Source organism: Nicotiana sylvestris, chromosome 3 (assembly GCF_000393655.2).
Source record: "Nicotiana sylvestris chromosome 3, ASM39365v2, whole genome shotgun sequence".
Taxonomy (NCBI): Eukaryota; Viridiplantae; Streptophyta; class Magnoliopsida; order Solanales; family Solanaceae; genus Nicotiana; species Nicotiana sylvestris.
The window spans coordinates 160,377,656-160,449,744 of record NC_091059.1 but is presented as its reverse complement, the minus strand read 5'-3'; the positions used below and the strand labels follow the sequence as shown (position 1 = coordinate 160,449,744).

The 72,089-nt window shown below is 36.4% G+C and overlaps 3 protein-coding genes across 3 annotated transcripts in view; 2 read left to right on the top strand and 1 right to left on the bottom strand.

The window, feature by feature from the left end:
• LOC138888254 (uncharacterized) overlaps positions 1 to 1,298 on the top strand; it is a 3,858-nt gene extending 2,560 nt beyond the window's left edge. Inside the window, exons 5-6 of the mRNA XM_070170082.1 lie at positions 1 to 70; positions 615 to 1,298. The exon at positions 1 to 70 is cut by the window's left edge and continues 218 nt beyond it. Coding sequence (XP_070026183.1) covers positions 1 to 70; positions 615 to 1,298 — 754 coding nt within the window. The remainder of the gene's footprint in view (positions 71 to 614) is intronic.
• A 17,567-nt stretch (positions 1,299 to 18,865) lies between these two features.
• LOC104231048 (uncharacterized) lies at positions 18,866 to 42,457 on the bottom strand. Its single transcript, XM_070170081.1, has 6 exons — positions 42,205 to 42,457; positions 21,211 to 21,273; positions 20,815 to 20,881; positions 20,331 to 20,413; positions 19,513 to 20,003; positions 18,866 to 19,309 (listed from the first exon to the last, which is right to left on the bottom strand). Exons 1-6 carry the CDS (start codon positions 42,455 to 42,457, stop codon positions 18,866 to 18,868), a joined length of 1,401 nt encoding a protein of 466 aa, XP_070026182.1.
• Positions 42,458 to 50,516: 8,059 nt separating this feature from the next.
• On the top strand, positions 50,517 to 52,760 carry LOC104227448 (U-box domain-containing protein 10). The gene has a single exon (XM_009779698.2). The coding sequence runs from the start codon at positions 50,790 to 50,792 to the stop codon at positions 52,473 to 52,475; it is 1,686 nt and encodes a 561-aa protein (XP_009778000.1). The 5' UTR covers positions 50,517 to 50,789; the 3' UTR covers positions 52,476 to 52,760.
• The last annotated feature ends 19,329 nt before the right edge of the window (positions 52,761 to 72,089 follow it).

The window sequence follows — 72,089 nt, the reverse complement described above, 5'->3', positions numbered from 1 at the left end:
GTTCTTGATGGATGAGGAAGATGCAGAAAAGACAGCATTCATCACGCTATGGGGAAAATACTATTATCGGGTAATGTCATTTGGTTTGAAGAATGTTGGGGCAACTTACATGAGGGAGATGACCACCATATTTCATGATATGATACATAGGGAGATCGAGTTTTATGTAGATGATGTGATCATAAAGTCAAAGAAGCAGTCTGACCATGTCAAGGTCCTGAGGAAGTTTTTCCAAAGGCTCCGCAGGTACAACCTCAAGCTCAATCCAGCCATATGTGCATTTGGTGTCCCGTCTGGGAAGCTGCTAGGATTCGTGGTCAGTCGATGTGGTATTGAGTTAGACCCGTCAAAGATCAAAGTCATTCAAGTGTTACCACCACCAAAGAATAAAATAGAGGTGATGAGTTTGCTTGGAAGGTTAAATTACATCAGCAGGTTCATTGCTTAGCTCACGATAACCTGTGAGCCCATCTTTAAGCTGCTGAAAAAGAATGTTGCGGTCAAATGGACTGACGAATGTCAAGAAGCATTTGATAAGATTAAGAGGTACCTGTCGAATCCACCTGTGCCGGTCCCACCAGAGCCTGGAAGACCTTTAATTCTCTATTTGACAGTTTTGGATAATTCTTTTGGTTGTGTATTGGGTCAACATGACGTCACGGGAAAGAAGGAGAAAGCAATTTATTACCTCATGTAAGAAGTTCACTCCCTATGAGGTTAAGTACACTCTGCTTGAGAGGACATGTTGCGCCCTGATTTGGGTGGCGCAAAAGTTGAAGCATTATCTATCTTCCTACACTATTTACCTTATTTCTCGCATGGATCCTCCAAAGTATATCTTTCAGAAGCCTATGCCCACAGGAAGACTTGCAAAGTGGTATATTTTACTTACAGAGTTTAACATCATCTATGTGACTCGGACCACAATGAAAGCCCAAGCCTTGTCCGACCACTTGGCCGAGAATCCGGTGGATGATGACTATGAGCCACTGAAAACTTATTTTCCTGATGAAGAGGTCATGTGTGTTGACGAGGTTGACCATGATGAAAAGCCAGGTTGGAAACTCTTCTTTGATGGAGCTGCTAACATGAAAGGGGTCAGAATAGGGGTTGTACTTATTTTTGAAACAAGGCAACACTACCCTGTAACAGCCCAACTTCGATTTTATTGCACCAACAACATGGCTGAGTATGAAGCATGCATTCTGGGTTTGAGGTTAGCTATAGACATGGGAGTCCAGGAAATACTTGTTCTGGGAGATTCAGATTTGTTTGTTCACCAGATTCAAGGAGAATGAGAGACTCGAGATTTAAAGCTCATACCGTACCGACAGTTCCTACATGATCTTTGTCAACGATTCAGGTCGGTTGAATTTAGACATATTCCCAGGATTCATAATGAGATTGCTGATGCCTTGGCTACTCTGGCGTCAATGTTACATCATCCAGATAAGGCTTATGTTGACCCCGTGCATATCCAAGTTCATGATCAACATGCTTATTGTAATATGGTGGAAGAGGAAATCGATGGCGAACCTTGGTTCCACGATATCAATGAATACATCAGGTCGGGGGTATATCCAGTATATGCTACAGGTGACCAAAAGAGAACCATTCGACGTCTAGCTAGTGGATTTTTCTTGAGTGGAGGAATTTTGTACAAGAGGACTCCGGATTTAGGAATGCTAAGGTGCATAGATGCTAAAGAAGCTTCAACTATCATGGCCGAAGTGCATTATGGAGTTTGCGGGCCGCATATGAACGGGTATGTCTTGGCAAAGAAGATACTTCGAGCAAGTTATTATTGGCTCACCATGGAACGGGATGGTATCAGTTTTGTTCGCAAGTGTCATCAATGTCAGGTACATGGTGATTTGATTCATGCTCCCCCATCTGAGTTACACACAATGTCTGCACCTTGGCCCTTTGTTGCTTGGGGCATGGATGTTATTGGACCAATTAAGCCGACAACATCAAACAGGCACAGGTTTATTCTGGTGGCCATTGATTACTTTACCAAGTGGGTCGAAGCTGTAACTTTCAAGTCCGTGACCAAGAAGGTAATGGTGGATTTCGTTCATTCAAATATCATTTGTCGGTTCGGAATTCCCAAGGTGATCATCACAGACAATGTTGCTAATCTCAACAGTCATTTGATGAAAGAGGTATGCCAACAGTTCAAGATCATGCATCGGAACTCCACTCCGTATCTCCCCAAGGCAAATGGAGTTGTTGAGGCTGCTAACAAGAACATAAAGAGGATACTTCATAAGATGATGCAAGGTTCTAGGCAATGGCATGAAACGTTGCCTTTTGCCTTACTGGGTTATCACACTACTGTCCGCACTTCAGTAGGTGCAGCTCTTTATTCGCTGGTATATGGAACTGAGGCAGTTATACCTGCAGAAGTTGAGATTCCATCCCTTCGGATCATCGCGGAAGCCGAAATTGATGATGATGAGTGGGTCAAAACCCGGCTCGAGCAGTTGAGTTTGATTGGCAAGAAAAGATTGGTTGCAGTATGTCATGGTCAATTTGTATTAGAAAAGAATAGCAAGAGCATACAACAAAAAGGTGCGTCCTTGGAAATTCGAAGTGGGCAGATGGTATTGAAACACATCCTTCCTCATCAGGTGGAAGCCAAAGGCAAGTTCGCCCCAAACTGGCAGGGGCCATTCATTGTGACAAGAGTGTTGTCCAATGGTGTTTTGTATTTAATAGACATAGAAGGTAAATGTATAGATATGACTATCAATTCTGATGCAGTTAAGAGGTACTATGTATGATCTCTTTGCTTACCTTTAGTTGTATTTTGTACTTGACATATTCAAAGTTGAAATGACGAAGGCATTTTGTTCCGCTACCCAGACACTTTCATCCTTTGTTACCCCTTTTGAGCTTTATTTATTTTCTTTCATACCCCTCTTTTGGAATCAGTAGTAGACGTAGAGAATGAAAAAAATGATGATGAATGAGTGAAAATAAGAAAAACGAAAAAAAAGGAAAAAGAAAAGAAAAAAAAAGGAAAAAAAGAAGGAAAAGGAAAAAAAAAAAAGAAAAAGAAAAGAAAAAGGGAAACAAAAACAAACAACTTTTTTTTAACTACGTTCGACCTAATTCCTTTTAAGGATACGTAGGCAGCCTCATGGTTCGGTCCCATCAAAGTAAAAATTAAAATTCCCCAGAACTAAAGAAACCGAGGCAGAAGTTTGGGTTTTGAAAAGATCTGATTCCAAAAGTTGTAATTTTAATCCCTTTTCATCTTAAATTATTTTGATCCTTCATGTCACCCTTTCTTTCTAACCCTGTCCAAAAGCCTACATTATGGTCCAAAGAAAGGCCTTCTGATCAATCTCTGAGGATGCCAGGTCGAGCGAGATAGAGGTATGATTTACATCATGGGTAACACTTTGTTCATGGGCGCAAGAGAGAAAATTTAAAATGAGAGAGTCTTATTGGTGAAAACCATCACGGGCACCGTAAGGCGATGGTGAGCTGAGGGAAAATTCAAAATGAGAGAGTCTTATTGGTGAAAACTCTCGCAGGCACCGTAAGGCGATGGTGAGTTGAGAGATGAACAAATGAGAGAGGCTTGTTGGTGAAAACCCTTCATGGCACTAAAAGTTGAATGAGACTCATGACTTTACAGAGAAATTGGATCAGTGAAAGCCCGGTTTTGAAGTATGAAGACAGGACATGAACTGAAAATATGATTGGTTGGACGGAATAGGATGATCAGACCGAATTGCATGTCATGATCATTGGAGCTGGCCGCTTCCCTCAAATAAGTCTTCTTTTTCTCATTCTTCTTCACATAGTCATCTGTGTTCAAAATTTTCATTTGTTCCTTTTGTCAAAAATCATTTTCACTTTGCTCTTTGAGTCTATCTTTACGAGTCTCTTTTGAATTAGTCCTTGTTGAAAAAGCAGGAAAGGATTTCAAAGCCTACTACCAGTTTCTAAATTGCGCAAAGCGGAGTCCGGCCAGGCACATCACAGTTGACCTGATTTAGAATAAGCAGTATGGTGATAACTGAGGTTCAGGCAATCAAATGAGTCTTGAATTTTGAGAAAATACAAGGATTTAGTAGCTTTCAAAATGAAAACACAATGCAACAAGTGAGTGGGAGAGATTCAGGTCATGTAGAGGTTTTGTGGTCCAGTTCCAATCAAAAGGTCAAATAACTCCTTGCTAGCCCGATGCAGCTAATCAGAATGAAGCATGGCAGTGGCGGAAGCAGACGCTCAGCAATGATGCCACAAACTAACCACCACGTTTTCGAACTAACAAGATTTTATTTGTCCGAAACAGGGGCAAGAAATTTTTTTAATCCACAGGGAACTCCCATGGAAAAGCATGGTTCTGAGAGCAAGAAATTCTGTTCAGAATCCTCCAAGATGAGAGCATGGCTCAGGTAAGTTCATTCTCAATTCTCAGGGCCCTCCTGGATAATGGGATTTAATTTAAAATTTTCAGGACCCTCCTGGATAATGGGATTTAGTTTTTAAAATTTTCAGGACCCTCCTGGATAATGGGATTTAATTTAAAATTTTCAAGACCTTCTTGGATAATGGGATTTAGTTTTTAAAATTTTCAGGACCCTCCTAGATAATGGAATTTAATTTAAAATTTTCAGAACCCTCTTGGATAATGGGATTTAGTTTTTAAAATTTTCAGGACCCTCCTGGATAATGGGATTTAATTTAAAATTTTCAGGACCCTCCTGGATAATGGGATTTAGTTGTTAAAATTTTCAGGACCCTCCTGGATAATGGAATTTAATTTAAATTTTCAGGACCCTCCTGGATAATGGAATTTAATTTAAATTTTTAGGACCCTCCTGGATAATGGGATTTAGTTTTTAAATTTTCAGGACCCTCCTAGATAATGGGATTTAGTTTTTAAATTTTCAGGACCCTCCTGGATGATGGAATTTAGTTTTTAAATTTTCAGGACCCTTCTGGATGATTGGATTTAGTTTTTAAAATTTTCAGGACCCTCCTGGATAATGGGATTTAAGTTTAAAAGTTCTCAGGACCCTCCTGGATAATGGGATTTAGTTTTAAATTTTCAGGACCCTTCTGAATAATGTGATTTAATTTTAAAAGTTCTCAGGACCCTCCTGGATAATGTGATTTAATTTTAAAAAGTTTTCAGAACCCTCTTGAATAATGGGATTTAATTTTAAAAGTTCTCAGGTATCTTCTGGATAATGGGATTTAATTTTAAAAAGTTTTCAGGGCCCTCCTAGATAATGGAATTTAATTTTAAAATTGTAGGACCCTCTTGGATAATGGGATTTAATTTTAAAAGTTCTCAAGACCTTTCTGGATAATGGGATTTAGTTTGTAAATTTTCAGGACCCTCCTGGATAATGAGATTTAATTTTAAAAGTTTTCAGGACCCTCTTGGATAATGGGATTTAGTTTTTAAATTTTCAGGACCCTCCTAGATAATGGGATTTAATTTAAAAGTTCTCAGGACCCTCCTGGATAATGGGATTTAGTTTTTAAATTTTCAGGACTCTCCTGGATAATGGGATTTAATTTAAAAATTTTAGGACCCTCCTGGATAATGAGATTTAGTTTTTAAATTTTCAGGGACCCTCCTGGATAATGAGATTTAATTGTAAAAGTTCTCAGGACCCTCCTGGATAATGAGATTTAGTTTTAAATTCTCAGGGCCCTTCTGGATAATGAGATTTAGCTTTTAATTTCTTAGAGCATTGTAGGTAACAGGACCCGATTAACAATCACAAATATGCCCAGATCCCAAACTGGGGCAGAAAATTTCTTTTGTTTTGACTGTTTTGGTAATCAGGCGCCCACCTGGATAACGAGGGAACACAATTTCAAGTTTTAGCAATCATGCGCCCACCTGGATAACGAGGGAATACAATTCAAGTTTTAGTAATCAGGCGCCCACTTGGATAACGAGGGAATACAATTCAAGTTTCTGGTAATCAAGCACCCACCTGGATAACGAGGGAATACAGTTTCGAGTTTTGGTAATTAGGCACCCACCTGGATAGCGAGGAAACTCATTTTATACCAAAGTCAAGCTATTGGAAGATGCCCACCTAGAGAACGAGGGAATTCATTTCACAGTTATTTTCAATTCGCAAATTCAAGAAGCATCAGGGGCCCGCCTGAATAACAGGGTCCATTTTTCTCATGTTGAAGATCAAGTGGAGATTCAAGGAAGATTCAAAACAAGAAATAGATAGGATCTTGTATTTTTATTTACTTTTGCTATAATTTTTCCTTTTATTTTTGATGTAATGGCAGGAACCGTGGATCGGAACCTCGACAGTACCTCGATCGGCTCTCCACCTCAGTATACTCCATCACCTCATTCACTTCTGAACTACACGTGGCCTGATTCCTTTATAGCCAAGGATATGTAGGCAGCTCAGATACCAGGGCTCGGTCACTTTCTCTTAGTTTTTGTTTTTTTTTCAAATAAGGGTCACGTCAAAAACCTGTCTAGTCGTTCTTTGTCTGAAAACTCTTCACGTTTCCAGTCAAAGAGGGGCAGCTATAGACATGTGATTTTTGATCCTCCCCGAAATTTCACCCATTTTTAGCGTAAAATATTTAGTTAGGTCTAATATATCTATTTCAACCAATTTTGACTTCTTTACTTTATTTTATCACAAAAAATGAAAAGTACAAAATTATTTTCCTTTATTTTAGCTAATTGGTATTTTATCTAATTACTTTTAGTTTATCCTACTTCTCATGAAACTGAAAAATACTAATATAGTTTTGATATTCTGTTTCCAAAAAAGATAAAATGAAAAGTTTCAAAAATATTTTTTTTTCTTTTAACTTAATTTTAGTGATATTTCAGTTAAAGGCTTTTAGTAAATATTAAGTAGTATGTAGATATCCTTGATAAAGTTACTTTATTTATCTTCCAAATATTTTTTAATTTTGATAACTAGTATCTTTGTCATGCTATTTTAATTTATCTTTAAAAAAAAGGAAATAAAAAGTGACAAAATGAATGGAGAAGAAAAGGTTGTATCCTCAATTGGTTTTATCCTCAAATTCATAGCCAATTTTTCCAGATCTTAAATTTTATTTCGCGACTACTGTAGCATCGAGAAATATTTTCCATATTTTTGGCCTTTTTGGATGTTCTTCGCGTCAGTTATGTGAGGTTTAGAGCAGCCATGGATGCTTTCGTCTCTCTCCAGCTCCGAGCTGTGGGAGAGTCTACCCAAAGCAGTAAAGAAACACAGGTAAACCACATTTTAAAACATTCATATGCATCGCAGCTCAATGGAAATTATTCTGCCGCAATGTTGTCCAAAATCGATTTGATTCCTTTAACTATTGTACATGGTGAACCAAAAATAGAATTCTCAATGGATGAGATTAATCAATTCACAAGAGAGGAAGGATTACATCAAGCTGTTATCTTGAAGTTTTCTTACGAGAAACCTGATCTTCAAGAGTTTCGAAAAGTTTTCTCGTCGCAATTCGATATTCAAGGACGTTGTAACATAAGACTGCTGGAATTTCATCATATCTTAGTTAGATTTGATCTATACAGTGATTATGTTCAATGTTTATCAATATCAACTTGATATGTCAAGGCAAAAGGTGAGGAATTGTTTTTCAGAACCTTCCCATGGACGTTAGGATTCAATCCTAAAGAGGAAACGTCCATGGCAGTGGTTTGGATTTCATTTCCAGGTAAAACAATCGTGCATTACCAGGAAGTTGTTTTTCACAATCTTCCAAAATATTGTACATATTGCAAGCATCAAGGACATGATGGTAAAGGGTGTCGATTGAGGAAAGAACAAGGTGCAGAGGAGATAGTCACAACAAGTGCACCAATCGAGAGTAATCTGCCAATTATAGATGTATCCATGAATGCACAGCTTCAAGGAGATGCTAGGGACTATCTAAATGCTAAAAGAGCTGAACAAATAGGTAAGGAAGTAGCAGCACAATATGGTAATTTGAGAGATGAAGCAACAAAGAATGAATTGGTAGAGCAGCAGTTGTTACAAATGGAAGGCACATTAGGTGATCGAACTCTGGCTAGAGCTAATAAGAAAAGTGGTCGTGGCCAATCATACTGGTGTGGATCCTACTGTTAGAAGTCTGACAGGGAGTACTGGTGTTGTGCAGACTGTCCCAGCTAGTGTTGTTGGTCATGATGATGGCTTGTCTCAAAATATAGCATATCAGATGGAAAATAATAGGGTAGCAACAGGTGTGGAGAACACTGTTGGTGATGGAAGTAGGGTGCGTGAAGGTGTTAAGTTTGCAGTTGGAGTAGAGCAGCAAGATTTGATTGATGCAGTTGATCGAGTTGCTGCCTCACACACTAAGGAAGCTAATCAAGGATCAGATGCTGCTAGGTCGCAACATATAGCAGTTGTTGATTGTGTTGTGGTAGTTCCGGTTGCAGCAGCTCTTAATAGGGCTGCTAATTACCTGAAGGATGCTACAGTTCCATTTTTTGATCGAGGCTCAAATGGTCTTCATAATGGTCAAAGTGCTGGGCAAAACCACTGAATTTGGCCATCAAATATCTAAAGGACATGGGCAAATTAACTTACAAAAGTTAACAGAACCAGCTACTTTTGGTTCGACTTTGGATGTTACAGCTGCATTGAATACAACTGGTGATCGAGTTTATGCAGTTGAAAAATCAGCAGGTACTTTATCTACTGGTGCTCAAGGTGTGCAACAAGCTAAGGGTCAAATATGGACAGTAGTAAATCGTGCACACCTATCACCTAGTGAAAATGATGTATCCAGTCGCAAAAAACAAGTTTCTATTGAAACAAACATCAGCAGCTCTTATACTTGTGATGGTTTGACTGTGGGGAATGAGCATGGTTCAAAAGGTGATAGGAAGAACTTGCAAGATTGTGATGCAAATTTAGTTGCTCCTCAAGTCAATTCTCCAGGCAATGGAAAAGAGCATCAAAAATCCAAAAATGCAGTTGCTCGACCACATAAAGAAAGGGACTTAAATCATTCTGATGATCACAAGGAAAGGGAAGTAGAAACGCAAGCTACAGCTGTTCCAACAGTGCATATTTCCAGTCCAGATTTTGGGACGACTATACGGCAGGTTGATCACAATGCAGGTGGGCAGCTTGTTGTCTCTAAGGAAAGTGTTCCAGTTGGTGAGAAAAAGGCAGTGACAGTCGCAGCTGGGGATGCTAAAGGGTCATGCTCACGTCAACTTTATGTTATAATTGGGCGAAATACAGGGCTGACTACAGACCTGAGTAACTTGCAGCAGGCTGAGCAGAATCTTCAGCTGGTGGAGGATAATGATGCACACCATATGGATCAAAACAGCTCCTCCACTCCATCGACTGTGCAATTCACTTCACTTGGTTCACAAATTATGAAGAATACAAATCCATTGCAATCTTTCACTGGAAATCAGTCTCCAATTCCTATAATGCAACTCAACAAAGCAAAAGACTCGGTGCACCCAGCAGATATTCTACAGGAAGTTTCCATGAAGTCTTCTGCAGTATCCAAAAGCTGGGCAGATCAGTTTGAAATGGAGAAAGATAATGCTGACAGTGATCAGGTAATTGTGACTACCAAATCACAAAAAGTCAATACATGTAAATCTGGGCAGCAGCAGCATCGTCAAGAAGATGCTTATGCGGTTGGTCAATCTCATGCGCAGCAACACAAAGGTATAGTTGATGCACTGTTGCATCCAAATGCAGGACAATTCATGGCTGGAACGCAGCAGCTGATTACAGGCAGTCCACTACAAAAACAACAGCACTATGCTTTCACTTCAAGCAATGCAACAGTAGACTTGGAGTTTTCAAACCATGACCGGGCACTATTGGATGTTTTGGACAATCCAAAACCTCACAGACGTGCATACTCAGCTGGCGAAGATGATGCTTCTATTGATGATGATATTCAAAAGAGTGCCGATGAAGACTTACTCTCAGTTGGCTCACCACCTATGCCAAGAAAACAGAATGCATCGACTTCTCTTATCAAAAGCAAGCTTAACTACAATGCTCCTGTTTTTGTCCCTAGTATATCAACAACTGCAGCTGATGTTAATTCTAATCCTGGGCAACAGCAGTCCAATGCAAACACGACTGGACGGAAGCAGTCCAATGCAAACACGACTGGATAGCAGCAGTCCAATGCAAACGCGACTGGAGCTGTAGTAATGGTAACTGATATACCTGCTATTTCGTTGGAGGACAGAAAGTTGCTGGATGCTTTGGGCAGTCTAAAACCACACAAAAGTGCATACTCATCATTCTCAATAATGAACGCACTGAAGCAGAAATTTTTAGTGACAAACAGACATGAACCATGTGTGTGCAAAGACATTGAAGAGGCATGAACCATTGTGGATGGTTATACAAGATGAAGCAAATCAAAAACTTGAGGCCAACTTACGCGTTGCCATCTCCGAAGAAGCAAAAGAGGAAGAATCTATTGAATCTTGTCCGGAAGAGGCGGCTAGAACTGGAGATTTCGCTCATAAGAACAGTGAAAAAAAATAAGGTGACTCAAGAAATAACACTCAGGCAACTCCCAATGAGAGTTGCAAAGAAAAAAGGGGCTGCCCCCTCCACATCTACGAAGTACAAAAGATCTGACAAGAAATGAAGAACTTTGAAGATTATTTGAAGACAAATCAAGAGGATTTTAAGGAAGTTCAAATTGAAGAACTCACAAGTTTGATAAATGAGGGGCAAGATACTAATTTCTACATTGTTTTAGTTTATCATTTTCAAAGCATCATCACTTGTAATAGCGTCATAGAGTGTGTTATAAACTCTATGGCGATCATAGAGTACTTGGTACTTTCAAGTTCATATTTTTTACATGCTTGCTAGAAGATGAGGCTTTTTCAAAGCCTCAACAGGAATAGTATGGTAAAGTTTAGCTCGGTTTGTGTTGCCTTGGTCCTATGCTTTTGGAAATTATCCACACGGCTATAAGTTTATATGCCCTCGTGAGACTTTGCAGGCAGCTACACCGTGAATCCTCTACATGAGGCTGCCATAAAGCAATGTGAGGCACAGAGGAGTGATTATATAGCCAAGGCATATGGGTAACAATTTCGGTGCTATTGTCCCTCTTATTTGTACTTTTCCTAATGGTTGTATTTTTCTTTTTGGTTATTAATAAAAACCTAGCCCTAGGCGCTTGCCTAGCGGATTGCCAAAAAAAAAAGGTTGTCGTAATTTATAACTTTAAACAGTTTTAAAAAGTTTAGTTTAGTAAGTATCTTTTTATTTCCATTTTACTTTTGATATTTAGTTTATGTTTTTCTATTAAAAAAAGAAGCAAAGCTAAAATATCTTTCTAATTAATTGGTCCCTAATTGCTCACGTCAATTTTGGCGACAATGCATAATTCATTCTTTTAACAAATACACAAAGCACTCACATCTTGGCTTGGTTGGTAGGGGGACCACACTTATTTCTTTGGGCCCAAGAATTCATCCACATTAAGAGAGGGAACCCTAGAAACCTAACACTTGGGCACACCTATCAGTACAACAGGAGGCGAAATCTCCAAAAACCAGAACGATTCCCGCTGCTTCTTCTCCTTCTTCCATCAGTGAAATCCATCACCTCACACAAAATGACCCCTAATCTCCTCTCCAACTTCCAGCACCAAAAACCAGCCTCTACTCATATTCGGCTCTTGCACACAACCTCAGACTAGCTCCCAACCAAATCAGTCGCGACCTCACCTTCTTCACCTTTCAAAATCGCCGGCGAACACCCTCAATGGACCATCGACCCCTCCTAGTTCCCTCATTTCCCATTAACACACACACACACACGCACATTATCGGAAAAAAAAACAAAGGCAGGGATCGGAAAAACGGGACAGAATCTGGGAACGAGAAAAATGAAAATAGTTTGAAATTAGTTTTGGGTTTTCAAGTTTCTTTTGGGTTTAAAATCAAGGTTGTTGTTGGAATTTCAGCTCTTTTTTTATGTTTCTGTTGCTGATTTTTCGTTTGTTTGGAAGCCGAACTTCATTCTTCTTCTTTAGGCCCTTGTTTGGTGGTCGTTACTTTATTTTTTGTTGGTTTTAGTTCAATCTGAGGTCGGTTTGAGGTCGTCATTGTCCGTCAAGGTTTTGAATTGCGGTTCGTGGTTTCAAATCGAGTCTGACTACCATTTCGAGTTTGGTCGTAGCAGTTGGGTTCATTTGCTCGTGTAATTGCTGAAATTTCTTATCGATATAAACTCCAATTTGCAGGTCCATCTCGTCCCCTCCTATTTGTTATGTGTGTTCTTAATTTTCATGCGTTATGATAGAATTACATGATAACGGCCTAATATTTCTGGTTGGACATTGAAATTGCTTGAATGCATATGGGTTAACATGAATTGTGGGGATAGGGAAAAATCGAGCTTATTAGTGTTTAATTCACACAGTTCTTCATAATTACAAATTAATTGAAGAAGCATGTGCTGAATTATTCTTTTTAGTTTTATTTTATTTATTTTTATCACTTACCCGCTAGGAGCATGTTTAGGCCGACCACTTGTGTAGGCAAGCCTTAGGATTTTGTTAGCCTTGAGGCGAGAGGCCGTTCCCTTAGTTAAATTTATCCGGGGAATGCCCCGAAGGATTTGTATATATGTTATTCCGGGGAATGCCCCGAAGAACTTTGTAAATATTCTGGAGGCCTTGACGAGCATTGTAAAGAAATCGTAGAATGGGCTAGTTTAGGATTTTTCTTTTCTTCTCTTTACATTTTTATTTATTAGGAGGGGATGACCTCGAGCCTCTCTCTTGTGTTTATTTTCCTTTTTTGTGTTTATTTTACCTCAATTTGAATATTTTAAAAGCCAACTAGATTGAGTACGCAACCGTACTAGTTACGGGACTTGGGGAGTACCTAACACATTCTCTCTGAATCAAATGAACCCCCTTACCTGAACCTCTGGTGCAGACTTAGTTTTAGAGTTCAAAGTGTTTTAAAAGGAAAAATCATTTTTAAAAAGCGGTGACCTGGCACACTGAAATCAAATGTCAGGTGGCGACTCTGAGTTATTTTCCTTTTAAATACAATTTTTGTCACGTTCTAATTGGAAAACCTTTTTCAAGCTTTGCTAAATCTGTTATTAATTTTAAGAGGGTTAGTGAGGTTTATAAAAAGGGGTGTGACATTAGTCAAGTTGAAGTTAAACCATGAAGAACATCAAATCTCCCAAAAAAATACCTAAATATCTACAGTAGGTGATATCCCCTCTTTCGATTTGGGTGTTTTAACACCAAAATCACCACAAAAACAAGTGAAATCTACACATGCAATGGAACCTACTACTCACAGTTTATCTCCTAGACAAATTCGTGCCGAGATGAGAACAAAGCAAATGCACGATTTAGATGCTGGAGGAAGTGCTACAACTGGCGGCAAACAACTCAAAGAAAGAGGAAAGAGGTATGTGTAGATGACGACTTTGTTGAAGATGTCCCTAAAATTCCAACAGTTAAAAAAACCCAAGTTTTCTCCAGCTTCCTCAAAACAAAAAACGAAGAAACAGTCCAAAAAACTCCCAAAATTGATTCGGAATTTTTTTTTGGTGAAGGTAAATATTTATTATTTTCGTTTCCAGTTTTTTAGTTTTGTTTTGGATGTAAAAATTTATGCTTTAAGTGTTTTGGTAAATTGTAGATTAGTTGTTTTAATTTTGTAGATTATTTGTAGTTGTGATTTTCTACAGTTTATAATTGTAGTTATTTTATAGTCGTTTTGTAGTTATATTGTCGTTAGCTTTTAAATTTTGAAACAGAGTTGTAGTTACTTTTTTCTTCCTGCATTTTTGTAGATAATGTTTATATCTGTAGATGTCTTGTAGTGTTTTGTAGTTATATGTGTGGGTAGGCTGTATTTTTTTGAAGAAGATTTGTATGTATTTTTTCTTCATGATTTGTTTTTAGCTATTTGTGTAGTTATATGTACATAATATGTAGATTAATGCTTCATTTTTATACAGTTTACTAATGTGAAATAATTTATCATTTTGTGTAGAATGAACATTATTTTGCCCCACATAATGTGGATTATGGGGTGCTTCGATTCCACACTTTGTGTGATCCTAGCATTCCTAGCTAGATAAAAGAGTTATTGTCTCCAAATGCTTTAAAGTTTTTTAAAAACACTTGTTTTGGTTACTTACTGTCTCTCCCATCCATTTGCATGCAAAACCAAGCTATTCATCTTCTGATGAAGTATGAACTGTCTAAGTCTAATGAATCATTTTTTTCAGTCCACTTGAAGGGGAAAAATTGAATTTTTTATTGAGAGAGTTTGGTTTAATTACCGGTTTAAATTTTGTGAATCAGTTTACAGACTATGGATATACTTCTAGTTATGTTATCAAGTTAATGAATAGCTATTTTCCTAACAAAAAAAGAGTAGAGAAGTGGTATTTGAAAAACATAGTAACAAATAGATCTTGGATAAACGATGAGGATGCAGTCAAGTTGTGCATTCTTTATCTTTTGGAATTTTTTGTTTGCCCTTATGACAAAAACCATGTGTCTTTTATAGACCACTTTAGGTTCTATTTGGTAGAGTCTGGTAAGTTTGAGTCATACCCATGGGGTATTAAATCGTTCAATCAGGTTATGGAATCCGTTAGGCATCGTCTAAATCCCCGTGTACATTATTATCTCATACGGGGATGCTCATTAGCCTTGCAAGTGTGGCTTTATGAGTGTTGCTCGACCGTCAACACGGAGCTTGCTACGAGGTGTTCTGACTCAATACCTCGCATATTAAGATGGTCAGCTACTAAGGGGCATATTTGGTTAACTACCTTTTAAGAGAAGATGATCAAGCCTGAGTGGATTAAGGTATTTTTTCAGTTTTATATGTTGCTACATTTACCTTCATAATATCTACAATTAGTCTACATTTTTTGCCTTAGTGGAACTAACTGTTTTTTTCATCATTTAGTTCACAAGCGTGACTGAATCTGGAGAAGAGATTGGATTGCTTACTCTGCCAAACAAGATTGAGTATGAAGATGAACAAGGTGCACAATCATCAGAGGTTCCAAATGTTGTTTTTCCAACATTGGAACCCAAACATACAGATTGTCAAGAGGACAAGGAATCTGTGGCTAGGAAGCTCAGGAAGCTAGAAAAGGGAATTGAGCAGGTAATATTATAACTACAACATATTTACATATTTACTACAATTTATCTATATTTCATAACAATTTATGTAGTATACATTGTAGTTAATTGTAGTATAATTCTATAGTCAGCCTTGTTGGGATTGCACACATTGTAGTATAACTGTAGCAATTTGTAGACAATTGTGAAAACAATACTGCCTCGTACATATTTAAACTGATTTGTAATTTATTTAAATAAAATTACCAACTAACTATATTTTTAACTTTTAGGTTGATGGAAAGTTAGAGGATTTTAGGAAGGTTGTATTTGAGGAACTCCATGACCTTCAAGTGTTTATAGATGATTCTGCGAAAAGTGTTTTGAATTTGATAAACAGGAGATATGATGCGGATGAGGCAAAGGTAAGAGTTGACATATATTTATATACCAAAACAAATTATGACATATGAAACAATATACTCAAACTAACATAAAATCTTTAGCTTGCTGGTAGTTCAACCAAAAACAATGACCGACAATAAGGAGTGAACAACCAGCAATTTCAGTTCAATATTGGTGAGCAAGTGCATGCAAGCACAAGCAACACAGGTATCTACAAAATACCTACAAATATATATACTTAGTATAAAATTTTATAGAGCATAGTCTTATTATTCACATTTTATCTACAACTTCCTACATATATCTATAAATTTCAAGGCAGCATTATCTAGTATTATTTACCTTTTTTTAATTATAAATTGAAGCTGCAGTTTGTCCAGAACATGTTCCAGCACATGTTGACTTATATTCAGAATTTCAAGAAGCAGCTGAGGTAGAACAAGCAGGTATAATATCATACTGTCATTCAGAATAAATAATTGTTATTTATACAATTTTACATTCCTGTTAAGTAAGCTATGTTTTATGTAACAGATATTGAAGATATCAATGCACAGTCCCCAATTCATAGAGTGACTGTAGCAGCTCAGATAGAACAAGTCATTGAGAAATAGCTAAATGAAGGTGAAGATGCACAACATGTGGATGAAGTTGTTTCTGAAGGATCAGGCATTGATAAGAAGGGTGTGACATTGGATGACTTTGAGTTGCCAGACAACTTAACACAATTGGTTAAGTATGGCGAGGCCATACCAGATGAAGCAACCCCTATTCATCCGGGGAGAACCAGGCAACTAGGGAAACATGCACGATCACCTTTCATACCTCTATATAGTTCTGAAGGCAGCAACTATATTGGACCTAAATTTTTCTACCTCAAACACCCCTTCACAACTATTATAGGTGAAAATGTAGATTCTGATGTGTTAGATAAGTTCAACAAGTAGTTATACCACCGTAGTCACAAAGTATATAAGAGGTATGAATGCTTAATTTGACACTTTCATTTCAGCATTTTAAAGTTTAAATATGTAATTAATTCTGTGATTTTTTTTTTATTGGACATTTATTTGTTGTTACGGGAGGAAGGCTCCCTTTTCCATAAAAGATAACCAAATCAAGCCTTGGTTAGACCTTGGAGTTGAAAAGGTGGATAAGAAGCACTGGTTTTATTCCCTTTCTCACCCCGGACAAGTCCTCAATGACTCGGTAAGTATCAAAGAATAAATTCACAAGATATATTTTGTCTTCTGTTTTGTATTATAATTGTAGTTATATTGTGATATAAAATATATGTGACCATGCCTTTTATTATAAATTGTAGATATAATGTAGACATTTCTTATAAATGCTGCTCTTATTATTTATAGTGTGATTGTATTTAGGTTGGACCTTGTGTATCATATTTGATGATGAATATATGTAAAAATTGTATATTTGGTAATTTGGACAGAATTGGTATATCTGTATTTCATGATTGTAGTTAATTTGTAGTTAAATTGTAGAGCAAGTCGAAGACTTATAATATTAATTGTAGTTTGAATGTAGATATTATTGAGACCTTATGGTAGTTGTTGTGTTCCATTTGTTGCTGTGTATAACAGCTAAAGTGTAGCTATTTGTTAGATTATTTGAATTCTGGCGTTGTAGTTTAAAGTGTAGCTGCTTTGTTGATAATTGTAGTTACACTGTAGCTTATAGTAGATTTTATTTTATTTTGCAGCACATTGATGTTATTATATATTACCTGAGAAAAAGAGGCAAATATGGCCCCAACAACAACAACACTAGGTTTACAACAACCGATTTCTTGTTCAAGTCAAAGATTGAACAAATCTATGAGAAGTTCTTAAGTTCTCCGCCAGAAAAAAAGTATTCGATTGTTAAACCTGATGATGATGTTGCAGAATATATTCTTGGGTATAGACTTCTTGCTAATGTTGCCTGGGATGAAGTTGACTATGTCATCATGCCCGTGAACATTGTAGAGAATTTCCATTAGTTGTTGGTCGTTTTCGACATAGCGGACAGACAACTTTATGTGTATGATTCCATGGTCTCTTCACACCATCATAATGCTGTTGAATCTTGTGTTGATAAGCTTTCAATCATTATCCCTCTGTATTTGTCTTGCACTGGTTACGGGAAGCGTAAAGACATTGACTTCAAGACCACAAAGGCATACATTGAGAAACCAGTTACAGACCCTCTCAACATACAGTGGATGGTTGCGGAGATTCCACAACAAAAGGAAGGATCACTGTAAAAAAACTATTCTCTCTTTCTATATGTTTAATTATTATTTTTAATAATCATTTGTTAAATAATTAAATTTTTTTGTCTTATGCAGCGATTGTGGTGTATTTGTGGCTGCTTTTGCGGAGTATGTTAGCCTTGGAGATTTGTCAATCCCTTCAGAAGACCTTTCGGATATCGACCAACACCGTAGACGCTATGGAGCTCTCCGCTATGCTACAAAGAAGCAAGAAGATGAGTCAATCAGTGAAAGTGAGGTTACAGGCAGGCTAGCAAGGAGGAAGGGTGCTCCTGCTTTTAATGAGAAGACTAGAGTCCAGAGAAAGAAGAAATAGTGTCCTGTTTTCCTAGTTTAGTTGATGTCAATTTGTAGTTGAAGGAGAATACACTACTTTATGAACAAAATTTTTATTTTTTTATTGCAGCATACCTTTTTGTTTTGTTATTTTATCTTTCATTATTAGTTGTTCACTTGAATATAAATTGGTTGTTTACAGCATTGTATCTTCATTATATTAAACAAGAGTATTTTGATGTTAGAATACAATTTGCCTACAAATAATCTTCACAATATCTACATTTTGGAAACACTTAATGTAGTTATTATAATTTTGTAGTTGTATATGTTCATAATTTTTACGAAATACTTTCAAGTTCTAGGTAATATCTGTATATAACTGTCAGTTGAAGTTAAATTACACAACAAACAGAAGAAATAAATACTCCAATCCTAGAAATATATTATCCATAATTTATCTACAAATCATCTATAAATTATTACCAAGACTACAATTTAACTACATTTAATCTATATTTTACCTACAATCTGGAAACAATTTACATTAAAAGTTACTTTTTTGATATCAGTTGTATTATAGATAATAAAAATTAAAAATTAATTACACTATAAAGACAAATTTAGATGTCTGACACAATACATAAAATCATATTAAACTCACATAAACAAATTGTAGTCTACTTCATAATGATCTTTAAAAACTTAAACGATTACACAAAAAATCTGCTAACTTTAACTCACTAACAGTTAGTTTGAATAAATATTCTAACTACATGATATTTATTTCTTCTTGGGCGCATTCTTGCAAGATCTTTTGTTATGCCCTTCACCTCCACAATTTCCACATGACACCTTGTATTTCTTTGACTTTATTTTATCATATGTTTTATATCTTTCCTTTTGAGGTCTCCCTGACTGCTTTTTATCTCCCGTCAGTGGATTTACTACCTCATCCAAAATATGTTGTGGCACATTCCATTTGCTTTCATCAGGAAGAGGATTTATTGGTATTTCATACGTATGCAAAAGGCTCTCTCTTGTATAATGCGGAGAGCAATAGTTTTCATATGTTTCATTCTTGTGCCTTAATGCTGCCAAAGCATGCGCACATGGAAGTTCTTCAAGTTGGAATTGGTCACAACTATATTTCTTTTTTTCTAGACACACAATGTACCACTTTACACCATCTAACACAGTATGTATATGATCTGTTGAAGCCCTCACCTACAATTGCAGAACAAACAGAAAAAATATTATCTCAATCATAAAAATAAATTATCTACAACCAATCTACAAATCATCTACAAATATTCTGCACCTTATCTACAACCTACAATTATCTACAATTTGACTACAATTTATCTACCATCTGGAAACACTGCATATTAAGTAATTTATTTTTTCTGCACCAAATAAACAGATCTTACCCTAAGCTTCTCAGATAATGTTCTGTTGTTCTCTAATTCTTTGTTGAATTTGGATCCAAGAAATGTGAAAGTACCTTTCGCTTTCAATAACTTCTCGTTGGTCCAACGTTCTAGCAGTGTCCGTATATACTCTAAAAGGTCAAATATCGGCAGCTCTCTTGCATCTTTTGTTGCAGCGTTCAATGACTCTGCAATATTTAATGTCATTGTCCACGTTCTATTCATTGTTGCATGCACTCTTGACCATTTATGATAGCCAATATCATATAGGTAAGATTTTACACGCGGGTCTACCTCTTCAATCTTCGACATCCTTTCATTAAATTCATCCAGAGTGTATGATCGTGCTGTAGCAAAGTACAATTCATATAATTGTAGATGACCCTTCTTGAATTTTGACCTTATATTTGTCCAAATATGCCACATGCAAGAGTAGTGTGTCATGCCCGGATAGACAATTGATGTTGCCTTCAGTATACTCTCATTCCTATCTGAAACAACACACATCTAAGGTCTTTCACTATATGCCTGCTTGAATTACTCAAAGAACCACTTCCAAGATGCGTCATTTTCAGAATCAACCACAGTATATGCCAAGGGCAATATTGTACCTACATTATTAATTTATAAAATATTAATTGGCAGCTTTGAAAATGTATATAAAATATAAATACATAACAACTACAATATATCTTCATAATATAGACAATATATCTACATTTCATGTAATAGCTACAAAATAACTACAAAATTACTACAACGTATCTACATTTTATAGACTGCCTACAAAATAACTACAAATGATTTACACTTTTTACCGGCTGCATCCATGGTGCTTGCTGTCAGTATAATCCCCCTATAGGCTGACTTTAAGAATGTCCCATCAACTATTACTACTGGCCTACAATGTTGCCAACCACTTATTGATGTACAAAGAACAACAAATGCGTATAAGAAGCATTCATCTGCTGTCTTTTTCAATTTAACAACCGAACCAGGATAAGTCTCCTCAAGAATATAAAAATATTTGGGTAATTTGCTGTAGGAGTCAGACGGATTCCCTCTCAAAAACTGTAAAACCTTTTCCTTTGCTCTCTATGCTTGCATGTAGCTTAGGTTCACTCCGTGTTCGAATAACATGTCAGTTTGTATGTCCTTTGGTGTGTAAACAATCTTAGGATCACAATACTTTGGAATGATCATGATACCAACTACAACTGCAGTACGTTTGTGCTGTATGGATATTTCATCCATTAAGGAGCATGTGTGTTATCGGTTGAAACTCCTTATCTTGAACATTACTGAATCATTAATTGACGTTGCCTTGAAGTGCCATTTACAGTTTTCACCAACGCATACAAGCCAGTAGCTACAAAAAAAATATAATATTTAATACAGATTAATGTAGATGCAACAAAAGGACTGTTTTAACATAAAGTAACATAAACTACAATTTAACTACAATGTAACTACAATTTACTTACAATGTTTAAAAAACACATATCTTGAGTAAAAAACTGCTTTTAATGATCTTTTCACCAAAAATATCTCCATACCTTCTATGACTAGATCTTTTAACTCTGAACTGGAACTTGTGCATCACAGAAAAGTGCTTCATTGCAGCAGCTATAGTTTGCTTGTCCTGATACACTTGTCCTTCTTCAATAGCAATTTGCGTAGATTATGTTATTATTTCACTTTGATATTCCTCTATAGCTGGAGAGGATGGCATATCAAGTAACTTTAGGGATCCAGATGAATCTGCATCAAAATAAAGATAAACAGTGTCATTATAATTTTGTAGAATCTTTGTAGATAATTTGTAGATATAGTGAAAATTTTGTAGTCATTTATTTTAGGATGTCAGACATTGTAGTTAAATTGTACTATAACTGTTGCAATTTGTAGAAATTTATGAAAACAATACTGCTTCGTGCATAATTAAACTGATTTGTATTTTATTTGACTAGATTTTGTTCTAAACATAGATTGTAATTTTATTTGAAGACAACATTTTGAAATCAACAATTTCTAATCATATATTGTAGTTTATTTTGTCATAGAAATCAGAATATTGTAGCTTGCATTCGCATATACCACAATGGCATCAACTACAAAATCTCTAAATCTGTCATAGTTATCCCAATTCCCATTCAATTGCAGCATGATTGCGATTTTGGACATGATTGCGTGTTGTTGCTGATGTATTATTCTAAATTTTTTCGTTTTTTTGGATTTCTAGATTTAGAGAAAAAAATATGAAGAACAGATATACGATCGCCAATTTGATTTCTGGAAACGACGAAGAACAGAATATTCTACAATTTGAATTCAGTTTGTTGAATCTCGAAGATATGTTCTGCAATTGTTGCGAAATCTCCTTTCCGTTTCAAAACTTGAATTTAATGTAGAATCAATCAATCCCAAGATTCTTTCCTGATTTCTCGCGCGTAATTAGGGGAAGATTTTGCCCTATTAATTTCTAATAAAGGAATGGTACAAAAATTGTAGGAAAAATGTGAATTAGGCGGGTAATTTAGATATTATGCACATATTTGGTAATAAAATTTCATATATGGTATAGGAAGGAAAAAATGTCTTTGCAAATTATTACGCTAAATGCCACCCCACAGTTTAGTAAATAAGGGAACTTCTAAACAATTTTCGAGGCCCAAAACAGCTACACATGTTGCGCAAGCACGTGTGGTAGTTGCTGAATCAGTGGCCCCACCTTAATTTACTGCATTTGATGGTAAATAAGTACATTTGCTGTTTTTTTGAAGAAGGGTGTCATACCAACAGGCCCCACACAAATTTATCATTTCAAAAATCCAGCTCTTCGATTTCAATAGATTTGCCAAAGAGTAAAATTGATCAAAATAAATTTCCATTAAAACAAGAGAAAGGAAATGAATTTCCATTCACTGCTTGCGTTTCACCAAGGTCATAGTCAATTATAGATAGGGGTGTACAAAGGAAACCGACAAACCGCATCAACCCGATAATTCGAGTTAAACCGAGAAAAAAAAATTCGATTATAATTTGGTTTGATTTGGTTTGGTGTTGGAAAAAAAAAACTCGACCATGATTGGTTTAGTTTGGTTTTAACTAAAGAAAATTAACCCGAAACCAAACCAATCCGACATTACATATATAGAAATTTTATATATATTTAATATATAAATATACTTATTGTAATGTAATTTATAAATATTTCTTAAAAGTTTTCATAATTTTATCTTTTAAGATATTATTTCAAGGTTGGACTTAGAACTTTTGAATGTTCCAATAAGTTTTATAGTCATTAATATTAGTAACTTAAATAATGCTAACAAAAACGCAAACCAAAATCAAATCAATACTCATGCTAACAAAGACATTCAATTCAATACTATGAACGACAATGTATTGAATATCTATTTTTGTTTTGTAATAATTCAGATAAAAATGCATAATCTATTTTTATTTTTTATTTAGCGTTTAGTCATGTAATTAATAATCCCTTATTAGTCTACTTATTTTTGCATGACTTAATACTTTTAGATTATGCTTATTTTTATTATGCCTTTTTAATTAGCAATATTTATATTACATAATTTTATTGTCTTTATTGTTGAATATTTTAGGATAATGTCATGACACATCTCATATTTTGTATTATTTTCTTGAAAAATACTTTATATAGTTGTATCTTACTAGGATTAAAGAAATATTTTAAGCACAAGTTATATGTTTTGTGCTACGAAGATTTTACCGGAAAAAAAATCTGAAAAAATCCTAATAACCCGAAAACCTGAGAAAATCGAGATTGAAAAACCCGAGTTTTATTGGTTTGGTTTGGTCTTTAGATTTAATAACCCGACACAATTGATTTGGTTTGGTAATTGCAAAATCTGAACCAACACGACCTATGTACACCCCTAATTGTAGACATAGAATAGGTCTGTTACTAATTGGTCATGAAGAAATAAAAACTCCAGTTAAATAAAAGAAATAAATATTCTCTTCATATATTTGTTTAAATATAAATTGAATATCAAAATTGATTTTTTCAACTTTTGAATGTTTTTGTAGGATTAGATTTTATTTTAAATAGAAACTCGATTTTATAATTTCTTTAAAAGACATTAACTCTACATAGTTTATGGAACATCAATCTTGGCTTCCTCCAATAGTTAATTTTACTTGAATTACATTGCATTTGACATTTCATATAATATCTACCCTAATAAATTACAATCTAATCCAAATTGTGGGGCCCATGCGCAAGCACGGCAAACATACTCTAGTCAGTTATATAAGAGGTTTAAATACTTTTTAGAAAAGTGGTGATTGTTATAAAATAAAAACAATGCAGTAAAATGTAAACAAGAAGATATAGAGAGAATGGAGAAGTGTTTTCTTCTTTCACTTTGGTGTAATTTTTCATTGCAATTACATGGCATTTTATAGGCATAAAAAGTAAAGATGATGGACATAAAATAGGAAATTTAATCTTTAAGTTATTCACAATATGGTCATCCAATGTAGCATCCAATGTAGTATCCAATGTAGTATCGAATGTACAAACTATTCATAACACTCCCCCTTGGATGTCCATGTAAGATAATGTGCCTCACTAAAAACTTACAAAAAAAAATATTGGGATGTATATAGTTATTTATAATATGCATTGCTTGCTGCCTCATTAAAAACCTTACCAGGAAAACCCAGTGAGACAAAACCTTGGTTAAGGAAAAGAGTGCAGCGTGTTGTTACTTCCCCTGATGAAAAATCACTTAATCTCTCGAAGATGACGCATTCCGATCTTATATATCAGCTTTTTAAATATTGAGGTTGGTAATGCCTTAGTGAACAGATCAGCCAAATTATCACTTGAACGAACTTGTTGTACATCTATTTCACCATTCTTCTGAAGATCATGAGTGAAAAAGAATTTCGGTGAAATGTGTTTTGTTCTATCTCCTTTGATATATCCTCCTTTCAATTGAGTTATGCATGCAGCATTGTCTTCATACAATATTGTTGGAATATTCTCTTTCGAAGAAAGACCACATGTTTGCTGAATGTGTTGAGTTATAGATCTTAACCAAACGCATTCTCGACTTGCTTCGTGAATGGCTATTATCTCTGCATGATTTGAAGAAGTAGCAACCATAGTTTGTTTTGTCGAACGCCATGATATGGTTGTACCTCCACTTGTAAATAAATAGCCTGTCTGAGATCGACCTTTGTGTGGATCAGACAAATATCCTGCATCTGCATAACCAATCAATGATGGCTTGGATTCATTTGAATAAAATAAACCCATATCAATGGTCCCTTGGAGGTATCTGAATATATGTTTAATACCATTCCAGTGTCTTTGTGTTGGCGAAGTACTAAATCTTGCCAATAAGCTTACTGAGAAAGCTATATCTGGTCGGGAATTATTGGCAAGATACATTAATGCCCCAATTGCACTAAGATATGGTACTTCGGCACCAAGAAGCTCTTCATCATTTTCATGAGGTCGGAATGGATCTTTCTTTATATCAAGTGATCTCACAACCATCGGGGTACTCAATGGATGTGCTTTATCCATATAGAATCGCTTTAAAATCTTTTCGGTGTATGTCGATTGATGGACAAATATTCCATCTTTCATATACTCAATTTGTAGACCAAGACAAAATTTTGTCTTTCCAAGATCTTTCATTTCAAATTCTTTCTTCAAACAGTCTACTATTTTTGGAAGCTCCCCAGGAGTTCCAATGATATTTAAATCATCAACATACACGGCGATTATAACAAATTCAGATCCAGACCTTTTTATAAAGACACAGGGACAAATTGGATCATTCTTGTACCCTTCTTTCAACAGGTATTCACTCAGGCGATTGTACCACATACGTCCTGATTGTTTCAATCCGTATAAAGATTTCTGAAGCTTTATTGAACAAGTTTCTCGAAAATTTTTATATGCTTCTGGCACTTTAAATCCCTCAGGTACTTTCATAAAAATTTCGTTGTCTAATGATCCATACAAATAGGCTGTAACAACATCCATTAGATGCATATCAAGTTTTTCTTGCACTGCCATATTTATGAGATACCTGAAGGTGATAGCATCCACTACAGGAGAATATGTCTCCATATAATCAATTCCAGGCCTTTGGGAAAACCCTTGTGCCACAAGTCGTGCTTTATATCTAACGACTTCATTTTTATCATTTCGTTTTCGCACAAAAACCCATTTATACCCTACTGGCTTTATGCCTTCAGGTGTTCGAACTATGGGTCCGAAGACTTCACGTTTTCCAAGTGAAGTTAACTCTGCCTGGATAGCGTCTTTCCATTTTGGCCAATCATTTCTCTGTCTACATTCATTGACAGATTTTGGTTCAAGATCCTCATCTTGTTGCATTATTTCAACAGCAACATTATAAGCAAAAATGTTATCGATAACAATATTATTTCGGTTCCATCTTTTCCCGGTTGAGACATAACTTATTGATATCTCTTCATTTTCATTATTTTTAGGTATCTGGACCTCCCCTAAGGTCTTATCATTTGTTACGTCTTGGGGCTCTTCTTGAGCCACTACCTCTGTGTTATGTTCACTTTGATCACTTGCTCTTTTTCTTCTTCGAGGATTTTTATCTTTAGAACCGATTGGTCTACCACGTTTCAAGCATGGCTTAGACTCATTTGCTTTAATTAATTGTTCTGTCGGAATATCAACTCGAATTGGAGCATTAGCAGCTGGAATATGTGACTTAGTCACCCTTGGTAGGTTAGTGAATGCATCTGGCAATTGATTTGAAATATTTTGTAAATGAATAATCTTTTGAACCTCTTGTTCATATTGATTTGTTCGAGGATCTAAATGAGACAGTGATAATGCATTCCAATCTATCTTCTTTTTCAGCTGCTTATTTTCTCCCCCCAATGTTGGATATACTGATTCATTAAAATGGCAATCAGAAAATCTTGCCGTAAATAAATCTCCAGTCATCGGCTCTAGATATTTTATAATAGAAGGAGATTCATATCCAACATATATCCCCAACCTTCTTTGAGGACCCATCTTTGTGCGTTGTGGTGGAGCAATTGGAACATATATCGCACAACCAAAGATCCTAAGATGGGAAATATTTGGCTCCTGACCAAAAGCCAATTGCAATGGGGAGACTTTATGATAACTTGTGGGCCTTATCCGCACAAGTGCTGCTGCGTGCAAAATAGCATGACCCCATACTGAAATGGGAAGTTTTGTTCTCATAAGCATTGGTCTAGCAATTAATTGGAGGCGTTTGATCAATGATTCTGCTAGACCATTTTGTGTATGAACATGAGCAACCGGATGCTCAATTGTTATCCCAGTTGAAATACAATAATCATTAAAGGCTTGGGATGTAAACTCACCGGCATTATCAAGACGAATTATCTTAATTGCATAATCTAGAAATTGTGCTCTTAGCTTTATTATTTGAGCCAACAATCTCGCAAATGCCATATTGCGAGTTGATTGTAAGCACACATGTGACCATCTTGTAGATGCATCTACCAAAATCATATAATATTTGAATGGTCCATATGGAGGGTGAATGGGCCCACATATATCACCCTGTATACATTCCAGAAATGCAGGGGATTCCATCCTAACTTTAATATTTGATGGTCTAATAATTAATTTTCCTTGAGAACACACAGCACAAGAGAATTCCTTAAATTGAAGAATCTTTTGATTCTTCATTGCATGTCCATGTGAATTCTCAATTATTTTACGCATCATATTAGAACCAGGATGGCCCAACCGGTTATGCCAAATAATAAAATTATATTGATTAGTAAACTTCTCGTTTACTATGGCATGTGTTTCAATCCTGCTAATACTTGTGTAGTATAAGCCAGAGAAAAGAGCAGGTAACATTTCAAGCACATATTTCTTACCGGACATTATTGTAGTAATATAAAGATATTCAATCTTTTCATCATTTGTAGTCTCAATATGATAGCCATTTTGGCGAATATCTTTGAAACTTAATAAGTTTCTTTGAGATTTACTACAATATAGTGCTTCATCAATAGCCAAATTTGTTCCTCCTGGTAGTAATAAATTGGCTCTTCCAGAACCTTCAATTAATCTTGTACTACCGGATATTGTATTAACATTCGCTTCTTTCATTACCAAATAAGAGAAATATCTCTTATCTTTTAAAATAGTGTGTGTTGTAGCACTATCCAGAAGACATATATCATCTTTATTAATCTTGAGTCCAACTGAAGACTGGGGAATTTTCATATTCTTCATAAAAAAGACAAATAATACATCATAAGAAATATGAAAGACAAGCAGGAAAAAAACATTAAGAAATACATTAGAAATGTAGAAACTAGCAACACATGATGCATTAGGAAAATACACTAAAGAAAAATAAACTAGTTGCAAACATAAACATAACACCTTTTATAGCTTCATTCCCCAGTAAGATGATTAGTTCTTCAGTCAATATCCTCAAAGAAGTCCCCAACTTCTAAATGAGTAATTGTCACACCTCCTTTTTCGCCCGCGCCGCCCGCGAAGGGGCACGGAAAGGAGTTTTTTCCAATTAAAGGACAATCGAATCGGGATTTATTTATTTATTTCAGAGTCGCCACTTGGGAGATTTATGGTGTCCCAAGTCACCGATTGAATCCCGAATCGAGGAAAATATTCGACTTTCCAAATGAAGTCTGCGAACCAGAAATTCTAAGTAAGGAATTCTGTTGACCCGAGGGAAGGTGTTAGGCACCCCCGAATCCCGTGGTTATAGCACGGTCGCTTAAACTGTTGTAATGGCTAGATATCTGATTTTTATACATATTATAATTTATGTGCTTTTATCAACTTTAAACCGCTTCTATTATTATTATTTTTTAGAATTGTAACGTCGTGAAAATGCGTTTCGAACCTTTTTCACAGTATTGTTGTTGTAGCACCACATTTGAAGCGTGAAAAGTAGAAAATATTTTTTCCAATAAGTCCTCATCCGTGATAGTGTTTCCACATAATTTTAATAGAGAACTTACTTTAAAGATAGCAGAATTATACTCACTTACAGTTTTAAAGTCTTGCAACCTTAATGTATCCACTCATACCGAGCTTTCGGTAATACCGTAAGTTTTAAGTGGTCATATTGATCCTTCAAATTAATCCATAATTCAAGTGGATCTTTTACGGTTAAATATTCAATTTTTAACCCTTCATGTAGATGATGACGAAGGAAAATCATGGCCTTCGCTTTATCCTGATTTGATGCTTCATTTCCTTGTATAATAGTATTTCCAAGACCTTTAGCGTCAATGTGAATTTCAGCATCAAGAACCCATGATAAATTGTTCCTCCCGGTGATGTCAAGTGCCACAAATTCAAGTTTTGATAAATTTGACATAGTGAAAACTATCATAAAAGATGAATAAGTTAGAGAAATAATTATAATAATAAATAATTAATGAAAACAAAACGATTAAGGTAAAAGAAATGAAAATAGAGTTATATCATGTTAACAATCTACTATTTCATTTTATTCTTGCCATAAAGTAGAAATTACATACTTGTTTCATTTCACTTTATATTATTGATATATATGTGTTAATAGAACTGAACGTGACTAACATTATTTATATGTTCCAATAAATATAAAGTAATTAAACTATAAAATTATTGCTTGTCAATTTATTTCTCACAGTTCTTCAAAATGCCTTAAAGATATGTTTTGATCTAGGGAGTCCATGAATATTATAAGTATGACATTAGTGCATAGCTAGTTTGATGACTTTGAGGTCCTCTAAGAGTTGAGCACGGAAGGAAATAGTTATTTTATCACTGCAATGTACTTAAACTATTTAAGATGCCCAAGCGCACAAGTAATCTGCAAACAATGAGCATATGATATGTACTGCCATAAATAAAATGATTATAATGATACATACCTTAATAAAATATGGCTCAACTTAGCGGGAGTTAAGAATAAAATTAGAGCTTCGTGCTGATAACGTGTTATAAAATAAAAGCAATGCAGTAAAATGTAAACAAGAAGAGATAGAGAGAATGGAGAAGTGTTTTCTTCTTTCACTTTGGTGTAATTTTTCATTGCAATTACATGGCCTTTTATAGGCATAAAAAGTAAAGATGATGGACATAAAATAGAAAATTTAATCTTTAAGTTATTCACAATATGGGCATCCAATGTAGCATCCAATGTAGTATCCAATGTACAAACTATTCATAACAGTGATAACATTATCATAGTGAAGAGTTTTTGCCAAATACATAAAAAATTAGTTACCTTATTTTGTAAATGTTGTAAATTTCCTATTTATGAGTTTCAAATAATTTATTTCAAAAAATATCCATTCAAAGGCATGAACAAATATTTTTAATAAAAAAGATTACCCTTTTTTTAATTTCATTATAAACTTTTTATTTTTAATAATTATATTTAATATGCTTACTTATGAATATAATCATAAGGGGTGCAAGTGTTTTTTATTTTATAATACAAGGGCGTATCTGAAATTGAATCATATTACAGGATTTTTAGTGTAGTTAACCCTCTAATTGACTATACCATTTTTAAGTATTTTCGATATTAATTTATGACGGATTAAAAATAGAACAACATATATGCTTCATTTTCAATTGACGAGTCCTACTTAAAATGCATAGACTGTATTTTGAGTAGCAATAAAGATATAGTATCTCTAGACTGTAGTATGACAAAGAAAGTAATACTCTAACATGGGAATTTAAAATAAATAAATAAGTAGCATAATTAAGTTATGATAGACTTTTCAACTTAATCAGCAAAGTCAAATAATATAAACTGCGTTTAGCTGTCCACTTTTAAGTTTTCAACGAATTTCAACTATACCCATTAAAAATGTTCTTTTTTCTTAGGTTTTTAGAATTTTGTATATATATATTTTTTTTTATACATTTCATCTTTGCTACCTCATCCACAAAGTTTCCTTTCCGTCTTGTATCTAATGTTGCTGACTTGCTGATCACACATAAAATATGGAAGGAGATTTTTGCGAGTGATTCTTGAGAAAAAGAATCCTTATTTTTCTAGATCTTTTATTTTGTTTGCTCTTGGCTAGTTTTGGTAAGTATGTGATTAATGGCTAGATGTTGATAAGTTTGAAATTATTTTGAATATTTCCGTAAGATTCCCTATATTAAACTACTTGTTGTAAAGAATCGTGACTTTTGCCGGTTGTCCCTTTTTATTTCTCGTGCAGCGTACGCAGAATTTTTTGTAAACGGTGTCACTATTTTAAACGGTGAACAAATAATTAAATCTATTAAAAAAAGAATACGATTTGAAGCATATTAGTAATAAAACACAACTCAGGCATATTACTACAAATTTTCTCGATAAGTTTTTATTTTTTGAAATGCATTCAAAATAAACTCATTAAAATAATTTTTTTACATAAGGCATCAAAAATTCAATTAAGCACTCATCATTCATTTGATTTCGCAAATTATTGTTAATAAATTTTATCGTCCAGAATAAGGAACGGAAAGAAAACAAATAGTCAAACTACTTATGGAAGCAACATTGTTCTTTCATATTCAAATAAATTATGTCGTTGACTCTTGACTCGGCGGTTCAAGGTTTTGTAGGTCTATAACTCAAACCCAGCTGCTGTATCTTACATAAGTAGATTAAGCACAAAAATATTAAAACAAAAATTGATGCCGTGTGCCTTCGATCTCGCGACCTCATTTATAAAACTGAATCACTTGACAACACAGCCTGCTTAGCTCCTTTCGTGAAGATATGTCACTTTATTTTATTTATTTTAATTTTTGTTTTGTCATTTCTATCTTATATAAATATTTACTAAAATTTTCCCACGAAGCGGCATTACGTGACACTGCTTCGCCTAAGGTAGATCCGCCTCTGCTCTTAGACCACATCCTAAAGATTCTTTTTCAGCAAAATGTAAATTTTATAAAAAAAAATTGTTAGACCACAATCTAAAGTTTTGTAAGTTATTAACAACTTTACAGCACAGTCTAATATTATGTGAGGAAACATTAGACTCAAGTTTAACATTGTTCATAAAAGGTAATACCACATGAACTATATTTGCACAACTTTTAGAAATATGTATGAAATCTAAATAATGGCCTAAAAAGGGAACATCTGTGTAAATCAGCCTGACTAGTGAAGATTTTTGTGCATCTCGACTGACCTGTCATGTAAGCTTTAATTGCAAAATGCCCAATTCAAACTCGAGGAATTAACCCAAATAGAAGCCACCTAATATCTTAAACTAAAAATAGTTGTCGGATGTATGTATGTATGTGTATAAATTTATGTATAATATATATATAATCGTATATAATGAATGTATACTGGCTAGAAAAGTAAATATTAAATCTGGCCAGCTATTTCTATAACATTCAAAAGAAACTGGGCCCTCTGAAGGAGCCTCCAGGTGGTAATTCTGTAAATGGGCCTATGGTCCCGCAGGCCCAAACAATCTCTATTATTTTCACAAACTGATCATCAACGCCTTCCTCTCTTTGTAATCTTGCTCTGCTCTAGTGTGCCTAATAATTCCAACTTGTTTGGACCTGATATTCATTAATCTTCACACTTGACGTGGAAATTAGTTGTAGTAGGGGATTTTCTTTGTCATATCACAAGTTTAAATTAGTTTTGTAAAATTTTTAGTTAGTTTTATTATATCTTGACGCCTAATCAATAATTCACACAGCTTTAATTTGGTTCATGATCATTTGATAAGTAAATTTAATTAAAGGGTTAATTACAAGAAACACCCCTATATTATTATGACCCAGTTTCAAAATACCCCATACATTTTGAAATCAAATACTTACACCCTATATATTATGAAAATCCTAAACTCGCGCCCTATATGTAGTGAGAACCGTAACTAAGTATATTAAAGAAAATTATAAAATTTAAGTTTGCTTCAAGACTTATCTTAAATTTACCTATTTAAGTGAAGTTTCATTTGTGTGGGATATTCGTTATATAAGAGGTTTAAATATTTTTAGAAAAATAGTGATAACATTATCACATTTAAGAGTTTCGAAAGATAAAAGTATTTGACAAATACATAAAAATTCTAGTTGTTTTATTATGTAACTTTTGCTAATTTTCTATATAAAGTCAAAGACTATATTTCAAAAATTATTATTTTCTTTTTAAATCAAAGGCATGAACAAAGATTTTCAACAAAAATATTTATCCTCTTTTTAAATTTCATAAAAATAAATCTATATATAAAATTTTATTTTTAATAATTACATTTTAACATGCTTAGTACGAATATAACTCTTCTAATCAATAATGCAATTAAGAAGTTCGATACCCTTGTTCCAATTATTCCACGCAAATCGTTTACCTGTAACTATTCAATACCCCTACGAAAAATTGATCACATCGGAACGTTTCCGAGGCCGAATCCACTTTGAATTTGATAAATGCATTGCTTGTGAAGTATCTCATCGAAAACTTACAGCAGCTTGCCATAACCGACTCTTGTTGCCGAGTCGAGAAGAAAAAGAATCGATCACTAGGTCCCGAGCAATTCTACCTTCTTTCCATTATCCAACGCTCATGCGTCCCCTTTCTCCTGCTCGCAACAATCCAATAAGTTCTCCGGGTGAAAAAACATTAGACATTCCTTGTAAGTCTTAGGATCTCTATAGTATAAGGGGTGCAAGTGTTTTATTTTATAATATAAGGCGCGTGTATGAAATTGAATCATATCACAGGGATGTTACGTGTAGTTAACCTTTTAAATAACTATACCATTTTTATGTATTTTCAATATTAATTTATGACCGATTAAAAATAGATCAACATTCTGCTTCATTTTCAATTGACGAGCCTACTTAAAATGTATAGACTGTATTTTGAGTAGCAATAAAGATAATAGTATCACTAGACTGCAGTATATATAATGAAAGCAATAACATGGGAATTTAATAAATAAATAAATAATAAGTAGTATGATTAAGTTATCATAGTCTTTTGTCAACTTAATCAACAAAGTCAAATAATATAACTGCCCCTTTTATGCAGTTAATTAATACTCGCTCCGTTCACTTTTTTACTTGGCAGGTATAGTAAAACTAGATTTTCATTTTTACTTTTCACTTTACGCATATTAAGAAAAGACAAAAGAAATTCATGTTATACCCACAGTATTTATTACTCATTTCAAATCACTTTGTCAAATCCAATAAAACATGCATCAATTAATATGTGTATCATAGTAAATTACACACTTAATTTATTATTTCTTAAGGGCGTGAAAAGTCAAAACGTGTCAAGTAAAAGTAAACGGAGGGAGTATTAGTTTACAAGGGGAGTAGCAAGCCAAACATAGTTGCACTAGCATGACTCTAATGTTGGAATTAAAAGAGAGAAAATATGAGATATGATTAAGTTATGACAGAATTGCCAATTCAACTAGCATTCAAAGTAATACTATAAAGTGCATTACGTACGTTTAAATTTTTCAAAGCTGTCTATCTTATTATATTTTCTGTTTTACAATGACTAGATCAATGTGTTGAATATTTTGGCGCATGCAAATATATATTAGGAATAGCATGGCAAGTTCACGCAGGTTAAAACGTGCCACGTGTCACAAAAATCTCGGCTGTGAGGGAGGATCTTGTTTCTTAAAATTAGTGACAGCCTCTTTGACCTACTCCCACAAAATATTCATAACAATAAAATAATCCTAAGTCTAACCATAATAAAAGCTGTCCTACTAATTCTATTTCACTAGTCAATGATGACCATAAATTTAACCAACCATGCACATGAAATATTACAAATTGAGAGTCGGCTCAATACTCTAGACTTTGCAATCTGTTCCTTAATTAAGTCAATGTTGTAATGTGTACTCATTCTCGTCGGTAGTACACCAGCTTTTAATCTTTTGTCAATTCTACGAAGAAATAATTTTCTAAGCTGCATTGTTATTTGTTACAAACAACGCTACGTGAATGTTTTTCCAATTATAAAATTTTCCCTTAAAAAGTGTTGTATGTTTTCTTTTGAAATACATTTAAGGGGAAAGGTAAAAAAGAATAGGAGAACATAAATAGACTTTGAGATGCTAGAATAGCTGCAGTCTAGTCTTTTCGTCACTTGAATATCCTACGGGGCTACCACTATTGTTAGGGTCCGTTTGGCCATACAAAAATTTTTACTTTTTTTTTTTAAAAAAAATTACTTTTTTCGAAATCAGTAGAGTATTTGTTAATAAAAATTTTAATTTTTTCACTTGAAGATAAGTTTCGGAATTTTTCAAAAATTTAAAAAACTCCGAAAGAAGGTTTTTTAAAATTTTCACTTCAAATTAATCACAAAAATTTAAAAATAACCCAAAATTATATTTATATCTAAACATAACTCTACTTTCAAATACCATTTTTAATTGTATTTTTTTTTCGAAATTTTATAATTTTTATGTCCAAACCCCCGCTTAATAAGTGGCAGCAAAATTCGAATCCTAAACTTATGTCTGCTATTATATCTTTCGAGCGTGTGAAGTATCATTATACTTTCTACTATTTTCGTTATTTTTAACTATAAAATTTGATTATTTCTCTACATATATTTCTAATGTACAAAAGTGTCACGGAATAGTTCAAAGATAATGGAGTGCAGATTTTGACTTTCACCAAAAAGGAAAAAAATAACTGTGATATAGAAGTCCCCTCGTGGGTCCACATATTTTTTCTAGTTTTACTCAAATAGTAGAATCACAAAGGAAGCTAGAGTCGTAAACTTTTCTAATGTCTTTTTGGGCAAAAAATATATTTCTACTACTAAAAAAAAGTTACATAAATAACTAAAATGCAGTTTAATACTGTATTTTGCTTTAACGAAAAATTAGTCGTTAAAGAAAAACGCAGTACAATAACTGCGTTTAAGGAAAATACAGTATTATACTGCGTTTTCCTGTAATAAAATAAAGCCCTTCTTCTTCCCCAAGACAACAACATAAAGTTATCTCCATTAAAAAACATCCCTGCTCCAGTGCTGGTCCCTCCCCCCCAAATTAAAAATTTATTTTTGGGCCCCACCCATCATCTAAAAGGCAAAGAGTGTAGGTCCCGCACACAAGACAAGCTTTGGATTCCTTCATTCGAGTGCAAAAATTCGATTTGAATCAATTTCAAAAAACTTAAATCGAGGTATTTCGATTTTGTTTATGTCGAAACTCGTATAGTACATGCATATTTGTATTGTTGAATATGTTTCCATGTTAATTTGTGTTATGTTTGTGTTTAAATTTGTATTTATTTATACCCGGATTGATTTATTAGCTTTTGGACAAAAAATTGTTAAAATTTGATAAATAATTTTTATTGTTAATGTTATGTTTTTATTTGCTTAAATAATAAATAAATATTATTTATTTAGTTTGTTGTTCATATTTGTATGTTATGTTTGTTGTTTTTATATGTAATAGTGACCTTTTAGCGTAGTAAAATATAGAGTCTTTTAGCGTAGTAAAATATAGAGTCTTTTAGCGTAGTAAAATATAGAGTCTTTTAGCGTAGTAAAATATAGAGCCTTTAGCGTAGTAAAATATATAGTCTTTTAGCGTAGTAAAATGTAGAGCTTTTTAGCGTAAAGTCTCTGTAGTTTAAGTATGTAGTAACTCCAAACTCTATCCAATTACACTTTACAAAATTAATTATTTAATTTATAAAAATAATCTTACAAAAGTAAAAAATTAATATATGTTGTCAAATTAACTCAAATATCGAGTCTGGAACTCATAGATAATTATTCAGTCCAATTCAATAATTAATTATTTAATTTATTAAATTAAAAAAATTGTAAAAATGCTGAAATTGACACGCATAATAATTAAGGATAACTTGGTGCTACCGAGCGTCAAATATCGAGCTTGGAACTCATACATAATTATTCAGTCCAATTCAATAATTTTTAATTTAATTCCTTAAACTAACAAAATTCCATCGGTAACTGAAATTGACACGCATAATAATTAAGGATAACTTGGTGCTACCGGGCCTCAAATATCGAGCCTGGAACCCATACATAATTATTCAGTCCAATATTAAAAATAATTAATTATTTAATTTATTAAGCTAACAAAATTCTAAAAATGTTGAAATTGACACACATAATAATTAAGGATAGTTTGGTGCTACCGGGCCTCAAATATCAAGCCTGAAACCCATAGATAATTACTCAGTCCAATTTTAAAAATAATTATTTAATTTATTAAACTAACAAAATTCTAAAAATGCTGAAATTGACACGCATAATAATTAAGGATAACTTGGTGCTACCGAGCCTCAGATATTGAGCCTAGAACCCATACATAATTACTTAGTACAATTTTAAAAATAATTATTTAATTCCTTAAACTAACAAAATTCTAAAAATATTAAAATTAACATGCATAATAATTAAGTATAACTTGGTGCTACCAGACCTCAAATATCGAGCCTGGAACCCATACATAATTACTCAGTCCAATTTTAAAAATAATTATTTAATTTATTAAACTAACACACACAATTAATTTTCTTTAAATTATAGTAGACGATATGGACTTTCCGCATGCGCATCCTGGACCAACCGAGGATCAGCTATTAGTGTTGCAGGGCGACCATAGGTCCTCCTTTGTATTGGAGGGACATCTATCGAATCAGCCTCTCCGTGCCAGGAGACCTGACGATTTGTGGGACTTCATGGCGCAGCATCATTTCCATGCCCGCGTAGTCGCGCGCCTACAGTCTACGGGCTTCTATACGATTTTTCGGATTGGGCGGATGCAGCTTGATTGGACTCTCATCATGGCCTTGGTAGAGCGGTAGCGACCGGAGACGTACACTTTTCACTTACCCACTAGAGAGGCCACCATCATGCTGGAGGATGTTCAGGTTTTGTACGGGCTGCGCGTAGATGGACGGGCCGTTGCACTGCCCCGGTACATTAGATCCATGACACGTGGACAGTATTTGGATATGATGGGGCAGTATACTGGTTACAGACCTCAGGGTGATGCTGTATAGAGAGGGAGCAGTCGCGTTGCTTTGTCAGCCATCAGAGATCATATGGCGTTTTTGCACCCAGACATTACCGGCGAGACGGAGGATCTCCATATTGAGCGGTACACGAGGTTGGCGTTGCTCCTGCTTTTCGGGGGTGTCTTATTCCCGAACACTTCGGGAAGTCTAGTGAGTATGCGTTTTCTCCATCATCTGCAACAACTAGATGATTTACCCCTGTACAGCTGGGGTGCTGCTGTTCTCGCATACCTGTATAGGAGCATGTGTCGGGCGAGCATGCTTTGCCAGGTGGACATATGTGGTTTTCTGCCCCTTCTACAGGTGACAACATTTTCGAATACTCTATTCATTACTCCAAATTCTATATAGTCGAAATGACTCATAAATTTTACGTCAACCTTTTATCTTAGGGTTGGGCCTGGCAGCGGATCATGCCATTGCAGCCACCTCTACCACCACTTGTGCCCGGTGAGGCTTATCCGTTTCTCCCTCTAGCTTCTAGGTGGGTTCTCCGGCGTGGGAACTACCGAGGGACCGATGCTCATCATAATCTCCCTCTTGTTAGGGATGTATTAGATATGCTGGTGGTCGGACAGGTAAATATGTACCTACACTTACTTGTTATAAATTGAGTTGTGTTGCGCATACTCACTTTTATGTTATTATTTGGTAGTTCATGTGGACACCATACAGCGACGAGTTGCTAGCTCAGCTGCCCGATTATTGCTTAGTCGACCGACTGCTTTGAAGCACCTCCGTCCTGATGATCTTCTTCGATATGGTTGAGTATCATGCCACAAAGCGTGTGCTTTGCCAGTTTCACCGTCCCCAGCCTATATCGGGGGATCCTGCATGGGTCCCTACACACTATCAGCGGGATGACCGTGTCAGGGTAGATGATATATTTATGGGATGGCTAGAGCCGCAGGTCCATATTTGGAAGCAGCGAGATGACCGTATTCCGCCACCACCTTCATTTACCCAGGAGGCCACTATTCATCTGTATACGTCATGGTACTGCCGTCACACCTGACTGATGATCGGGAACCCCATTCATGTACTTGGCGGCGCTACAGACCATACGCTGGGAGGCACGAGTCACTGGTATGTTTTCGTGGCTTATTAATATCTTATATTTGTGATATAGCGTTATTTTTTAAATATCATAAGTGTTTCACAGGCTATTGGGCATCACCTGGTATACTAGTTGGGACAGGAGATGTAGCAGTATGCCGACAGTGCTGCACTCGTTGAGTATGGCCGGCGGGTGGCAGATCTGGCTCGTCGGACCTTGTTTCAAATGAGAGATGGTGCAAGGTTGGATCACGAGGATCAATATGTAGCGCTAGAGGAATACCATCGAGGTAGGGCTGTCCCACGAGGCAAGGGTAGGACACGAGGGAGGGGTGCCCCACGGGGTCGCGGGGGTCGCGGGGGACGGAGAGATAGTGGTCCCCAACAAGGGGGTGTTGAGGCACCTGTCGACCCACCTGTTGAGGGACATGATGAGGATTTTGGAGATGAGGATCTTGGAGATGATCAGTCGAGTTATATACCTTAGGTAGATGAGCCTTCCAGCAGCATGTCGTCGTACATCCTTCAGCTATCTCTGCCAGCATCGCAGGTCACCCCGTTAGGAGCATTGTCGATCACGGGTACATTTGACGAGGATGTAGACCAGTACTTTGCATACCAATCTACCACAGCTGAGGATCGGCCGACCCGGGACGTGGATGGCGGGCGCAGGTTGAGTTATACCTCGTCCCCGGCAGTTGATGCGGATCTACCACTGGCACAGGTACGTTTGTATTACTTTAAAATTTCAATTTGTTTTCTTTTCCTTAATGAGCTGCCATTAATTAATTTTTAACTTTCTTATGAAGGCTCTGTCCCAGCCCATCTTTGAGGCCACTACATGCTTTGATGAGGACACCTCAGATGCATATACTTAGGAGGCCGACGAGACCACGGTGAGAAAATATTTTTTGACTTAACACGTACAATACAAATATACTTTTTTACATGCTAAGATTAGTACTTGTTTTGTAAATTGTTGATGGCCCGACTGCCTATTCTTCCGATCATGCCAGTTGTGGTGTCGATGCTGCTGCACATCCTTACATAAGGAGGCGGCTTGATGATGATGATCCAGATAGTGTACCCGGACGACAGGGAATGCGACTCAGGCCAGCAGCAGCACTGAAGCACACAGGCTGCGGGACTCATTGATTTACTTATGTTTTTACTTTGTGTAAATAGTGCATTATATAAATAATGGTAACAAACACAAACCTTGCAAACCTAACACAAAAACAAACAGTAGAACTAAGGAAAACACTGGACAAAGGAAACATAAAGATACACTACAACGCTCAACACGTACATGCCATTGTTTAGTCACTACCGCCTAGTATTCTCTGCTTCATCCACTCGAGCTTCTTTTCCAACTTTTTTTATCTTCTTCCGCCACCTTGAGTTTCGCCTTCAACTCTGCAATTTCTTGCTTGAATTGGCGTTCTCTGTCCTACTACCCCATACACACATCATGAAGATGATACAACTTGTCTTTGTAATATTCCTGCTCACATGGTTCATCAATCCATACCTTAAAATTGCATGTAGGTACGTCGGGTTGCCTATAAAACATGTTCATACACGCCCAGTAGCGGCGTCCAGCTTCTTCCCAACAAACGTACATCATGCTTTTGATTCCACAGTCGCACTTTGGGCAATAAAGGGGTTGTTGAGACATTTCTTGAAGAGAAACTTTGGTTTTATGGAAATATTTGCTATAGGTTGTTGTTAAGCGCAGAAAATAACTAGAATGTGCTTGTTATTTATAAGCAAGATTTCACATATAACGTAGTATTATACCAAGCTTTACATACACGTAAAACGTAGTATTATACCACGCTTTGCATATTAAATTTCTTTGAAACGACATTGTTTTATCACATAGTTTTCAGTTTTTTCAGAACGACATAACAACTCAAGAAAGCGTAGTATTATACTGCGCTTTACATATTACATTTTTCTGCAAGGAAACAACTTTTTCACATGCGTTTCTAACTTTTTCCGAATGACAAGGCAAATCCATAAAACGTAGTACTATACCACGCTTTAAGTATTAAATTTTTCTGCAAGAAAATAGCTTTTTTCACATGGTTATCATCTTTTTCAGAACAAAATGACAACTCCATAAAACGTAGTACTATACAAACGTAGTCTTATACCACGCTTTGCACATAATTTTTTTTTAAAATTTTTAGATTGGTGTTCTTTAGTAACACCAATACGTTGAATATTTGAACAATTCTATGAAGAAAATAATACATTATGTAGATAATTGCAACAATTCTAGTTTAACGACACAGGTTATTGTGACAGAATTTGAACATCAATTTTATTTAAACATGACAACACAAACACGAAAAATCTAACGATACACATAACAAAAACAAACAGTAGAACTATTGAAAACACTTGACAAGGGAAACATAAAGATACACTAGTACGCTCAACACGTACAAGCCATTGTTTAGTCACGACCGCGTACTATTATTTGCTCCAACCACTGGAGTTGGTCTTCCAACTTTTTTTTTTTCTCTTCTTCTACCTCATTGAGTTTCGCCTTCAACTCATCAATTTCTTGGTTGATTCGGCGCTCACGTATCTCTTGCCTCGTACAGGTAATATGAAGATCATAAATTCTTTCTTTGTAGTACTCCTGGTTACATGGTTCATCCATCCATACCTCAAATTCACATGTAGTCTTGTCAGGTTGCTCGTCCTCCTTGTTCATACATGCACAGTAGCGACGTCCACCATCTGGCCACCATTTGTACAAACTGCATTTTTCTCCGCAATAGCACCTTGGGACATAAACGGGTTGTTCAGACATTTCTTAAAGAGAAACTTTGGTTATTGTTAAGCGCATAACATAAGTAGCATGCACCCGTTATTTATAGTCAATAATTCACACAAAACGTAGTATTATACTGCATTTTAGTTATTGAAGTTAAACGACATGACAACTCAACAAAACGTAGTATTATACCACGCTTTACATATTAAAGTTATTCTGCAACAAAACAAGTTTTTCACATGGTTTTCAGCTTTTTCAGAACGACATGACAACTCAACAAAACGTAGTATTATACCACGCTTTACATATTAAAGTTATTCTGCAATTAAACAGCTTTTTCTTCAGTCATTCCAGCTTTTTGAGAGTGACAATACAATAGATGAAACGTATTATTATACCCCGCTTTACATATTAGATTTATTTTTTAATACATAATTTTTTTTATTCCACATTCTTGGTCTTCTTTACTAACACAAATAAGTTTAATATTTGAACAACCATATCAAAACGTCACGTTAAAAAATAAAATGTAACAAGATTGTGGAACATAATTTTATTTGATATATATTGCAACATACACATATTAAAAAAACCAAAACCAAAACAAAAGACTAGGGGTATCCTTGATAGTTGGGTACATTCGACGAACTTGCACCAGAAGCTGGATTACCACCGCCACGCACACCACCTGAAGGATATTTACGACGGTCGTGTCCTGGCTGCGAGCATATGCCACATTTACGCGCATAAACAGTGTCACCGACATCCATTTGGTTCCGTATACGCATTCTCTTTTTCCCTTGCAGTTTGCGCAAATAGTCCTTGTTACATACCATCTTAAAAGGTTCCAGCGGCCAATAATACTCAGCACCTAATGGCTGCAACTGCCCGCTATACGTGTCTACGTATTCAGCAACACTGTATTGCCTATCAATATAGTTGGTTGCCCCATATCCAACTTGTTGAAAGTACTTCAATGCATGTGCGCACGGCATGTGGTAGATGGTCCATTTCCCATATGAAAAAAACCTTCTGGCTTCATTCACCGTCTGAAGATTATTCCCACGGTGTCCGCAGATAGTGGTCTTAACTTCAAAATACCCCGGTCATTATCGTACTATAGAAACGAATGTCACTGTGCTCGCCTCCTGTACCTTTCAAATCTTCTCATGGGTATTGGCATAAATTGAACACCCTTGTCCATCAATGCTGATGCAGCTCCATACCTTTCAACTAACCTCTCCGCACTCTGTTTGAATGTCATACGGACCATGACAGTTACAGGCAGTCCACGAAAAGACTTCAACAAGCCGTTGAATGACTCCGACACGTTTGTAGTGAGGGCTCCCCATCGTCTGCCGCCATCAACATGCAATGTCCACATGTGAAGCTCATGTCCCATCAACCAAGTATAGGCTCGTGGATCTATTTGCCGAATCGTTTCCATGCGCCTGGTGAATTTGCATTGCTGGTGCTCAGTTGCAGCCATCCACATTAAGTCATGGAAGGCCTTGTCAGGATATTTCTTTTGGAAATTGGCCTTCAAGTGCCTCACACAGTAACGGTGGTATGCATATGGTTCCTGCCATTCAGGCAAGTGCCGTATAGAACTTAAAATACCACCATGTCGATCGGATATTAGACAAATACCTCAACGTTATTTGACAACGTGCTGCTTCAAGTGGTTCAAAAAAAACTTCCACGTCGCTTCGCTTTCGTTGGCACAAATGGCAAAAACTAGTGGAAATATTTAGCCGTTAACATCAACTGCAACTGCAATCAAAAGCTTAATATCATACTTTCCATAGACATGAGTACCGTCTATGGAAATTATAGGACGACAATGCACAAAACCATCAATTGTTGGTTTAAATGACCAGAACACATAGTTGAAAATATATTCGGGTCTGTCCGGACTACCCTCACGCCTCCATTAAATAATAGTGTCGGGGTTAAAGTGTTGCAGTGCGGCTATGTACCTGGGTAGATTTGAAAAAGACTTATCCCAGTCACCATAAATAAATTCAAAGGCACGTTTGCGATCGAGATATGCCTTTCTTTTGGTTATAGTACAACCATACTCTTGGTGGACGACTATAATACACTCTTTAATCTTGAACCTAATGGACACCTCCAAATATGGAATCAAGATAAGATAAATCAAATCCACATCCAGGTTGAAGTGATTCTCATTGAATGTGTCCATTTCATATCTGTGGGTGCTAATAAATTTACCCACTTTCCACAAACTTGATTTCTTCTTGTTGGCACGCAACATCTAGTGACAACCCATAAAGTCTTTACGGCATACAACTTTGTATACCTCCGTAGTTGACTCACTTACTATCATCTCACGACACTCTCTTATATTGTAGATTTTTACAGCCCTAATTAGGCGAGCTTTGTCGGGGAAATACATGCCCTTTGTCAGAACAGCTGGTCTAGACTCAACCCACATCGCTGACCGAATTTCGTCATCATCCTTTGTGAGGGCATCCACGTTCGGCATACTTGGCAAATTATCAAGGTAGGGAATATTACGCTCATGAAATGGCGAGTGGGACTCGTATACTCTTGGTCTAGCGGGAGGTGGAGGAACATGCTCCCTCGTCAGCTCAGGTTCAACGTTCACTTCCTCCTCCTCATCACCCTCATCATAGAAGGGTGTGTCATCTCCAAACTCATCCGCATTGTTGTCATAATTACTATCATCTTCCTGACTCTGCGCATCTGCCAACTCACGAGTGAATACGTCGTCTATGGGCAACTGTGTGAGGTCAAGAACATCAAGAAGCTCGTTTTCACTTTACAAAAAGAACAAAATGATAAGTTACCCAACTAGATAAATACTTTAGAAATAGATATATCACTTTACTTACAAGTCGTACTGTCTTGACGTTTCATGATGGATATTTTCTTGTTGATGATGACTCCCGTATGGACCACCTTGGTCCAATACTCCAGAACTACGCATATTCCAACTAGGGGCAGGGTCATAACTTGTAAAATTCATAACCGGACGGTACCCCCTATGAAAAATATGAGTGTTAATACAAATCCAATTCAAACATAAAATAAACATCGCTAAAGCGTAGAAAAATTGAAGTTTACCGGTCGTCTTGTGAATTATATAAAGTCGAAAAAATATTTTGGGGCTGCTCATTCGCCGGTGGTGACAAGTTTAAATAAAGGCAAGCTCTTTCATCGGCAATCTGTCCGGCAAAACTGCTCCAGAATAACCACTCGATGACTGGGGGGTATCCTACTATGCACACCCTCATTATTGGGAACGTCTTCTACCTTGACGTACATTTCCAACAATTTTATTACAATAAATTTCCATGTATTCATCCGGAATTCGCAAAAAATCTCTAGGAGTTTCATCATCTTCGATGTTAAACTCAGAGTAATAAGCAAACTCCTGCGGAGTCACTGAATACGGAAATCTACCGGTTACTTTAAGGTTAACCGAACACTTCCTCTTACTCATTTTTTTACGTAACAACGATACCAATTTATCGTACTCCATTGTAAGCGGCAATTTAACATGACACTGTGGAGGTGAGCTATATCTCACAGAGTTATTCTCCAGCACAACCTCACCCCCCCAATATAATGAAACCCTTATTTTTGGCTCTTCAGATATTGTAAAAAAATGATGATAAGAAGAAGAGAGAAGTATGAACGGAAGTTTGAAGGAAAGTATTGAATGAATTTTTCATAAAATTCAAACGCCTTTAAATAAGCTTGGGGTGCATAATTTTTTTTATGTAAAACGCAGTACAATATCACGTTTTATGTATTTGAATTATTGGTATGTCAGTTATCTGCAGAACATTTATTGGTTAGCCCAAATTTTATAGTAAAACACAGTATAATACTGCGTTTTTCTTAAACACAGTATTGTACTGCGTTTTCCTTAAACGCAGTATTGTACTGCGTTTTGCATTAAAAAAATATTCCCAACAAGTTCTGCAGAAGTGGGCCCAATATTAATAGGGAAATGCAGTATAATACTGCGTTTTACTTTAACAACTAACTTTCCGTTAAAGTAAAACGCAGTATTATATTGCATTTTAATTATTTATTTAATTTTTTTTGTAGTAGTAGAAATGTATTTTTTGCCAAAAAGGTATTAGAAAAGTTTCGGACTCGAGGAAGCTATAAGTGCAGGGTGCAGTAAGTACATTGATTCATTAAAAGCTTTTCAATTCGCACTTTGCTTTTCAGTTTCTTTTTAATTCTGTTGAATTCTCATTATTACCCTTATTACCACTTTTCCCACCAGCCTACCCCGCGAAAATTTTACTTTTCTCTTTAGCACTTTTTCTTACCCTTTCCCGCTGTTCTTTGCAAACAACACGTACGAAATACTTTAGGTAAAGATAAAACTACAATTACGTGCACTTGTACAAGTATAAAAATAATAAGTGCACTACGTAAGTTTTTAAATAAAATTATTTGATATAGTTAAATGATATATATATATATATATATATATATACATATATATTTATATCTTATTATCACTTACATTACAAGAAAAATATGAATATGGGATGGAATTTTGTACATAAGTTTAACGAAATTGTAACTATTTGTAATAAAAATTTGCAATTGTCGATAAGTTTTCTTTTCCATCACAATTTATTTGCATTGATTCTTTCATCAATAGTATTTCTTTTCTAATACAGTGAAACCTCTCTATAACGGCATCATTATATAATATCACTTCACTATAAAAGATTAAAAGACAAGGTTTTTTCGGAATTAAATTTCATATTTTGTTATAATATATGTTTTCTATAACAACAATTTACTATAACAACCAAAAATATCAAGAACAAACGAGGCTGTTATAGAGAGGTTTGACTGTAGCGGTATTTACTCTATCATTTTCATCTTGTTTGAATTTATTTGGCGGAACAAGAAGTTTAATAAAAAAAATGAAATATTTCTCACTCATTTCAAACTAATTTTAGAACTTCTAATATAAAATATATTACTACAACATTTTTATATCGGTAAGAAAATGTTATTAGAAATGAATAAAATTTTTTGAAATTAAAGTATTTTAAATATAAAAAGATTTCTTTTTTAAAAAAACAAATTAAAGAGAAAAAATCTCATAAAGAAATTGTAACACATGAAGACAGATGTACCAAGATCAATAAATTTCTTTCTCATTATCAACCCAATCAATGAGATTTTTTCACGTCCAGTGACTCAACAAAAGTAACAAAGGATATTGTGAATACACGCCGGTGCGAGATGGTACCGCGAAACGACTTGGAAACTTTCCGAGTTTACCTGTCATTACGTTTGTAAAGTGGCGGGCTTTAGGGTGCAAGAAAAAAGTGGCGGGTTATTAGAAAGGTTGGCCCCCGAAAGCCCACTACTTTAAGGGGCCCAGGAAGGACTCTGCTTTTCACCTCTTGTCAGACTCTGACCAACTTTTGGCTCGACTTTCAAGGCCATGCTAGTTGTCTTGTATATTACACGGTCTCCTGTTGCACTCTCGCTCAAAGGCGCGTGTTCCTCACCACGTTACTTTTTATTTTCCTCTTGCTGCCTGAAAGAGTGAAATGCTTTTCCGTTTGTATAATGCCCTTTGTAACATTATAAGTATAGATTATGGGATCATCAATAACAACAACAAAAAAAACTCACTCAAATCTAATAAGTAGGGTATGGGAAAAGTAGTATTTATGCTGATTTTATCCTTATCTTATAAAGTAAAAAGGCTGGGTTAATTTCACTGATGGTCACTCAACTATGTTTCAATTTCACTAAAGTCACTCAACTATTTCTTGTCACTTAAAAGTAACTAAACTTTCACATTATCACTTAAAAGTCATTTTGGCTCAAACTCCTACGATAAATATGACATGGAATAATATTTAATGAGAAAAATCCAAGAATAAATGCAACATAAGTTTAAATGGACCATACCCACTTTACCTCCATTTCTCCCTTAATGTGATTTGACCCATAACCCAAATGAGTTTCAATAGGGGAAAAACACATACCCCTAATAAAATTAGGTTTTGTGATTCTTTTTTGGGGGCTTTTTATCGTACAAAGACAATATTTCTTTTGTCTAAACAATTGCAATAGGTTGTTTGTAAGTGCATGTTTTGTGAAAATAGACTCTTATTAGCCTTATTATTATTCTTGTATGCTTAGATACATTAATATGTTACGTAAGATGAATACAATACTATTTTAATTTCACTAGAAATTTATAAATATGTTATGTGAGTTGGATACTGTAGTATTTTAATTTCAGTAGAGTTATAAAACGACTCGGATGGGGCATACAAACAATATAAGAATTTTTTTAGTATAGAATAATTATAAATGAGCATTATGTAATAGAAAATGCAAGAATTTTGTAGTATAAGATAATCATTTTAAACTAATGTGAAATTTAATAATTTTTTTAATTGAAAGCATTTGGGTTATGGGTCAAATCACATTAAGGAAGAAATAGATCTAAAGTGGATATGATCCATTTAAGCTTATGTGACATTTATTTTTTGGATTTTTCTCATTAAGTGTTATGCCATGTCATATTTATGGTAGGGGTTTGAACCAAAATGACTTTTAAGTGATAATGTGAAAGTTTAGTTACTTTTAAGTGATAAAAAATAGTTGAGTGACTTTAGTGAAATTGAGTGACTATCATTGGAATTAACCCTAGAAAGGCTGTTTCGAAAGATCCTCGCCTTAAGAACAATAAAAATGAAGCAATAGAAAAACAATAGCAATAACGAGGTCATAAGACAACGGAAGCAAGTAACACAACGAGTAATAACAGAGATACAGGGATACGAAACTTTAAGAATAGTGTCAAACTTACTGATAATAATGACACACCGTATAAAAACAAGGAATTAGGATTAGAAAAATACATGACTAATACGATTATTACTGGTAAGACAAGGCGAAACTTTAGATAGCACTGAGAGTTGTGATCAAGATTCATGATTCTAGTAAGAGTTGAGTTGAAAAGAATTAAGCAGTATAATATAAAAATATAAGACGAATCTCATGCTAAATATTGGAGTTATATATAATGTAGCCCCCGTTTGGCCAAACATTTCGGCAAGTTTTGTTTCAATTTTTTTTTGAAAATATTGTTTGTCCATAGATTAGTGATCTGTTTTTGAAAAATTTCTGAAAATATTTTTCAAGTTTTCAAAATCTAGTTTATGGTAGATTTTGGGTGAAAATCAAGTTCCTACTCACAAAACTTCAAATTTTTTTCAAATAAAATGCATATCCAAACATAATTTCAACTTTCAAAAATTATTTTTCAAAACTACTTTAAAAATTATTTTTTCAAGTTTCAATCAATCTATGTCCAAACGTTAGCGTAAATAACTTTTTTAGAAGACATCTTTATCGCAACAGAATGACTTAAGATTTTGAGGTGGTTCTTTAAACGGTTATGGAAATTGACTTGTTTGTAGGGTGCATCCCTTTTAAGAATTCTAAAGAAAGATTGTTCAGTTGATGGATTGATAAAATTAAAGGTAAATGATGAATTTTCTGTTTTGCGTTTTCGAAGGCAAGCCTCGGTTAACAACATGTGAAAGAATTACCACATTCACTCCTTGTTCTTTTCCGTCTTCCCTTTTCCTCCTTTCGACCTTGTTTCTCTCCTCTGTGTTTCTTTACAAAAAGGTAGAAAAAGGAAAAGGTGGCGGCTCCCTAATGTGAGAATATGATCCTTATTTGTCGTAATTGATTACTATTATACTTTCCTTCACCAAACAATTAAACAGGATGGGATGACCAAAGAGGGTTATAAAGGACAGGTGGACAAAGTACGTATACAACATTTTGAAAATTGACTATTCAATTTTGTGAAGAAATTCATGGTTTATTGTGGTTAGATTCTAGGATATGATTTGGATTAGTGTGTGTGTATTTTAACGGGAATGGCAACGAAATAGGAAATATGTTACCTAAATTCGCTATAGAATAGGGAAGGAGATAAATTTGGAATGCCCACTTCCTCCTCCTCCTCCCTCCCTAGAGTCACTAGAGCGGTTAACTACCCTAGCAAATTCTAAGTGCATTTCAAAAAGAATGATAAATTTTTATATTTGGAAATAATTTTATTTTAAACTTTTTATTTTACCGATTTTATCTTTAATGAAAAGTTTTTATAGTCACAAAAATGTCATGGTTCCATAAAATTTTTATCTCTTAAACTTTTAGGACCACATTTTAAAAAAAAATTCTTAAATTTTGTGCCAAGTTAAAATGCTATCATTTATATTAAAACGGAGAAAGCATGACGCTTTTATGAAAAGGAAGAACAAAATGGCATTCAAGGGTACAACTCATAGGTTAACAAAGTGGGACGAGCTTTGTAGAAAGTGGTCAATAGAACCAAAAATAATATGTGAATCTTCTTATTAATCTAGCTATAGACCTTGAAAGAATTACCAAAGGTAAGTCGCAAATACCTAACAAAATAATAAATAATTAAGAAGTATACAAATTTATTGATATATGACAAAAGGATAAAAAATTTATATCATAAATCGTAGGTATATAAAAACATAACCGAGGCTAATTCTAGGGACATGGCGGCTCTAACGTTGTTCCTAGCAAGACTTTTGTCTTAGGCACCCAAATTTTGGAATCCCCATTTTTTCAGAAATAATAGGTTTATAGATGTTAAAAAACTAATATTTAGTACTTTTTATATAAATATAGAGTTTTCTATAACAGTCGACTCAAAGAAAAGAAATTTTTCCAGAGTATAATTGGTAAAATCTTAATTGAAATTAACAATATCTCAAGATAGATTAAATAAGTTAATTATATTATCAATTGAAAAGAAATTATTGAAGAAAATCAATTATAAAAATATTATTGATAATTTTACATTTCGAAAAGATAAAAAAATTAAAATTTAAATAAAATATATATATAACTTTCTTTTAAAAATTTAAGCATTATATCAAACTTTGGCTTGGGTTTAGACCGTACATGTATTTGAGCCACCTATGTAGGAATCTATTAGAGTGACAAAATTACAAACAAAGTTGATCCAACCAAATATCGATATCGTCGAAGTTAACGGATGGGAATGTGAAAAGCACGCACTTGAAACTGTATCCGCAGTTGACGCCGCAACATTACATTATTTTCCCATTTTTCCCGTATGCTAATTCTTTTTCATGTTATGTTACCTCTGTCACCCAACACTGCTTGCTCATCATCACTTTCCTCCCTCCCCTAATACCCTAAACCACTCTCTCTTATTCTCTCTCTTTATTTTCTTTTCTCTGTGCAAAAAAAGCCGCCATGAAAGTACCTGAAAACGATCCCATTGAACCCACTAACCCCATTATTCACTCCAATTCCCAGCTCCTTCAATCTCTTCTCGATTCCATTCCCCACACTCAAAGCTTTAAAGGCAAATGGTCCTTAATCAGAACCAAACTCTCCACACTTCAATCTCACCTCTCTGACCTCTCTACTGCTTCCATTAACGCTTCCAACAATCCTCTTTACAACGACCTCCTTCTCTCTCTCTCCACCACTCTCTCCGACGCGCTTTCTCTCTCCTCCCTTTGCCATTCCGCTAACCCACCTGACGGCAAGCTCAAAACCCAGAATAACATCGACTCAGTCTCCGCTAAACTCGATAACCACGTTAGGGATTTAGAGATTCTGATTAAGAGTGGGGTCCTCCATGAAAACGGTACCGTTTCGTCAACAACAACCTCAAAGCGGGAGAGTATTCGGGCCGAATCGAGGAATCTGATAACTCGGCTTCAGATCGGGACCACTGAGTCGAAGAACTCGGTGTTAGACTCGTTGCTTGGGCTTTTACAAGAAGACGACAAAAATGTTTTAATTGCAGTAGCTCAGGGAATCGTTCCGGTGCTCGTGCGCTTACTCGATTCCAGCTCTTCCCCTGAGATCAAGGAGAAAACAGTCACTGCCATAGCTAAAATCTCCACCGTTGATTCCAGCAAACATGTTTTGATCGCCGAAGGCTTAGGCCTTCTTAACAATCTCCTCAGGGTTCTCGAATCCGGTAGTGTTTTAGGGAAGGAAAATTCATGCGTAGCTTTACAAGCATTGGGCCATACAAAGGAGAACGCAAGGGCAATTGGGTCAAGAGGAGGAATTTCATCTTTATTAGAAATTTGTCAAACGGGAACGCCCAATTCTCAAGCTATGGCAGCTTCCGTGCTTAAAAACTTAGCCATTTTCCCTGAAATTAAAGAGAATTTCATGGAAGAAAACGCGATAATGATCCTTTTAAGGTTATCCACTTCTGGTACAGCATTAGCCCAAGAAAATGCAATTTCGTGTTTGTGTAATTTGATTTCAAGAGACAACAATATGAAACTCTTAGTGGCTAGAGAAGGTGGAATTGAAAGCACAAAAAATTTCTGGGATTCAGCTCCTTCAGTTCAGAGTTTAGAGGCCCCTGTTCTTATGTTAAGAACATTAGCAACGTGCCCATCAGTAGCTGAGGTAATTGTGGACAATGAATTTTTACCTCGGATTGTTGGGGTTTTGAATTGTGGGGTTTTAGGTGTGAGAATTGCTGCAGCTAAAGCAATTTACGATTTGGGATACAGTACAAAAACCCGAAAAGAACTAGGTGAAATCGGGTGTATTTCGCTGTTAGTGAGAATGACAGAAGGTAAGGCTGTTGAAGAGAGAGAAGCAGCAGCAAGAGCATTGACGAATTTAATGGTATATGCTGGAAATAGGAAGATTTTTAGGAAGGAAGAAAGAGGTATTGTGAGTGCAGTTCAGCTATTAGATCCACTGGTACAAAATTTAGACAAAAGGTATCCTGTTTCATTATTGGCTTCGCTTGTGTATTCCAAGAAATGCCGCAAACAAATGGTGGATTCAGGAGCTTGTGTGCATTTGCAGAAGCTAGCTGAAATGGAGATTGAAGGTGCAAAAAAGCTCTTGGATTGTCTTGGTAGAGGTAAATTATGGGGAGTTTTTACCAGACATTGAGCATCAGTAAATCACAAGTGATGCAATTGCAATCAATCTGTATGTATAATAAAGTTGAGTTTTTTTTTTTATCTAAATTAAATTTACGATTTGTAATTTTAAAGGCTTTTCTTTTTTCTTGATTATGTTCATATAGATTGTGGTTATAAGTTAGTGGTAGAAAAAAGTAAATGTTGGTTAGTAGACTAGATGTAATATCTTTGGTTTGTTGACCTAACTTGATAGGTGTTTTCTTGTTTTTCTACCAAAAATCGAATAAATTAAGTGAAGATGTCTTCTCTTTGAGTTCTTGCTTCGTTGTGACATTTATTGAGAATTTTTTCCCTTTATGTGAAGCTGTTGGTGCCATGATATTTCATAGCTCATGTATGATGTAATTATACGTGTATTTTTGAGGAACTCAATATAGGTGATTGGTGTCAGAAAATGATCATATTTTGATTGAATCATGGACCATATGAATTTATTATGATAATCTTTAATCGCCTCGTGAATAAAGCTTTTGGCATGGAGTTTATAATTCAACGGCCTTCAATTGTGGCCCGTACGAATTTATTATGATTAATGATTACCATTGTTCGTCTTGCGAATAAGGGAAACTGCAGCCAAAATTTGCACTACTGCTATGATCCTTGTCCAAAATTGTACTATGCACCCATTTTGTTTATTAAAGTCACTATTGAATTTGCTAGCTGAGTTCAGCAAATTTGACTCTATTGAAAGGTGTTGACCTTGTGTTTCTATTATAAACCCTCTTTTATTTCACTTTTCAATTGGAAAGGTTTTGGCTGGATAGCTTTGGGGAATTGGATATAGAGTTTAATAGGCATTTGGACATAAAAAAATGTGAGATTTGAAAAACTAATAGTAGTTTTTTAAATTAAGTTAAAATAAGCTATTTAGAATTGAAATTGTGTTTGAATATATTTTTCACATAAAAAGATATTGTAGTTTTGTAAAAGGAAAATATTATTACTTGAAAAAGATGTAAAAACTTTAAATTTGAAACTCATAATTCAGAATTATTAGAAACTCATCTTCAAACAGTAAGTTAATTTATGACCAAACAATATTTTGAAGATGAGTTTCGAAAAGGGATATAATATATAAATATCCTTTTGGGGTTGATCCATTTTACCAAATGCACCCTTTTAACTTTGCGGGGTGATCCCCTTTATTTGTTTGAAAGGTAATTAATAGCACATTCCATGACTAGTATGAGTTTCAACTAAAACAGAATATCACATGCACCAACCACATTTTAACATGCGTTTTTTTCAGTAATAATTTTCTTTTTCTTCATTATTTATTTATTTTTTATCTTTTTCTTTCTCTTCTCCCCTGTGAATAAGGGAAATTGCAGCCTTGTCCAAAATTGTACTACTATTCTCCCCATTTTGTTTATTACGGTAAAGTCACTATTGAATTTTCTAGGCGAGTTCATCAATTTTGACTCTATTGAAAGGCGTTAGAAGTTGTGTTTCTATTGGAACCCCTCTTTTATTTTACTTTTCAATTGGAAAGGTTTTATTGGAAATAAAGTTTAGACTCTTGAATTTAACGATTGGGGATTTTTTTCCCCATCATATAAAACTTCAATTATTCATCTTAACAAATCACTGGGATTTGTGAACTACAAAAGACGGGTTTGCTAGTTACACTCAGAATGTAGAAAAACGTGCGATTTAAGAATCCCTTTGTGACTATCATAATTTTTTTCCCACTAAATAAAAGTATTATTAAAGCCTGAGGAGGAAATATCTATAATTTTTGGAAGTTGGAAAATATCCATCAGAGTTAAGAACCAAAGCCAACGCTATCAGTCGCTTCTCTGGTACAGCCTCCTCCATATGTTTTTAAACCACTGCCGCGACCATAAACTATAATAACCACTTGCTTTTGCTGATATATTCAACTTAGGGCAGCTTTACCTAATCGCATTCTTTAATCAATATAGGAATACGGAAATACCAAATCCTAATTGGTTCCAGCCACATAACAAGTCAGCTCGCAAAACTTCCAAGGCTTTGGTGCATATCACGCACTCGATAATCACCGCATACAAAAATTTTGTATTTAAGTAGAGAAAAATAGAGTGATGGGCTCCAAATCCACATGTAATTAGTGTGATTATTCTACTTTTGGAGGAAGTTGGATTATTTTTCGGGTACTATCTAATCGATAAGTGTGACAAAGACAGTTATCTTATAAACTAATATGGATTTGTGTTATGATTGTAACTACGCCTTATAAATGAAAGTCAGCGGAAAATAGACGAAAACAAATGGGATTATTCAAATTGTTGAAATATTTATGAAAATGAGATTCGATGATGTTAGCTTGTGGTTAGAGTGTCTGTTCTGAGGGTAGTTATAAGCTGTGGGCCTCTTCGTCTGAACATAATAACCAAATCCTTCTCCATTTTATTATCGTTAGACTAAGAAAGGAAATTGCTAAGAAGAGAGGGCATCATTGAATTGACCAATACTGTATTTATGTTTTTTCCTTGTCCTCTACTTAACAAATGCTATTATTTTATAGTCCTTTTTTTTTTTACCATTTATTAAGTTTTAACTATTTCAATGTCCTATTTTAGCTTCTTTTTTTCCTTTATTCATTATTCTTTTCCACCACACCATAATCTTTGAAAATCCTATGATCAGTGGTATAATTTTCTTTTGAAAGTAGTGGTATTTGTGACAATGTATGCACCTATCAACTATTTCACTAGGTAATTATTAATTTTACCCTATCAAAAAAATATTCACTAGGTAACTATTGCCTTGCACCAACATAAGTAGAAGCGAAAAGAACAAGAAAGCCAAAACACGATATTGAAAAACTTATGATCAAGGGATCACTGTTATAACTTTTTTGATAACTGTAGTAATTTGCGTGTACTTCAATTATTTTACTAAATATTTGTTTTATCACACTAACAATGTATAATACTTTTGTATACGGTTTAGGCATATGAAAAAAAAAAGATCCATATTTTAGAATTATATATGGACTTATATTATACTCTATTAGTCATAACTTTTCAGTACTCTATATGAATCCCAGTAGTAATGGTGAATGTAGAAGAAAAAAAACAGTTTCTTTTCATAAAATTACTTCTCCCTAGGAATATCAATTAAGTAGGGATAAGGTTTAGGAATGGCAGATGGTGCGGGCACTGCTGGTGCGGGGCGGGTTCTGTTTGGACTCGTGAAATCTAAACTCGCCCCGCCTCGCATAGGATTTAAACCCGCATTCACCCGCCCCGCACTCCACCCGCGTTCACCCGCCCCGCCCCGCACCCGCATTCACCCGCCTCGCCCCGCACCCGCACCCGCATTCAAGCTTTAGATAATTTAGCCTTCTTTTTATAACTAGCAATTCACAAGATATTAAAATAATAAAGTTGTTCTATAGATTATGGGGAAAAACTAAAAACTTTAGACCTAAACAGCAGTTGAACTAATGGAACCAAGAAAATAACATTATGTTGCAGAGGTCAAATTGCATAAATCCCAAGTAAAGAGGTGTATTCAGAAACAAAAAAACAACATTATAAGATGCAGAAAGATGTAATTTTACAAGCTATCATAAGAATTGATGCTACAATAGCCATACATATTTGCAATTGCAATGAAACCACAAGTATTAAAAAGCATGGATTATAGTTGAAGGTTTACTTTTTAAAAGATTATTTCATATCATTGCAGACAAATATGTAATCCAAGCCTCTGCAATCATAAACTAAGGTTAAGCAACATCAAATAAACTTACAGAAATTTTCTTTTTACATTTCAAGCAGCTCAAAATTTTGACTATAATTCAAAGGCAGATGGATATTTTACGAAAGCAAGGAGCAGAATGAAGGAGATGCAGCATCTCAGATGCTGAAGCAATGGCTACAGAATCAGAACTTAATGCCAGTTGAATTAAATCCCCACCCCCGCCACGCCCCGCATTTTTTTAAAAATTTAAAAATTGAACCCGCCCCGCCCCGCAATCGCAAAATCTCAAACTCGCACCGCCCAGCTAACATTTAAACTCGCACCACCCCGCACCGTTCCATTGCCATCCCTTTAAGGTTATTGATTAAGTTTGTAGTTTAGGTTTGAGGTACTAGCTATACAGTGGCTGGTAGTAGGCCATAATTCTTGATTTGAAAGAGTGGAACCATGTGCATTTAATTTGTCTTATGCATTATCTAAAAACTGATTTTCCTGCTGGTAGTTACCCAAACAAGCAATCTATCTATCTTTCTAAATTTCTTCCTTTTTCTTTCATAATCTTCTTATATCAATACAAACATATGCCAGTAATAAAATTATGTCTGCTGCTTGCCATGGCCAAGAGTGGATATATACAGATTGTGCTGTCCATTAATCTCAATTACTTGCCAGAATACCTATGCTATATTCACGTTGGCACATTTTGCACAATATCTCCATATTTACTGGTTGGAGAATTCTGTAATCTTTGTTCCTTTTTTAATTTGGTTTATTGCCCTTATTATGCAAGCATATTGAGTTGCGGGTATGAATGAAATATATCCTACTTCAAGCCTTTTCTTCTGGGGAATCAACTTGTTACGTGTTGACTTTAATACTTTAGCTTAATTCCAAAGTGAATAAGTCCCCCCTAACATTGATAACTTTTAGACAATTTGTGAATATTTGAGAAAAGATAGCTTTTTAGAGCCTATGCGTGTGAATCTCTCACTAATTATGGAACAAGTCACTTTCAGTTGCTAGTTGGAGTCCCACATTATAAAATTCATAAATAATTAAAATTCTTAAATAACTAAAGAGAGAACTGAGAAGACCTTGTAGGTTGGGTGAAAATTATTATGGAGGCATTCACATGTGTCCGTGGGATTTATAGAACAAAGACAAATGTGGCCGTTTATGCTTTTTCATGCATGTGGACTTTATCGAGGAACATTAACGCTTGTTATGTTTGGTAATAGTTCTATCAATTAGTCCATCAATCCATCAAACTCGATGGGGTCAGGGTCTCATATTATATGTATCATTTGTTTCCTATCTACCCTACTCAAGTCTATTATATTCCAATATTAAATAGTAATAAATAAGATTATTTAAAACCAAAATTCTCTAAGTCTCATCTTATCCGTATGTGAATGTGAATATACATGTAGCTATAAGAGATTTCAAGTATTTCGAAACAAATTTTCTCAAGTGATTTTAGGTTTACCACTTTCCATATTTATTATCATCCTAAATCAACATAATTTTATATCTCTCAATATCGGCATATGGGGGTCTACGTAAAGCATGACCACGCCGTACATAGAGTGATTGTTTAACTTCTCTATATGTGCTAACTTCTCTATAGATTATTCCTTTGTAATCATGATTACTCAATCAGATCTCTGGATCTCCGATCCCATTAATTGCACAATCTCCAAATATTAATTTTATGTCTGGCCATTACGGTTACGGCCTTTGAGCTCTTATAATATTTGCTTAGAATCCTTTACATTTCATGGACTTTAAGGATTGAATTATGACAAAGGCACGAGGCTTTCTCCAATGAAAAACTCCTGGATTTTTTACGTGTAAAATTTCTACTTGGCTGGGTATGACTTTTGTATGAAATTTGGATCTAAATTAATTAACAAAAGACTTAGGACGACTTATAACAATCCTGAAGTTATGAAAGATTATGTTATTAACTTCTTTTTTCTTTTTAGTGTCGGGGACAAAATTATGCGATTAGTACCATTAGCGTCGTTGTTAAATTTAGTGATGATATACACGATAAGACTTTGAGAACATTGTTTGACAAAAAAGCGTTGAACTTTTCGTTAAATTAATTAATGATAAAGCAGATGATGAATGTTAGTTAAATATAATAAATTCTTGATTTAATGTTGAGGGATATCAACCGTACGGATAATGTCTGAGGGTAGTGAATATCAGATATGAGCTTAATGTTTACCAATGAATGCTACAATAATAAGAATATGCAATAAATATAGACAATGACAAAATATAATAAGAGGGAATTTATCCCCCAAATATTGTGTGACTTGGATGATTCTTCCACCTGACAACAATATGGAAGGATGGGAAGCAAAGATGGATAAGGGATCCTCGGATCTAACAAACAGAGTGAATAATATATGTCGAGTCAAGTAGTCAGTGAACAAGACAATAATTGTATATTCTCTTTGTAAGCTATTTACAAAAGTGTTCTTATCATGAAAAGTGAAGATCCCTCTTTGTTCTTTATCTCTTCCTATTTATAAGGGATATTCCTGAGAAACCCTAAAAAGTACAATGTAAGGAATATCCGAGAGAATATTCCTGGTGTCCATTTCTAAGCCTATACTACCGTTACAGTTATAACTCTAGTTGCTTGTCCTCGGCAATGATCCTTCTGAGGAAGACTCCTCGCCATAATGCCGTGGTCGACTCCATCCTTGACATAATTTATCTACAATTACCGAATCGCTAAATTTTGACCAATACAGTTAGTCCCTCTGCTTGTTGAGGTCGTGATCTTGAACGCCCTCGAAAAACAGACCTGATCTGCGTCCGTTTAGGTGAAATTTGGTCGAAGCAGCCAGGGTAAAAAAGAAACGGCATGGCCAGCGAGGCCGCGATTGGTGTGGCTAACGTGGGGTGACGTCACAGCCACACACATTATCATTACGCATCTTCCCGAGGTAGCGTTTGTGCTTCTGTCGTTCAATTTTGGTGCTATTGTCGGTCTACTACTTCGATTTTGGTGCCAACCAGCCTTATAAATAGATGGAGGGGGCTTCATTTTTGAAATTTTTCACCATTTCTCATTTCGCAGGTGCATTGCTCTCCTTTGGCCTTCTTCTTCGATTTCCGCTTTCAATTCCTTGCAGCTTCCTCCTTTTTAATTCCTGACTTCTTACCTAGGCAGTATCTTCTTTAGATTTTGTTGCAAACATTTTGCTACGGAAATATGTCCAACTCCCCTCATATTCATGACAAGGTTTCCGATGCCACTCCATTATCGGTGGCCCTTCCTCCCGGCGGTGAGGAGTTCATAGCTAAAGAGGAGGAAAGCTTCCCTACTACGGAGGAGATAGTTCCTAAGAACCCTTTGGTTAGAAACAATTTTCCAAAGAAACCCGCTCATGCTCAGAAGCTTTCTGAGACAGGACTGCCTCACATAGCTGACCTCTGGTCTAAATATAGCATCCCCCATCATGTCGAAATTGTTCCAGCCGGAAGCGACATCGTAGAGGTTCATCGACCCAGATATTATGCCTTTTACGTCTATCCGTTCTTAATCGGCTATTCTCTCCCTCTCCTCTCGCTAGCGGAGGAAATTTGCTGATTTTACAATGTCTGCCCGGTGTAACTCTCCCCTTATCTGTATAAGGTTTTCCTGATGCTAGCGAAGTATGCAGAGTTGGCCGGCTGTGAGGTCAACCTTCGCCACCTGCTGCATCTATTTTCGCCTAGCTTTTATAGAGGCACTCTAATACACTTGCGACATCATATGACCAGAGGATTGGTGGCCGGGATGGATTATAAGATGAATAGGCAGTTTTGGCATAAGTACTTCTTCATCAAGCCCAAGTGGCGAACCCGACTGGGTTTCCCGAGCAATGGAACTATAATCGTAAGTACCCTATCGTACGCCCATTATTTTCTTTCATTCTTTCATTTTTGCCTCACTCGCGGCGTCTTTGTTTTTCAACTGAGAGGCGTGCACCTTCTCCTGTCTTCGATATTGAAGATTGGGTGGCTCGTGTGTTACCCACACCGTGGGAATTCGTGATTGGGCATCCTTCCACAAGTGTTTTGAACCCAAAATCCCATCCGGTAAGTGTCATTTCTACTTCAGTTGATTGCTGTTTACTATCGCTCTTTAACATGACCTCCCTTTGGTGTTAGGTCGGCGAGTTTCCAAGAAAAAAGCTCTGGTGCCCGCATTCCATCAAGCTATCGTGTCGACTGGGATGTAATTTGCCTTGGCTGAGTCTGCTTGAGGGAGTCGAACTCAAGTTTCACCAATGAGGGATTTCGCCCCTCAAACCGTTGTTGTTTAGGATGAGATCTCTTCCCAGCCCATCTATCACCTTGTGGATGAGCCATCTGATGGTGAGGAGTTACCGTCGAGAAAATGGCGAAGGGTAGAAATCGGGAAGGCCATTTTCGCTGATATCGAACCGGAGAGAGTCATTGCTTTAGAAGCAGCGTCTGCGCGCGCACCAGATGTAGAGACCGTTTTCATGGTGGGTGCCGTTAAGGAGAGGAAACCCTCTGAGGTTGAGGGGGTTCATGATGGCGGAGAGTCTATACGGGCCGCAGAAGGTGGCACATCATCGACGGATGGGGGAAATAGAGCGGTCTTTGCAGGGGACGATAGTTCTAGTTCGGACGTCGACCCTGAGGAGGTACGGGCCTTCCTGGATAGGAATACTCGTGTGGAGATAAGGACCGAGGGTCCTAATAGGCATGTAATCATTCCCGTGGGTTACGACCTTTTGGCCAACTCAGAACAGGCGGTGCCATCCTTTGCTCCCCTGTGCGCGGTTTTTGAAAACACGGCATTACAAGCGATGAGCGATGCGGAGTTGTCGTTGAGTATATATGGCATGGCTCTACGAGTAATTGCTTTTTAACGCTAGGATTTGTTCGCATGTATAGTTTGCTCATATTGAATCCCTTCTTTTCATGTCAGACCCTTATCATGGTAATCGAGCATGACCGGCGGGAGGAGCGGAGGATGACCATCTTTAAGAAGGTGACCTCCAAGAACAAGGAGTACCGTACTAAGCACTGAACTCTAACCGACGTCTTTACCCAGGATGGAAAATTTCAATTGTTTTGTGATAGGCTTAAACAAAGAGATGATGAGTTGACGAAGAAAGATGAGGAGCTAAGGGAGAGGGATGATGATCTTGTGACGACCCGGCCAGTCGTCTCATGAGTTACCGCTCCATTTCCCCATTTCAGCTTCTTTATGCTTCGTTATCCGTGTTTTTGTGGTATCAGGTTGGGCGGATCGAGTCTAGAATGAGTTTGGTCAAGTTTGAGACTCTTAGTCTCTTTTAAGAAGGCTTAAGTTAGAAAAGTCAACCGGATGTTGACTTATGTGTTAGAAGGCTCGGAAGTGAGCTCCGATGGTTCGGTTAGCTTAGGGAGGTGATTTGTGACTTAGGAGCGCGATCGGAATGGGTTTTGGAGTTGTAGAGAAGATTTAGGCTTAAATTGGCGAAGTTGATATTTTGGCGGTTCCAGTTGATAGGTGAGATTTATAGGGGTCGAAATGGAATTACGAGAGTGACAGTAGCTTCGTTGTGTCATTTGGGATGTGTGTGCAAAATTTTAGGTCATTCGAACGAGATTTGATAGACTTTTTGATCGAAAGCATAATCTAAGAGTTCTTGGAGTTCTTAGGCTTGAATCCTATGTTAAATTGGTGATTGATGTTTTTGTGAGCATTCCAAAGTTTTGAACAAGTTTGAACGATATCATGTGATGTGTTGGTACAATTGGTTTGAAGTTTCGGGAGTTCCGGGTAAGTTCCGGGATGTTTTAGGCCGAAAATCATATCTGTAGCAGGTCCAGAAGGGTTGCAGGCCTCGGAACCCACCCGCGCGGTCTACACAAAAAGAAGTGTGGCCATGGTATGTGCTGTGAGCATGTGATTTTTGTTTACACGACAATTACTCCAAAAAAAATCAATAAATAAATAAATAAATGGTTTTGTTGTACAATTTTTATTATGCGAGGCACTTTTGGCAGTTATTTGTGATTGTTTAGTTTTGTCGAATAAAATACAAAAAATACATGTCGCATGTGAGTTTAGGATGTCATTCTACTATTAGGAATTAATCAAACTATAATTTGGTTTTAAAAGGAAAAATCACAAAATATGCATTTCTATTCTATTTTTTGTTGTCGCAGTAATTTATTAAATGTTCTAATTCGTGTGATAACTGTTGTTAAGTGTTAATTAATATTTGGTTAGTTTAATTTTGGGTTTTTTAGGAATTTTCGGTTTAAATTGCAAGAAGGAAATATTGGATTTGGGCCAAAAATCCAAATGAAATCAGGCCCAAACCAATACAAATGACCCAGTCCAAGCCAAGTCTGTTTAGAAACGCCCAAACGACGCCGTATAGGCATCACCCTTTTGAGCCGTTGATTGATTCAGAGGAACGACCCAGATCAGGCCAATCACTTACTCAAACGACGCCGTATAGGGCCGTCTAATCTCAACCGTTAAACCCAATCCCATCCAACGGTCTCAGGCCATTTCCATATGCCCAACCCATTCAAACCTGGACGAGCCCAACCTCCTTTAGTTAGAACGACACCGTTCCTCAGTTAATGAAAGATCCTGGCCTTCGATCTCACTTCATCCAATGGCCAGGATCCAACCAACCACTACGTATATAAACCCCAAACCTTACCCCACGCCCCCATCCGAACACCCCCCTTCATCGTCCCAAACCCAAACCCAAAACCAAACCTCCTAAACCCTAGCTGCCCCTGTGCACTCTCACCGTAAACCCGGCGGCAACAATGCCGGTGACTACCAGAGTAACATCCCTGATGCACCTCACCACCCTGAACATGGATCTGTTATTCCCTTGCCTCGAATCATTCCCCATCGCCTCGAATCTTCGTTTGAAGGTTCGAGCAAAACCCCGATCTACACCAACCCACCTCAGATTCACACCAGCCATTACCCTAGCCTCACTCGTGACAAAACCAAGTTTGGTTTGGTCCGAATCTACCCACAAAACCCAAAACCCCAAATCTGACTGTTCGAACCCTAGAACACAAGGATTTTTGGAATCCGGTTAGATTAAACGGAAGGTTAGGGTCTAATAGACCTTAATCGAAGTGTTCTCGGTCGAGAACACCTCGATTAAGATATGTTCGACCTCAAATGGGCAAATCCAGCTCGGGCCTGGGTCGTCTGTGTTTAAAGCTTTTCAGAGTAAGTTCACTTTTCCTTTTTGTTGTTTGTTTTAGTTTAGTTTAGTTTATCGGCATGGTTAATTAGTTTGTTTGCTTATCTCTGGGATTTTGCTGTCAGTTGTTCTCCATCTCCATAAGACATTTTATTCGGTCGATTGTTATTCTGTTTATGGTTGAATACGTATAGTAATATACATATTTCAATTTGATTAAAATCGTCGAATCGATAATGCGTGTGGTTTCCTTGTGTCGTGCAAAATTGTCAAAGACAGTTGATACCCTATTTTGTGGTCTTTGTTTGATCGACTGTTTGTTCTATGTTATAATTAGTATAGTCGATTCGATATATGTCGTCAATTAGTTCCAGTTTGGAATGATAGTAATTTGACTCGTGTTATCTGTTTTCTGCTGAAGCTTTGTTTGAATCCAATTAAGAATTCAGTATAGCTGTTTTTAGTTTGTTCAGTTTTGAATCAGAAATCATTTAAGGATTGATGTATAGCTGCAGCTTAGTGTAGATTTCAGAATTTTGTTTAATTTGATGGCATGTTTACTCATTTTTTACTTTGGGCAGCATGTGCTTTGTTACCTGTTAAAGAATTAAAGTAGAATGGACAACATGTGCTGTCAGGACATACTCCTGCTGCCCATACTTGTTTAAACTAATGAAAGATAAACCCTTACCATTAGGAAAAAGGGTGCTGTCAGGGGAATCTCATGGGGATACTTTTCTTTTAAGTCCTGAGTGGGAAAACAGAAGGTTCACATGGGAGGGGATCAGTATTTAGTGGACTAACAGTTGGGGGAAAAGGGGTCTGGGTATGGCTATAAAAGAGGAAGAGGACAGAACATGAAGGGGGGAGTTTAAAAAGAGAGGAGGACACCCTTGAGAAACTGAGTTTTTTAGCCATAAAAAAAATTCCCTAAAATCTATCTTTTATTTGAGTTTTCAGAACAAAAAGAATCAGAAAAGGAGATAGAGTAGGGACATCAGTTGAAACCTAAAAGAGTTGTTTTTTTTTAAGAGAGTTGACATCCCAATTTGATTTCAATTTGCTGGAACTCCTTCCGAGATCTATTGGTCCAGTTTTGGCATAATTCAAAGTTAATTTGAGTCGTTTGATTGTTGATTTTTGCTTTTGGGTTTACAAATCATTTCGGGTCTTGTTGGAGTGTTGTTTCTCTTTTGGAATTGGTAGTGCTGTTGGTTCGTTACTACTGCTGTTGCTGCTGCCATTTCTCTTGTTGCTGCTGCTGATTCCTCTACCTTCTTCTTCTTCTTTTGCGTTTCAATATCCAGGTACACACTAGAATTTCGCATTGATGTAACAGTTAAAGCATGAAATGAAAGATGCAAAGGAGTTTAATCATTTGCTGCTATAATTACAGCTTTATAAATGTTGTTATATTTTTGTAATTTGTTAGTTTGTAACTCAATAGCGAACACATGAGGTAGCTTGTACTTAATTGAAACCTTAGTTTGTTTACGCTATTTATTTAGTTGTTTTAGTTGACCGCATGACGTAGAGTGCACATGTGTTTAGTAAATTGATAGTTGAATCTCATCTCTATTCTTATTTTAAACACGTAAGGCAGGTTGCTTCCAATTTGGCAAAAGACGCAATTTAGTTCTAAGTCATTTAAACTAACTATATCAAATCGGATTTCGTTAGGCAGTCTATAGAACCATGTTCGAATCCCATTAGTAGCAGTTTCTAGTAGTTAATTCCATTAATCTAGTTTAAATAAGTTAGTTTAAATTCAACTTGAGAAACGTTTGGAGTAAGTTTAGCATTTCATTAATCTTGTATGCAATTTCCTTTATCAAATTAAAAGAATGTTCACCCCGTAAATAATTAATCAGATAATTAACAAGAATCCGGAGTTGGCCAAACATGTAATTCAATTAGTATGTATTTTTCTTTCTTCCATTTCTTAGAGACGGACATAATAGAAAAATGTAGTCATCGTAGGCTTATCCTTTCATAAAATGAGCCGAGCCTCGCCAAATAAAATAATGCAAATTGCGGGGACCTCAATAATTGGTCACAAATAAAATACTTAGAATTTGGGAGGGACTGTTTAGTGAATTTCACTGCCTTCCTCAAAGATAATAACGCGTTAGGCTCTTTAGGCGCGACTTAACTAAATTACATTCTTAAATTCGGGTGCGCATTTATGTGACCCAAATTCAAATCTCAACGGAGTCGAAATGTGTTAACAACCACGGGTGCATTGATTGTGACGTGGTTCGAGATGCATTTTCGCGACGTTGCAATTCTATGAAAAATAAATGATAATAATAAAAGCGGTTTAAACTTAATAAAACACATAAGTCACAAACATGTATTTAAATAAGATATTTAGCCATTATAACAATTTAAGCGACCGTGCTAGAACCACAAGATTCGAGGGTGCCTAACACCTTCTCTCGGGTCAACAGAATTCCTTACTTAGAATTTCTGGTTCGTAGACTTCATTTGGAAAGTCGAAAATTTCCTCGATTTGGGATTCAAGATAAACCGGTGACTTGGGACACCAAAAGCCAAATTAAATAAATAATCCCATTTCGAATATTGTCACTTAAATTGGAAAAACTCCCCTCGCGCATTTTACCCTTCGGGGCGGGCGCGCAAAAAGGAGGTGTGACAGCTCTGGCGACTCCGCTGGGGATTAGAACCCAGAACGTTTGTTCAGGGTTCAGAATTTGAGCTTAGAATAATTGTTATATTTGGCTTTATTATCTGATCTTTATTACATGTTTTGGCATAACGTGCTAAATGTTGTCTTTTACCGCTTTGATATTATCTGAATTGTATATAAACTGTGCCGAAACCCTTCTCTTCTTACCTCCGGGGAGAAGCTCGCTGGTCGAGACTCCCTATTCTGTTAGTGTCAATACCTAAAATAAGAAAGAGGCCGGACAAGTTACAAAGCCGGACGATCTCGCGGGTCCCCGGTACGTAGCCCCTTCCTCGACTCGAGTTGTCCGCTCGGGTACACAGTCTAGAACATACACCCAGGTTATAAACCTAGTATAACAAACCCTCACGCCGGATCCCTAGTAGGAACGCTTATTTGCATCATGTTGCATTTGACATAGGGGACTCAACACAGGGGCTGGGTCCGTCTAGGAAAGGCAACCTGAAATGAAAAGACCATCCTGCTGCATCCCGTTTGTTTTGCGCATTTATTTGCTTCAGTTCTGCATGCTGACCGGTTTCTAAAAAAAAACTTAAAAAAAAAGAATAAAGAAAATAGCAGCGTAGGGAGATAATTACTTATTTTTTGGAAAAATAAAACCAATGTCCAAGTAGTATCAAAACCTCGCCGGATTTTTTTTTTTAAAAAAAAAGGAAAAAAATGAAAACAAAATTTGTCTTTTAGTTTGATTTATAAAGAAAACATATAAATTTTTTTTTTCCTTTTAATCACTTTCAAAATCCAAAAAAGGTATTTATTTAAAAGTAAAAAAAAAGAAGGGAAAATTCAAAATTCAAAAAAAAAAAAGTGAAAAGAAGTTTAAATACTTCCTTAAAAAGATTTTTCTTTAGTCTTCATCTCTTTTCAAAAATAAAAAAAAAAGTATAAAAATCCAGAAAAATATTTTTTTCCTTTTCTTTAAAAGATTGTATTCAGAAGGGGTTTAGTTTATTTACTCTATTTTGATCGAGCCCGAACTACGACGGTTTGATTCTCACAGGGTATGAGATACGTAGGCAACCCTCATCGGGTCCAACCTCCTCTTTTCAAAGTAGCCAAAATGTTAGAATTTTAATTTCACCATGAATGAGTCGGGTAATGCCGTTTTGTCAAGGATATCTGAATGTTCCCGAAAGGGACGTCGGAAGACTGACTTTGCACAAACGGCCATTATTGGTCATTTTTTTTTCTGACCAAATTGCCCAACAACCTTAGGATCCTCTTCCCCGAGGCTCTGTGAGGCCGTGTTCCCCATGTTGGTTCATTACTAAAAAAGAGAGTCATAAATAAATCAAGTGATTGTTTTTGTCAAAAATAGCCAAATGTTCCCGAAAGGGACGGCGGAAGGCTGATTTTGCATAAAACGGCCACTTTCGGTCATCTTTTAGAGTTTTTGATCGGTTGACCCTCACAGCCTTAAAATCTTCATCCCCGAAGTGCTGAAAGGCCGTGTTCGAAAATCGGATCTTCTTTTTAAAAAAAAAAATATATAGTCAAAATATTTTTGAGTCAAATCATTTTTGCTTAAAGTCACCTTAATAAATGTGCAGGATGAGCACAATGCAAAATGAACACTTTTCGATAATGACTAAAATCCCTGTCAAGTTACGGCTATGGTGGAATGATCTAGGTACTGAAGGGCAAGATGAGGTCAAGAAATATCTGAAAGGTCTCACGGGTTTATTGGAAATCCAACCTCGGGGAGATATCATAAGAGCTTTGGTCACCTACTGGGACCCAGCGCACAATGTTTTCCACTTCTCCGATTTTGAACTCACCCCGACTCTGGAGGAAATGGCTAGGTACATCGAAAATGCTGAACTTCCATTAAGGCAAAAATACCTGGTTGCCCCAAGAGCTATCACGGTACATCGATTTCTAGACTCACTAAAAATACCCAGAACGGTCCATAACCCAGATTTGGTCGCGGGTTTTTGTAATCCATGCTTCATATACGATAGGTATGGTCATGTAGGAGGATTCAATAATCTGACTAACAAGCTATGCAACAAAGGTAGTCGTCAGAAGTGGAATGAGCACAGACGGGTGGATTTCATGATAACATTTTTGGGCCTTCTGGTATTTCCGAGGAAAGACGGAAATATTGATTTGAAAATATCCGGGGTCGTCAGTAATTTGCTCACTCAGAATGATAGTACTCTCGCGCCTATGGTGGTATCTGATATCTTTCGAGCTCTCACAACCTGCAAAGTCGGGGGGAATTTCTTCGAAGGGTGTAACTTGCTGCTACAAATATTGATGACCGAACATCTCTGCCATCGTTCCGAGCTTTTGAACCATGGTTCCTCGAAGAAAACTTGCATAGAAGAGTTTTACACGAGAACCAAAAAGATCAGTCTGCCCAAAAGAGTTATGACGTGGACTTCATTCTTTTAGACTCTCACTGCCAGCCAAATACAATGGACGCTGGGATGGTTGCCTGTTGATGAGGTCATGTATATGCCAGCAACTAGAACTCATTTTCTGCTTATGGGACTTAAGAGCATTCAACCTTATGCGCCCTGCCGAGTCTTGAGACAACTCGGAAGATGCCAGATAGTGCCACACGAGGAATATCTTAGTGCTCAAACAATTGAGATTAGCCCTGATGGGCAATTTCCTGAAGCAAAAATCCGCCAGATTTGGAATGAATGTCAATATTTAAAAGCGGATACTTGTGTGCAGGATCGGGCCAAAAGTGAAATGGCGCCAGGTTACCTTGCGTGGTATAGAAGAGAACTTGAACACGAAAGGCGGCTAAAAGACCCCACATCCTGAATTTCGCTGAATCGTCGCAAAAACAGTGGGATTGGTTGGCAAAAGAAAGAGGCTATCGTGCCAAAATCGGCAAACTGAAGCAACAAGTTGAAGGTCTGAAATATGAGCACAACGTGCAAGTTGCTACCGATTTGGGAGAAAAAAACAGGTTGACCCAGGAAAACGAGATGCTCAGGGCCCAGATCAAACAAATGAGGATAGATGCTGATAACCAGCAAAGGAGCCGGTCAGATGAACGATTGATAAAAGCTTTAAGGATGGAAATTGGGGAATGCCGGAGTGAGTCGGAAAATACCATAGCAGTACTCGAAGCACACTGGGCAAGGAGGACAGAAAAGCGTAACCAGCACCTGCGGCAGTTGGAAAGGGATCTCGAGCGAACCATTGCCAATCTGAAGGAAAAGGTGGGCAGAGCGGTTGAGCAAACCCGAACACTTGGAGTTGAAAATAGACATTGCCACAAGCTCTTAGCCCAGATGGAAGTAGAAATTCAGCAGTGGCAAAATCAAAGCCTCCAGGATTCTCGGGTTATGACAGCCCGTAATGATCAAATAGAGCACCTACTCAAAGAAAAGAGGCAAACCAGGGATAAGATTAAGACCATTGCCCATGCCATCATCAGAAGGTGTCTACGATGTGAAAACATGACCAGCATTACCGTTCTCTCGGCAGTGATGATTTATGTCAAACAGACCATGCATGAGCTGGAACAACTTGAAAGGTACCTCACACCTAAGACCGCGGCGAGGCCGAACGATGCCCCGCGGGCGCCAATTCTCGAAACCTTAATGTATTCATAGGTCAAGTCTGTCCGTCTTTTCGCATCAGGGTGTATTAGTCTGTTGAGTCTGTACTATTTTCAAGGCTTGTTATTTTCCCTTTTTTTCGAAAATGTTAGTTTGTAATAGATTGTTTCAGTAATAGAATGTGTGCTTCTTTTACACTCCTCTTTTTGAACTACGTAATGATCTGATTCATGCGGCATCGTGATACGTAGGCAATCCTCATCGGATCATGTCACATTTTTTAACTACAAATAATGAAAACAATAATAATAGGAAATAATAAATAATAAATAATAAAAAAAAACAAACAAAAAAAACAACAAAAAATGATGATAAATAAAAGGAAAGCCTAAAGAGAAGCCGGAATGACGCATGTCCTTGTTGCAAACATGTAGAAATTCACTTAACTGTATAGGTGCATCACGCCTCAACGTGCGATTACCTATCTGTTATTTGTTTCACGCTAACCGGTTGCTTGCTGTTGAGTCCTCCAGGTTTTTTTAGAAAAGGTGGTTTGGTTTGGTGGAGGTCTGGCCTCACATTCATACTTCACGAGGTCGAAAGGGAGTGTTCAGTTGCCCGTCGTTAAGTCAAGAGGGAGTATTCACACTTACTTCACAAGATCAAAGGGAAGCATAGAGATGTCTTCGGAAATTCCTTTGCCGACAATTCCTGTCTCCGAGGAGAGTTCGATCTCGGCCGTCCTGACGCCCAAGTCAGCAACTGCTGAGGAAAATAGAATCCTACGGTTCCGCATGTTGGAAATGTTGGATGACTGGAATAACGGAAAAGAGCCACCGAGTGTAATCCCTGGGTTCCCTGAGTTGTTCTCCAGGACAAGTGGGACTTCCAGCGTCCCCATAAGCTATCCAACCACCCCATTCGGGTACCCAGCCATTTCAGCCCACTCTGCTGGATCACCCTCTGATTCTTATCCCCGGATGTCACCAACAGATGTAGCTACGAACATATTCACTGCACCTCCCTGTCCAATCGTGCCACAACCCGCTACACACAGGCCGAATTTTGACTCGTCCTCATTCACATTTCAAGCACCATCCTTCTCACTGGAACCAACTCGGTTCACCACCAGCACTCATCCTCAACAACCTCAATACGAGTTTGCACCTGGGCAGGATCAAAACCCCAAAACTGCTGAACAAGATGAGATGGCAAAAAGAATGAGGAGCCTTGAGCAGAGTTTGAAAAACATGCAAGGTTTAAGCGGGCAAAAGAGTGTTTCATATACCGATCTATGCATGTTCCCTCACGTGCACCTACCCGTGGGTTTCAAAACACCAAAGTTTGAAAAGTATGATGGGCACGACGACCCCATTGCTCATCTCAAGAAGTATTGCAAACAATTGAGGGGAGCCGGCGGCAAAGAAGAATTGTTAATGACGTACTTCGGGGAAAGTCTAATAGGAATAGCCTCAGAGTGGTATATGGACCAAGACATATCTCGATGGCATATATGGGATGATCTCGCCAGAGATTTTGTGAGGCAGTTTCAGTATAATATTGACATTGCACCAGACAGAAATTCCCTGTCAAACTTGAAGAAGAAACCCTCGGAAAGTTTCAGAGAATATGCTATTAAATGGCGTGAGCAGGCATCAAGGGTAAAACCTCCCATGGACGAGATATAAATGGTCACTACTTTCCTCCAAGCTCAAGAATCAGACTATTTCCAGAATATGATGTCAGCCATGGGAAAGTCTTTCGCGGAAGCAATCAAGATCGGGGAGATGGTAGAGAATGGTTTGAAAACGGGTAGAATCTTAAGTCAAGCAGCCATAAGGGCAACCTCCCAAGCCGTCCAAAGCGGTTCCGGAGGAATGGTAAGAGGAAAGAAAAAGGAAGAAACGTCCATGGCAGCATCAGAAGCGAGGGAATATCGTAATCCTAGGCCCCGCTTTCCAGAAAGAACCCCACAACATTACTACACCCACCAAAATGTGACTTATGCTCCTCAACCCTACATGGTCATGAATGCCCAGCCCTATGTCCATCCACCACAGCAAGCCAATCGAGGCCAAGCTCCACCTCCTAGAAATCAGCCTCCCTACCGGAACCACTATAATCCATAGCCCCCTCAAAATAACTTCCGCCCTCAGGAACCACTTAGAAGACAGACTTTCACACCCATCGGTGAACCATATTCTACCTTGTTCCCAAAGCTAGTCCAAATGGGTTTCCTGCAGCCAGTCCCTCAGACAAGGCACAATCCGGCATCACCTGCTTACAAAGCCGGTGTTAGGTGCGCTTATCATTCAAGAGAAGAAGGGCACGATACAAATGATTGTTGGGCTTTGAGAAGGGTAGTTGAGAACTTAATAGAGCAAGGGAAGATAATACTAAGGGACGAGGAGGTCCCAAATGTGACCAACAATCCCTTGCCCGCCCAC

Excerpts from the sequence above, each read along its gene's own strand:
- LOC104231048 (XM_070170081.1), bottom strand. The coding sequence starts at position 42,457 with ATGCCGTGCGCACATGCATTGAAGTACTTTCAACAAGTTGGATATGGG. Across the intron at positions 21,274-42,204 it reads CGGTGACACTGTTTATGCGC|ATTCATCTGGATCCCTAAAG; the intron begins GTAAATGTGGCA and ends ATTTTGATGCAG. Across the intron at positions 20,414-20,814 it reads CAACGTCAATTAATGATTCA|GCCAGTAGTAATAGTTGATG; the intron begins GTAATGTTCAAG and ends GCAACATTGTAG.
- LOC104227448 (XM_009779698.2), top strand. The coding sequence starts at position 50,790 with ATGAAAGTACCTGAAAACGATCCCATTGAACCCACTAACCCCATTATT.